Source organism: Vicia villosa, linkage group LG2, assembly GCF_029867415.1.
Source record: "Vicia villosa cultivar HV-30 ecotype Madison, WI linkage group LG2, Vvil1.0, whole genome shotgun sequence".
Taxonomy (NCBI): Eukaryota; Viridiplantae; Streptophyta; class Magnoliopsida; order Fabales; family Fabaceae; genus Vicia; species Vicia villosa.
The window spans coordinates 139,647,336-139,719,424 of record NC_081181.1 but is presented as its reverse complement, the minus strand read 5'-3'; the positions used below and the strand labels follow the sequence as shown (position 1 = coordinate 139,719,424).

The 72,089-nt window shown below is 34.9% G+C and overlaps 5 protein-coding genes, 1 long non-coding RNA gene and 1 pseudogene across 22 annotated transcripts in view; 3 read left to right on the top strand and 4 right to left on the bottom strand.

Moving 5' to 3' along the window:
* The window catches only part of LOC131650163 (protein FAR1-RELATED SEQUENCE 6-like), a 5,199-nt pseudogene extending 3,610 nt beyond the window's left edge, over positions 1–1,589 (top strand).
* Positions 1,590–8,806: 7,217 nt separating this feature from the next.
* On the top strand, positions 8,807–9,608 carry LOC131646906 (uncharacterized). The gene is made up of 2 exons (XM_058916839.1): positions 8,807–9,221; positions 9,299–9,608. Exons 1-2 carry the CDS (start codon positions 9,072–9,074, stop codon positions 9,539–9,541), a joined length of 393 nt encoding a protein of 130 aa, XP_058772822.1. The 5' UTR covers positions 8,807–9,071; the 3' UTR covers positions 9,542–9,608.
* Positions 9,609–25,968: 16,360 nt separating this feature from the next.
* Positions 25,969–26,979, top strand: LOC131646905 (lysine-rich arabinogalactan protein 18). Its single transcript, XM_058916838.1, has 2 exons — positions 25,969–26,608; positions 26,775–26,979. Exons 1-2 carry the CDS (start codon positions 26,000–26,002, stop codon positions 26,847–26,849), a joined length of 684 nt encoding a protein of 227 aa, XP_058772821.1. The 5' UTR covers positions 25,969–25,999; the 3' UTR covers positions 26,850–26,979.
* A 1,231-nt stretch (positions 26,980–28,210) lies between these two features.
* On the bottom strand, positions 28,211–35,784 carry LOC131652241 (uncharacterized). Of its 17 annotated transcripts, XR_009298657.1 has the most exons (16): positions 35,535–35,778; positions 35,210–35,354; positions 35,075–35,139; positions 34,880–34,981; positions 34,525–34,694; positions 34,187–34,370; positions 33,994–34,071; positions 33,710–33,792; positions 33,430–33,637; positions 32,906–32,969; positions 32,216–32,778; positions 31,046–31,336; positions 30,551–30,952; positions 30,121–30,188; positions 29,131–29,960; positions 28,219–29,013 (listed from the first exon to the last, which is right to left on the bottom strand). It is a non-coding gene; the product is annotated as an uncharacterized LOC131652241 (long non-coding RNA). The 17 variants fall into 17 exon arrangements; XR_009298654.1 differs by having other exon boundaries at positions 28,215–29,013; positions 32,906–33,637; positions 35,535–35,780; XR_009298659.1 differs by having other exon boundaries at positions 28,217–29,013; positions 29,131–29,246; positions 29,668–29,960; positions 32,216–33,637; positions 35,535–35,779.
* A 5,086-nt stretch (positions 35,785–40,870) lies between these two features.
* LOC131650162 (uncharacterized) lies at positions 40,871–42,808 on the bottom strand. The gene is made up of 2 exons (XM_058919889.1): positions 41,957–42,808; positions 40,871–41,716 (listed from the first exon to the last, which is right to left on the bottom strand). The coding sequence occupies exons 1-2, from the start codon at positions 42,806–42,808 to the stop codon at positions 40,871–40,873; spliced, it is 1,698 nt and encodes a 565-aa protein (XP_058775872.1).
* A 15,745-nt stretch (positions 42,809–58,553) lies between these two features.
* LOC131652240 (aspartic proteinase 36-like) lies at positions 58,554–64,272 on the bottom strand. The gene is made up of 12 exons (XM_058922048.1): positions 63,776–64,272; positions 63,553–63,673; positions 62,446–62,873; positions 62,184–62,340; positions 61,817–61,899; positions 61,642–61,738; positions 61,474–61,546; positions 61,095–61,319; positions 60,774–60,898; positions 60,400–60,501; positions 60,219–60,316; positions 58,554–59,089 (listed from the first exon to the last, which is right to left on the bottom strand). The coding sequence occupies exons 1-12, from the start codon at positions 64,060–64,062 to the stop codon at positions 58,918–58,920; spliced, it is 1,968 nt and encodes a 655-aa protein (XP_058778031.1). The 5' UTR covers positions 64,063–64,272; the 3' UTR covers positions 58,554–58,917.
* Positions 64,273–70,810: 6,538 nt separating this feature from the next.
* LOC131652239 (metal transporter Nramp3.1-like) overlaps positions 70,811–72,089 on the bottom strand; it is a 3,262-nt gene continuing 1,983 nt past the window's right edge. Inside the window, exons 3-4 of the mRNA XM_058922047.1 lie at positions 71,412–72,064; positions 70,811–71,332 (exon numbers count right to left, since the gene is read on the bottom strand). Of these exons, the coding sequence (XP_058778030.1) occupies positions 71,108–71,332; positions 71,412–72,064 (878 nt within the window). The 3' untranslated portion in view covers positions 70,811–71,107. The remainder of the gene's footprint in view (positions 71,333–71,411; positions 72,065–72,089) is intronic.

Sequence of the window (72,089 nt, the reverse complement as noted above, 5' to 3'; positions counted from 1 at the left end):
CGTTGGGTTCCTGCATATGTAAGAGAAACATTTTGGGCAGGAATGTCAACGACACAAAGAAGTGAAAGTATGAATTCGTTTTTTGATGGCTGTGTAAATGCAAAGACAACATTGAAGCAATTTGTCGAACAATATGACAATGCATTGAGAGATAAAATTGAAAAGGAAAGCATGGCTGATTTTGGTTCATTTAATACAGTTATAGCTTGTGTAAGTCATTTTGGATTTGAGTCCCAAATTCAAAAAGCATTCACTAATGCAAAATTCAAAGAGTTTCAGGTGGAGGTTGCATCAATGATGTATTGTCATACTTGCTTTGAAAGATTGGAGGGATTGAACTCCATATATTCTGTTATAGAAAGTAAGAAAAAATTTGACAAAATTAAGGAAGTAATGTTAAAGGTATCCTACAATGAAAAAGACTTTGAATTGCAATGTACATGTTGTTTATTTCAATTCAAAGGTGTTTTATGTAGACACATCCTTTGTGTGCTTAAGCTAGTAGGAAAAACTGAGTCATTGTCGTCTTATTATATTTTTTCACAATGGAGGAAGGATATAAGAAGAAGACATACACTTATTAAATGTGGTTTTGATCATTTAGTTGGAAATGTTGAATTACAAAGAGTTGATAAAGCTTGTGCTGCCTTTTATGAAATGGCTTCTATGGTGATAAATAGTGATCATGATTTACTAAAAGTGATGAGCTGGATTAAGGAGATAAAAAATGAGTTTACATCTATAGAAACACCTGCTATAATTATAGAAGAAAATGATCCAGTGAGAAATCAAGTGATTAAAATTAATGATCCTATAGTGGCTCGAAGTAAAGGACGCCCTCCTTCCAAAAGGAAATCATCAAAAGCTGATCAAATTGTGGATAAACTTGCAAAAAAGAAGACTAAAAAAGAGATCAGAAGTGTGATAGTTATCAAGTTCAAAAAGAGGTAATTTTAATATCTATATTCATCTAGAATAATAGTTTTGAAAATGTATAATTTTCCTTATTTTGTGACAGGACTTATGTGCATTTACAATGCAAGAGAGTGTTCAATTAATTGATCAAATTGGAACACAAGAGCACATTCATGTAAGTAAAATACATAGCTTTCATTATCATCTTTTGTTTTAAACAATTAATATGACATTAGACACTTATTTTTCACGTTGACACATATGTTTTTAGTGCAAACAAAATAGTTTTGGGATGAATAGACAAGGCAATATGAATGTATCAGTTCCCTTCAATCCAAACCCAGTATTTGTGGGCAAAGTCAATCAGGTGCAAACATAAAATCAAGTTCAACTTAATTAGTTTCTTTGTATATTTATAATGTGGAACCTAACACGTATGTTTCATATTATTTAGGTTCCATTTTATTCTCAAGTCATGAATCAGAATGCTACCTATTTCAAAGTATTATAGGTACTAGATATTTTTAGTAACAATCTTTTAAAAAATAAATTATCAATCTTATTACATAAAGTCATCAATTTTGTCACTGTTCTTTTTTCAGGCACAATACAATGTGAATGATCTATCTTCATCAATAACAAGTGAATCATGTAGACATGAAGCAAATGATTAGTCATTTTGATACTATCTAGATGAAAATGATTTCTTTTAAACTAATAACTTCATTCTTTTTAAAGTATAATTGCTTTTAAATTTAATACTTTTATATTTGTCTACTACTTGTTAAAAGTAAGAGATGTTGATATGAAGAACAGAAATAAACAACTCTTGTTATTTATCATTGTAGATGTTTCTACTTGTTGAATGTAGAAAATTTCAAATTTAGAAGAAAAAAATAGAAGTATTATATCAAGATGTCTTATATTTAAAAGCAAGGAAAATGTCTTTGACAAATAAAGTGCCTAACCATATGATTGACATTTCTAATCACATGAAGAACATTAATTTTTAAGAACAAAGTTACAAGATATGCAGTCCTAAAAGTAACTTATCCAACAAAACATGCTTTCATGTACATCATGTGTAGTTTCAACTTTTCAATTATTTAAGAACTAATACTATAAATATTGCTATAACTTTCACAATTGTTTGAATATAAAAAATGCGATTGGATTTCAAATCCATTTGTTTTACCATGCATTTTATCAAAAGCTACTCTCTAGTCTTTATTCATTTGGCTAGACACAAGTAAATCCATTTTATACTTCTATTGTCAAACATGTTCAGCATACTCTCAACTAAGTAAGAAGACACATGCTTAGATAATGACTAAACTTGATAATGCAGATCTCAATATGAAAATGTAATAAGGGTGGGTTTCATTATCTTTAAATCATTTCATCAAACACCTTTAATGCTTCACTCCCTTTGTAGCCAATGCATCATTTTCAATTGAGGTGACTCCAACTTAAAAAAATAAGAGAAAACTGATGTCTGATTTTGAGTAACTGTAAGAATATATTCATTGTTGGAGCAGTGCCCATGAATTCATCGCAAGAGGTTGCTATATGGATGGAAGCGACAAGCGTAGCCATAGACGTTACAAAGATATCTGCAATTTGAAATATTTCCAGTCCAGACTGTAAATTGTTGTTGACATTCAAGAGCATTGAGCAATTTAATGAATGAGAAAAGTGGTGTGAAGGATGGAATAAAAGAGATACTTAAAAAATTGAAGGGATTAAAAATGTAATAGAGATCCATAAAAGCAAAATTTTGGATTCGTTTACACTGAGGTAGTCATGGAACTCCTAGACAGAAGATGACATGGCTTGTTTTCATTTTCAATGGAGCGAGAAACTAAAAATATGATACACGTCATTCGCTAGATTTGTTGATGTTTTTTTCGCTGTATTTAGCATTATTCTATTCACATTAAGATATGAATTACCTGTGCAGACGCACGAGTCTTCTAATAGTTATGTCTTGGAAACTAAAAGATTTGTGTTGTTTTTTGGGTTTGAATATTGGTAGCAATGAACTTTATTAATTATAAATATGTGTTTAATTTTGTGTGTTCATATGTTTTTTATCTTGAAAATTTCTCACCCCACCCCATAGACATTTGGCGCACAGCCGAATTGATAAAATTGTCCTCGTGCTACCGTAGATGCATCTCCGGAAGCACTTTTTTTTAAAAATTTGGTTTTTTTCCGTAGATTCATCTACGGAACCCCTTAAAACATAGTGAAACGTGTGATTTTCCCAATTAATTGGAAAAATCAGAATGTTCCGTAGATACATCTACGGAAAGGTTTGATAGGGTTTGAAAATATAGTGTTTCGTAGATGCATCTACGAAACTTGTGATTTTCTCAATTAATTTGAGATTTTCCCAATTAATTCAGAAATTAAACTTAATTAATTTGATATTTTCCCAATTAATTAAGAAAATCTCCAATTAAATTATAAATTAATTAAGAAAATCTCAAATCTTCAATTAATTGAGAAAAATCTTAAGTAGTTACATCTACGGAAAGGTTTGATGGAGTTTGATTAATTGAGAAAATCCTAAATTAGAAAAAAAATTCTGTAGATATATCTACGGAAAAGTTTGATAGAGTTTGACAATAGAGTGTTCAGTATATGCATCTACTGGAACTTGGGATTTTCCCAATTAAATGGGAAAATCACAAGATTCACTATGTTTCATAGGCTTTCGTAGATGCACCTACGGAAGGAATCAAATTTTTTTCAAAATATGGAGTGTTTCCGAATGTGCATCTACGGATGCTGGAGACAAAAATGGAATTTCGTGTGATGTTCAAAAAATCCATAGGATAGTTTGAGAAATTTTCTTTGGAGTAGCTTTTATTTCATTTATAAATTAGTTACAATTAATCAATTTAATTAATTTTTTTTAAAAAAAATTTCAAAATATATTACCTATAAATTTACCTACAGATTTAATTTCTTGCGGATTTATATGCGAATTTACAATTACATACCCATAAAAATTTTAACTGAGACCCTAAAACAGTTTACAACCTGTTAGGAAACACTTTGAAGCAATGAAAATATATTTATTATTATTAAAGACAATCTCAAGTTCTTATTCACAAAGTGAACAATTAAAGTATTTATTGTACATAAAATAAATCTCATGTCTGAATTTGCTTGTGCCAAAAGTAAAGAATGTCGTTTTCTCGAAAACTGGAAAAAGGCAAAGAATGTCATAACTCATAATCCCACTAATACGGCAATATCGCTGAAGAGTGTGAAATGGGAGAAATTGACGGGTAATTTTGCTTAAATATGGATTTTTTTTTTAGTTTGCTTTTTTTTTTTTTAATTTAACTGTTGATTAATAAAAGAAAATTTACCCGAGAGAGGAAATGAGCTGAATGACCATGTTATAAGTAGTTAATAAAAAAAAATTCAACAAGAGGAGGGATCAAATTACACCCGAAGAGTTACACCACGAGTTACACTCGTTCAATCACCACATTTCAAATTAATATTTTTTAAATTCAACCGTTCGATTGAAATATAATATCATATAGATCATACCTATAAAGTTTGAGCTTAATCTGTAATGATTTACTATATCATCAAGATACCCAAAGATTAACGTTAAAATGAGCTTTCATATAACGTTAATTTTGATGTAATTCAATGACATAGTAAATCATTATAGATTAAGCTCAAACTTTATAGGTATGATCTATATGATATTATGTTTCAATCCAACGGTTAAATTTAAAAAATATTAATTCGAGATGTAGTTATTGAACGAGTGTAACTCGTGGTGTAACTCTTCGGGTGTAATTTGATCCCTCCTCATTCAACAATATTATATCCAATTTTATTTATAAGAAAAATTTATCTTTTAAATATATTAAATAATTAATATATTTGAATATTATGCCGAACAAATATTTTAATGAATATAAAAAATACAATAAACAGTTTATTGTAATATTGTAATAAACTGTAAAATTGAAATTACGAAAAATCAATCAACTCAAAACTACAATAGATGATAATTTAAAAATATCAAAAATACGATAGAACATCAAAATATACATTTGAAATTAAATTATTACCGACAAAATAATTTTAAAAGATTAACTAAGTTGATAAGCCTAAGAATATCTGATCATTGTTTTATCCTTCATTCCATCTTAACCTTTTTTTTTTTTTTAACCAAAAGAGATCCATTAAATTAAAAACTGAAGGAAATTACAAGACAAAAGGGGGGACCAAACCAAAACCCCTTAATAACAAAGTCTTAGCCTTGGGGTACCATGCTTGTCTAAAAGATAATCCTTCAAAATATCCAAGTGAACATAATTGTACCAAACAAAATTCCTACTATAAAAACCAATACTAGCTAGAATATCAGCACAAGAATTAGCTTCCCGAAAAATGTGCGAAACCATAAAATCAATAGATAAAATATAAGTCTGACACATAAGCCAGCGAGATCTGATCTTCCAAGGAACCAAATTAGAATTAGAAAAGGCTTTCACAACAAGAGAGCAATCTGTTTCAATCCAAAGCTTTTTCCAATTAAACAGTTTAGCCTTCTCAATTGCAATAATAGCCGCAAGTAACTCCGCCGACTCGGGAGTTCCTTCCCCCAGGAAAGCGCTAAAACCACCAACAAGACAAGCTCTGTCATCCCGAAAAATACTACCACAAGAAGTCAAAGACGGATTTCCCCGAGCAAACCCATCAATATTCGCTTTAATCCATCCCAAAGGGGGAGGAGACCACAGAACCTCCACCACTTTTAAAGGCCTCTTAGGATGAATGCAAATGTCGAATCCACATATGTTTTTATGAGATGTAGTTTTGAAATTTGTTGATAGTCAAAACTATGGTAGAATATTTTTGCTGAAATTTTGCGTGTTTATCGAAATTTCTTAAAATACCCGAGAAAATTTAAGAGGTAAGTGTCCTATTAGTGAAAGTTGTGAATTTCAAAGAAATTTAAATTTATAAGTCATAACTTGAAATTAGTTATCTCTAAGTTTTGTAATTTGATAAATACTCACAATTGACGGAATGTTGTCTTGAGTTCCTTGTTCATGAAGTCTCTATTAGTCCATAAACTTTTTTTTTATGTGAAGCAATTGATTAAGGACAAGTAATGATTCAAGTATGAGAGAATAATTCAAATATGAGAATGTTTAATAATTGAATTATTATAATTTTATAGCTTTGATTAGTAGATTATTTTAATATTTTTAGTTAACTTTTTTTAGATCTGTTTTGTTCGATCCTCATGATGAGGAAAAATATTCATATTAAGTGTAAAATTTACTCAAACAAAAAAGAAACACGTTAAATATTCATCCAAAATTTTAATAGAGAATTTCTTCACCCACCTCCTAACCTTCTTGCTCACCCCTGGTGAATTTACAACATTACCCCTTGTTTCGGAAGTTTATTTCCGAAACGGTACTTTTTTTTGAAAAAAAGGTGTTTTCGGAAATGAACTTCCGAAAACGTGTTTTTTTTAATATAAAATATTGGTTTCGGAGATGCATCTCCGAAATAAAGTTACATTTTCAGAAAATGTGGTGTTTCGGAAGTTCATCTCCGAACGCACCCCCATGATGGAATTCGGAAATGAACCTCCGAATTTATGTCTGGACAGAAGAAAAATGAAAAACAACAACGATTCGCTTTATTTAATCGGGTGAAGATTACAACGATAATATTACTGAAAATTAAAGTTACATATTGTTGAACACGGGTAGGTGGGGATGAGTCAACATTTTGATAACGTCGTCCGCCGATCTTTGAAGTTTGGCGTCCAACTCGATCGGGCCTTTCGAAGAAAATCGGTCGAACGTTGTCCACATAACCGCTAAATCTTCGTCGTTCTTGATCTCTAAAGGTGTGAACTTAATGCCTCCCTCGTCGTTAAGCGATGGCGAGCGGTACTCGAGCTTGACAACCTTTCGATTCTCGGGATAGCGCAAAAGCGTGTTGAGCGACGGTATCAATTCCGCAAACGGCGTGTCGCGCGAGAAGCGAAATTGGAACGGCATCGGGTAGCCGGTTTCAAAGTAGACGAATGCTAGGTGGGGGTAGGTTTGTGTCATTTGTGTTTTGTGGTGTGAAGAGGATGAAGAAGAGTGTGTAGTATTTATAGACTTATTGGAGCATTGATGGCCCAACAAACCTTATCCTGCCTCAGGGGACATTTCGGAAATGAACTTCCGAAAATAGGCTCCAGACATGTATATTTCAGAAGTTCATTTCCGAATTATGCAGAAACAAAGGTGAATTTTGCATTTTGTGCATTGCATTCTGTTTTGTGTAAACAATACCAAAAGCATACAAAATAGGCATAAAATAGGCAATGACAACATAAAACATACTTATATTATATATGTATTGAATCGGTCCGATTTTACATGATAAACAACAATACATACAAAAAATGATCGTTACAAACAAAAACGATCCGGAACGATCTAAAGTTGTAGTGAAATAGGGGATGAAATGAGAGATGTTTACCTGAAATTGTAGCTTTCTATGCTCCCTTTAACGTGATCAACGGTTTGAAACCTGATTTTAGGGCGAAAAATTGATGGAGATTGATTGGGTTTTAGAGAGGGTTTTGAGAAGTTTTGGAGAAAAATGATGAAATAGTGAAGGAGGAAAATTTGTATATGCAGAAATATTTTCGGAAATGAACTTCCGAAAATATTCACGGTTTTGAATTTTTTATGACTTCGGAGATGCATCTCCGAAAACACCAAAAAAATGGTGTTTTCGGAGATGCATTTCCGAAGTCAAAAAAAATTCAAAAAAAAAAACTTCGGAAGTTCATTTCCGAAGCAGGGGCAGTTTTGGGTTTTCGCTGGGGGTGACCCCCCATAGGGAGGTGGGTAAAAAAATTTTCTTTTAATATTATATTAAAGGTAAGATCCTCTATTTCAATTATTTATGAGTAATTTATCTTTGTCTTAAGATTATAGAATTATTAATGATATATCGCCTATAAACTCCGATCTCTTTCTATTTATTGAGGATATTAATTTATTAATTTAATCTTAGTGAGTGTTATTCTTGTAAGTGTCCAATATATGATCTTAGATAATAAAGCAAAGTACCTAAATATAAAGTTTGATATCGTCTTAGATAATAGAGCGAAATACCTAAACGTAAAGATTCAAAACGTAGATTAACTCATGAAAATTGATCTATTCCCTTAAGATTAAAACAGATACAAGTTTCTTACAAATTTGTGTACAAGTTGAGCGTGCCAGCTTCCCCTTATAATCTTGTGCACAAATAATTGCTGAAAATAATGATTATCCAATGAATATTATGTCCCACAAATAAAATAATAACCCAGCTGTATCACCAACAAATGAAAAGATACAAACAAACAAAATGCAGCTAAGTGCTAGCTTACCACACCATTTGACATTTGTCTATATTGATATACAAATTGACGAAAACTATATGGCAGAATAACAGAAATCTTTGTGATGGAGAAATCAAGAGTGGTGCCAACAAAAGTGATTGGTCTCAATACACTCAAGTGGGAGGTGGTGGTGGGGATGGTGAGGAAGGAGGAGAGAAAAGTATTCTGAAGAAAGAACATTAGATCCAATAACATGTCAACGCTCCACCGCTAAACAAGACTGAGGAAAAAAGACACCACATTGCTAGATATTAAGATAGATATTACAAGAATTTTGTGGTTATTAGTAATTTATTTAATATTTTTAGTCTATATTATATTTGACGGTGCAATTGTTAACTCAGTTTAATTAATAAGCCTTAATTCTTAAGTTGCATTATTAATATGAGGATTGAGATAATATTTTTAGGGTTAAATGCAATTCTTCCCTGCTATTAGGGCGTGTTTCAGAATTGCCCCCCTGAATGTTTTTTTTAAAGATCACACCCTTATAAAAATGAAAACCCAGTTTCACCACACCCTTTTACTACCAGTGCTGACTGGGCATTTGACCAGTGGCTGACGTGGCTATGGAACCAATCTGACTGTGTTTTCTTCATCTTCCATTTCTAGGGTAAGCTTCCTCCCCCAATTCGTACGAGATTCATTTCCATCCCTTTGCTTACTCTGTTCTTCCTCGTCCGTTCAATTCGTTCATCGCAGAGCCATGGTTGGTAGCAGTTCACGCACGAGCACGGTTGGGTCAGTATCATCGCATGATTTGCCCAGATGTGGGTGTGGTAAAACGATGAAGATGTGGAGAGCCAACACAGTGCAAAACCCCAATCGAAAATTCTTGAAATGTCGAAACGCTGGGGTGAGTATGTTTATGTCATCATATAATATTGGGTTGTTTTCTATATGCTAACTCAGACACCATCTCCTTTTGTGTAGACTGGGAATAGCTGTGAACTTTTTCTATGGGATGATGAAATACTCCATTTCAGCAAAGGAGAAACCGTAACTTCACCATTTTGTAAGAAGTGTGAACTACTACAAATGAAACTGGAATCAGTGTCAAACAAATTGGAGAAAGCGAAGATGAAGGTTGAAGTTCAGAAAAGGAAAAACATGCAGCTTAGGATAGCACTTGTTGTGTGTTGTATGATTGTTGGTTGTATTTACAATTTCATGTAATAAGTAGAATTTAGTTAGGGTTGAATGATGTAGTTTTCAATGATGTGTAATATAATCACAAACATGTTTTTAATGGAAGGAGCTTGTTGTCTTTTTTAACAGTTTAATTTGGTATCAATTTGCTGAGGCACACTAGTGCATAATTCTAGTGCATAATTCTGTAATAACCAAAAGCACTTATGTGCATAATTCAAATCATATATAAATAACAGAATTGCATAATTGAGTTTACATGCAACTGCAGAATTGCATAATTGAGTAACCAAAAGCACCAAATGTGCATAATTCAGTTTACATGCAACTGCAACAATGTGCATAATACAGTTTACATCAAAAGCACCAATGCCCATAATTCTGTTTACATGAAAAGCACCAAATGTGCATTATCCAGAAAAACACCTAATGCACAAATGTGCAATTCAGTCAATACAAAAAAGCACATATGTAAACAGACATAGTGCATAATTAGTTCATTACAAAAGGCACCAAAATGTGCAACAGACAAAGTAAATAAACTACAAGTCATTGATAGACTTCTTTTTTGGGGTCTTCTTCAAATTCTTCTTAGGAGTAGTCTTCAACTTCCTTTGTGACTCATTGCTATCTTCTTCTTCTGTTATCAAAAATGGCTGTTCTGGTGCAGACCCTGGGCCTGTGAAAGGTTTTGGTTTTTTAAACCAATTTTCCTTAATTCTTTCACTGACCCTCTTCCTAACTGGTTTCACTTGAGCTTTTCCCTTGTTTTTGGCAATGACTTCAGGTGGAGTTGGTTTGACCTGTGCCTTTCCTTTGTTTTTGCCACTGACTTCAGCTGGAGTTGTTTTGACTTGACTGATTTTGACTACTCTTGGCCTGCCTTTACTTGGATTGACCACTCCTGCATTGCCTTCACTTGGATTGCCCTCACCTGCACTACCCTCAGCTGGATTGGCTCCATTTACCTCAGTTGGGTTGGCTCCATTTACCTCAGTTGGATTGGCTCCATTTACCTCAGTTGGATTGGCTGCATTGACATCAGTTGGATTGGCTGCATTGACCTCATTGACCTCATTTGTGTTGACTGCACTAGCACTTGGAGTGTCCACACTTGCATTAGTAGCAGTCCTCAATTGTCCTTTTTTCTGCAACATAATTACACTATCAGCAGTAGAATTTAAAGCACAAAGCAATATCAATATCCATTAAGATCATACCTTTCTTTTCAAGGCATTTGGATCTTGCACCTTGCTCTTGCATGACTTAATATTATGCCCAATCTTGTCACATCTAGTGCACCTGTAAGACACACCAGGTAGCCTCCTCCTAGCACCTTCCTCTCCAGTTTCCCTAATCCTCAGTTTCCTTGGTCTACCAGGACCCTTTTTATAGTCAGGAGGCAAGATATCTTCACTTTCAACAATAGGCCACATGTCCTGTCCATTTATAGGACTAATAGGAAAACCATAGCACAAAGCATATTTCTCCCTACTATAACATTCATGAACAAACAACTCTGGATTTTGCTGTCTAAATCCTAGGGCAGCAACAACATGCCTACAGGGTATACCAACTAGCTGCCAAAAATTACATGAGCATGACCTTTTAGCTATGTCAACTATAAATTCTTGGTTGTTATAAGCATGTGTGACTTGAAATTTTTCCCCCATTGCCCATGTTGGTAACCACTGACCACTCATAGCTACCTCAGCATCTAGTCTCCTCCTAGGGATTGGCATGATTTTGTGTGGCCATTTATCAAGTTTCAAAGTAGATTGGCTACATCTATTCATTAGATATTTCCTAATCCACTCACACATTGTCAATATTGATTTATCCCTAGCACATAAGATTGTTGCATTAAAGGATTCAGAGATATTATTCATTAAAACATCACACCTAAGATAATAGCTGAAAGCATGCTTACACCAAGATTTGGTATGCACTCCCATTAGCCATTCCCAAGCTTGTGGATCTACAGCCTTTAATGCAGTCATCTTCTGCAAGAATGCTTGATGGTATGTGGCCTTGGCTGCTCCCATCATTAGATCTCTTATAAGTGCTCCTCCACCAAACTTTTTCTTGAAATTTGCATACAAATGCCTCAAGCACAACCTGTGCTCAATTCTCTCAAACATTTCCTCAAATACAGCCACCAAACCCTGCAACAATGATAAATAACACTGTATCACATATTTAGTTTAAAAACAAAACTAAAAGTATATAATCAAATGTTGGAGGCAATACCTTTTGCTGGTCTGAGATAAATACATATCTCTTCTCTATTCCAATATTTTCCATCAACAACTGTATAAACCACTTCCATGATTCTTTTGTTTCTGTTTCAACAACCCCAAAGGCCAATGGAAAATATTGATCATTGGGGTCCCTTCCCACTGCTATCAACAACTGACCTCTATACTTAGTCTTCAAATGACAGCCATCCACCCCAATAAAAGGTCTACAACCATGTATGAACCCTTGTTTACATCCCTCAAAACAGAAGCATGTGCAGCAAAATCATAGGCATCCCCATCATTTCTAATCTGAAAGTAATTAGGGTCTATGTCAACTATCTTGGTCCACAGCCTAAAAGAACCTTCTAAGTACCCCCACCCAGTTACTAAGTTAAGAACATGTGACATTGTCCACTCCTCTATATGTTCCCCAGAAATCAGAGTAGAAACACCACCCCTATAAATCGTTTCACCATTATTTTCAATAAACTCTCCTCCATGTCGAAACACAGCATTAAAAAGTATATTGGGCTGAAATGTAAAACGTAATGTAAGAAAAAAGTTTGCAAACGATGATACACGCAAGTTACAGACATCGATTAATGGAACTAACCTCTGAACATTCGCCATTGCCGTCCATTGCTTCGTCTTCCTCCACTTCCTTCTGCTTCTGAGTCGTCTTCTCCAACAGACAATGAACCCTAGAATTTCTATTTCACGGGGGGTAAACCTAAAGGGTCACAAATTTTTTTTTAAAAAAATTGGTTCCATAGCCACGTCAGCCACTGGTCAAATGCCCAGTCAGCACTGGTAGTAAAAGGGTGTGGTGAAACTGGGTTTTCATTTTTATAAGGGTGTGATCTTTAAAAAAAACATTCAGGGGGGCAATTCTGAAACACGCCCTAATGGCAGGGGGGAATTGCATTTAACCCATATTTTTAATATTTAATTTATTCGTAATGTATTTGTGATTTACTATTTATATTTGAAGAAGAAGAAGCTCTCATCACATTTTAATTTTTTTTTTTAATAAGTAAAACATAAGTTGCATTGATCATGACTATAAGAGGTACTTAACGAAAACGAAAAGATAGTTAGGGGCATTAATAGTTTATTTGTTCTCGATTTTTTTTATAGATTATGACCTATCTCGTCGATATGGTGTATCTATAAGGTGATAGCCAACGTCCTAGCTAATAGATTGAAAAAAAAGTGATAAGTTTGATTATATTAGAATCCAAATAAGCATTCTCATCAGATAAGTTGATTCTAGATAGGATTTTAATCGTAAATGAAATCATGGATGAGGCGAGAAGAAAGAAAAAAGAAATGTTATTGTTTAAAGTCGACTTTGAAAAAGCTTATAACTCAGTGGATTGGAACTCAGTGCTAGTTTGTGTATGTTGTAGGATTTTTTTTCTTTCTCTTTTTGGTGTTTTTGCCTCAGTATGAGTTGTGCGTTTGTTATGGCTTTTGTTATTGGTTCTTTTGGGTGTAACTTGTGTTGTAAGTGGTAAATTTGGAATTTCTTAAGCCTTTTTTTTTATAAATATAGATTGATTTTTCAAAAAAAAAAAGTTACTCAATCCTTATAACAAAGGTAACAAAAAACGTTACGATTTAGACAAACAAAGAATCAAGTTTGATTACCACTCTTCCCAATTATTATCAATGTGACCATTTGCCTTAGCTATATACTATTTCCACGGCAAGTATTTTGACTTCCCTACAATTTCATGGACTAATAAAAAGTCATCTTAAACAAGATTTTATTCCTACTCAACCATAAAACCCAACAAACTTCTAGCTAAAGGAAGCAAGGAGATTTGATTTTGTTTTTAGTCGAGCAAGTGGACATGTGCAAATGTGTGATGACTGAGTCTTGATGTTCCATTGAGTCTAAGCCAATGCATTGATAAATATGGTTCCAAACATGTTTACTTGTTGAACTTGTAACAAACAAGTGCACAATATCTTCATCCACTTCCATACAATGGGGGCATACCAATTATGATTTTCTTGAAGTATTCGTAACCCAAAAAAAACTCCAATCTTGTGGGTAATCCTTGCAACAACGGCCTTTATCCAAATATTTGGATCTTGTTATGTACTTTAGATTTGTAAATCCTATTCAAGCTTCTCAATGTTTCATTTTCTACTGAGCTACAAGAGTTCGTTAATTGAAACAACCTAGTATAACTGTTTTTGATAGAAAATTTATGCTTACCTTTCCACCTAACAAATTCATCCTTCTGCTCAAGATTGAGATGAATCGAGCGCAGGATTTCCTTGAGCTCACACGAGTGAATAGTCTACTCTTCATTAGTATCATCCTTCAAGAACCTTATGTTCCAATTCTAAGTTGGCCCATTCCAATTTCCCATATATGTGATACTGCTATGAGGTTCGGTAGCGACGACATGAAGGTTTGGAAATTGATCTTGAAGAGGTTCTTGTCCCACCAAGAAATGTTTCCAACACCCTATGTTCCTTCCATTACCTAGTTGGTAGCAAATGGATTTGTTGAACCACTTTTGGTCCACCAAAATTCCCAACCCCACTTTCTTTATATCCCACCATCATAAGGATTATCTATTATCTTTGACAGTGTCTGCATCCTCCAATATCTTGTCCTGAATATTTCCATACTTGAAATTTAAAAAATCAGACTAGATAAAACCATGTTTAGTCAAAACTCACCAAATAGAGAGTCTTATGCAACTTATCCAATATAGTATTCCAAATAAATCTTCTCCTTGGACTAGCTCCCACTAGAATTCTCAGAACATAAAAGGAATAGTTCCAATGTTACTGGATAAAAAAATAAAAGCAACACGTATAACTGATAACCACAAAACATATCACATTTCCAATTTGATTCACATAGCATTTTATGTTGTTTTGTCTCCTTTGTATTGTGTTATGCTGGTATTTTGTGCTTGTTTCACGTATCTGACAGGTAGGAGCCTCTGTGTGAGAAAACGAGATGAAAACAGAGAAAATGCCAAGACTCTGCACTCATGGTGTTTGCCATGACGTGGCAGCCATGAGAGCCACAAGAAAAAACAAGAAAAGACAAGGAATTAGCACATAGCACTCATGGTGTTTGCCATGGACTTTGAGGCTTGGAAAATAGCAGAACATTGGATTCAATTTTCTCCCACTTCCAGATTTCTCTCTATTCTTCCAACATGATTCTAGGACGTTTTCTACCAGTTTTAGCTTCATAAATAGACTTAGTTTTCAATTTTAACATCCAAGTTTTTTAGAATAAATTTTAGGCAGAAATTTACATTTTTCATAGATTTCTCACACTGAGGGATTACTACAGTTTAGATTTAGAATTTGAAGTTTATCTGTCTATATTTGGATCAAACACAATTTAATCTGGCTGCCATAGTTTTTCTTAAATTTTCTGGAAGTTTTCATTTTTTCCAATTTGGAGCATTTTCAATTCAGTACGTATTGCTCTTTCAGTTTCTTCATATTTACCTTTTTACTTTACTGATACACTTGCACACCACATGCATGCTTCTTATTATATTATATTATTATTACTAAAGTATGGTTTGTTAGATGTTTTGAATGATGTCAAAACTAGGTAATATGTAGTATTTGTACATTAGACCTTATCTCTCTATGTTTAGGTTGAACTTTCATCTTAGGACACTTTTAGATCAAGTCAAAAGAATTTGAACAAGTTTAAAATGTCAAAAATATGTATTTTTGTAAAAAATCATGTTTCGAGTCGACTCACCCGTGGTAGGAATCGACTCTCTCTAAAGCATATTGAAAAGAAAACTTTGTATCGAAAAGGAGTCGACACATAGGGCAAAGGAGTCAACACACAACACTAAGGAGTTGACTCCCACGAGCTGTGGGCGACTCCTAATGAAAGTTATTTTACATTTTTAATCCCTATCCACGATAATTCGACTCCCAAGCATTTAGAGTCGATACATAACACGAACGAGTCGATTCCTACTAAAGTAAATTTTCTCAAAACTTCTTTGTCCACTTGGAGTCAACTCCTAAGCAGTATGGGTCGACTTCAACCTCAAATAGAACGACTCCCACTGTTCAAAATGTTCAATTTTGTAATTTTGCAACCCTATTTTTTCTGTCTCATTCTTTCACACACACACACACACACACACACACACACACACACACACACACACACACACACACACACACACACACACATATATATATATATATATATAAAGTCATTCATGCATCATTTCTAAGTGACTAAAACAAATAATAAACAAAGATTTTCATCATCTTTATCCTCTCTCATTGCATATATACAACAACTACACATAATCATTTTTTTTTGTGATCAAGAGATAGTTTGATAAGGTCCAATTTAGGATTACGTAATCAAATTGGGTTGAGATTTCTTTTGGGGTTTCAAGATAAATCCTTTTGGGATTGCCTTCCAATATAAAGGATTGATTTGAGAGTTTTTAATAAGTTTGTGCAATTTGGATTCACCTCAGTGAAAGCTTTGAAGAACATGGATTTTTGTCAAAGGAGCAACGATAACCGGAGGATCACTTTAGTAATCTTGGGTCACGATACATTCACAATTTGGTTTCAACCGAGTGAATGCTTTGAAGAAAAGGGTTTTGTTGAAGGCGTGACGGTAAGTTGAGGATCAAATTGGAAGTATTGGGTTACTTGATCAAGATCGAGATTAAGGGAAGAGAAGAACATAAGATCAATATGAACCATATTGTTTGGAGGATTGTATTGCTACTTTTTCTCTTGAAAACTACATTTGCAAAGGTTAATTTTCATTATCTCAATTTCTTTGGAATTAGGGGGCAGACGTATAGTGAGGCCGATTAGAGAATTTCCTAAACAAATATCTCTCTCTCTCTCTCTCTCTCTCTCTCTCTTTCTCTCTCTATCTCTCTCTCTCTCTCTCTCTTACATTTACTTGCAAATTATGAAACATTAAGTGTGCAATCGATACATAGAGATAATTTATCCGTCTAATATTCAAAACTTTTTTTGTTGAGTTAATTGCAATCTATGTGATTGTAATTGGTTTCTCATATCAACAAAATCAAAGAAAAGTTTAATTTGAATAGATTGCACACCATGTGCTCGACAAATTGCTTAAGCCGGTTTTTGTTTGTTATTTTATTTGAATTGACTACTATTGTGTGATTTTTATTTAAACGTACTCGTTGAAAATATATTGATTATTTTTCTCATCTTACATATTTGTTCTATCGATTTACACATATCTAGTCTTTTCATAATGGTTCGGGATAGACGATTGTCAGTCCGAAATTGTTTCCGCACACCATAGTTAAACATTTTTCAAAACATAATTTTAATAAGAAAATTTTATTTACGATCTATTCACCCCCCTCTAGATCATAACATATCATCTAAAAATATGTATGGTTGTTTGAGATAGCACATGTTTCCCGTGTGGACCTGAGTAGATTTTATTAGTTTATTTTTTAATGATGTTCTTGGCATTATTTTGGGTTCGTCATGAATAATTTATATATTATTGATATTTTATCTTATCATTGCATTAGATGAAAATTAACATTATACTATTGTGGGATTAACATAACTTAACACGAACATTACTTACCATAACTTAACAAGAAAATAACATGAACATAACATAAACATAACATAAACCTTACTAGATGATTCAGGATGTTTTAACATCATAATAACATCGTCGACAAATCTCGCAACTGTCTTCCACCTTGATCGAATCCTTTCTTTCGTATCAGTGATATGTGTTTCACATAACCTTGGTGCAAGAGATTAGCTAGTTTAGATTCATAACAACAAGAGGGGTGTCCTCTGTGGGCCTAAAATCAACATGAGGTTTTATGTCATTGAAGTACACAAATACGATATACCAAAATCAGACATTATGTTGAGGTGTTTTGTTAACAACATATGATGCATATTTATAAAAGTTTTAAATCATTATGAACCACACAAAACTATCATTGCAATCACATTCCTATAAAAATTGTTAATGCATTGTTAATGCTCTGCTCTGTATTATTGTCTTATTGGCATCCATGCTTGGCTAAAACATAACAGCAGCTGAATGTAATGTATTGTACTCTTGCAAATATCAAAAAGAACAAAACAGGTACTGAAACAAGATGTTACAAGGAATGTCATGACATTAACCATGACATCGCGCCTGCAGAACTGAGGAAGGAAGATTCAGTTTTGATTTTAAAAGATACAGAATATTATGTAATCCTATGTGGCGTAGTTTTAAAGGTCAAAGAATCAAGTCAGAATATTGAAGAATCAAATCTAAGATTGAAGTTTCAGCAGTTACTAATTTAGGAGATAAATTAGGTAACATATGATTGAAAGGCCTTGTTTGTAGCAGAAGAAATCTGCTGATTTGTAACAGCAAGGAGTGCTGCGATTTTAAGCCCAAGTCCAACTAGGATCAGGTTATAAATAGGAATCTTTGTAGCTTGTAAACCTAATGATGATAATGTAGTCATTAGGGTTTGTTGTGTAAGTGAACCACCCAGGTTGTGGGATGGTTACTGATTTGTGCCTCGAAGCCTGTAGGTAAGAGGTTATTTTATTCACTCAGAAGCTGTGAAGCAATGAGTGAAGATTGTGTTCTTGGAACTACTCCATTATGTATATTTAAATTGTTGGTGATTAAGCTGTCAATGCAGTGGCTGAGTTGCTGACTGCTAGACATCATTGCTATGATTGGGAGTGGAATGGAGATATTCCATATCTAGGGAGAACCTAGGTAGAGGGGTCATTGGGTAGTGATTAAGTGAGGAGTTGTAAACTGGGAGTTTAGCTCTAAATTGATACTGCTAATAATGGACTTCATCCCTGGCTTGGTATGCCCCCAGAGTAGGTTGATTGAACCGAACTGGGTGAACAATTCTGATGTGTTGTTTATGTTTCTGCACTGTTTAGTTGTAAGTTCAGTTTGAATGTCATAACATCGTGCATGACATCAGTGTGTGATTTAATGTCTGGGCTAACACAGAATCTCTGCTAAGCAGATTTGTTAATGTTAACTAAACTGATATGTGATCCCAACACTTCCAGACTTCTGGATGTTAGAAGTAATAAATTATTGAGGGATCTGTATGTACTGCCTCAGCTGAGCTGATGACAGATCAGATGTCACGACATCGTATATGACATCTGGGGTCTGTCTAACCAGAATTTCAATTGGTATCAGAGCAGGCATCCTGTCTGTTTCTGGATGAGATCCATGGGAGATACTTTCTGGTTGTTGGAGGTAGTTGATTGTTTGAACATTCATGTTCATATTGAATGGTCCCTAGAAGTGGAGGATGGACCTATGTGTGGAAGACTGGACCAAACTGACCATAACAGGTGTATTCTCTTGGCAAGGGAAGATGGTGTTACTGATATCATATTGGTTAATGCGGGAGTGAAGAATTTGGGGTGTTTTATTCAGCATATAGCAAGGTACAGAGAAGAAGATTGTCAAAACCTTCATGCGGGAGTGAAGTTAATGATAAGGTATTCTTTGTGCTTATCTGTTTCTTTCTGGTCAGAACATTGGTTAGGTATTGTTGTGTTACTTGAAGAAGAAGCAAGTATATTGTTGGATTGTTCAGCTGCAATTCTTGGATGTCATGCTTACAACTGGTTCTGGGAGTAAGCATTGTGTAATCTCTGTTGATATATGGCTATTTTCTGCTGCATAGCATCTGATGCATAATCCTATCTTTGAAAGAAGATCTCTAGGGTGATATGGTTTTCAACAGAATTTGTAGCAGATTGTTTTCAACTTTAGTACAAGTGTCAAAGTTACTTGAGATCTTTTCTCAAGTCCACTCATAAAGGCATGGTTATTGAGGTTGAAGAGGTTCATATGATCAGTGTTCCTCATGTTCATCTGCAAAGGTGTTTGATAATCCTCAAGATTGTCAAGAATTGGGTGTTCCAAGAAGAAGGAACTGATGGCATACTGGTTTGAAGCTACCAGTTGAAGAACAGATGTTCTGGTGCTAAACTTATGTAGTGTGAGTACATTTGTTTGGAACCTACTCCTGATCTGGAAGAGGAGACATCTGCTTTTTGTGTTGATTGGTCAAAATACAATCAACTGAACCTTCCATCCCAAATGTCAGTTTATTTCAGGCATAAGCTTATAGGAGTTGGAAGTAGAGCTCAGTGCAAGTAAAAGGATTCATTCAGGTTTTCTTTTCAAGGCCTCTATGAAAATTCAAGATGAGCTTATATCTGGTATGTTCTTTTGATCAAAGGAACCAGATGTGTAAATTGTTTTCTTAACCGTAGAACAGTTAGTGGTAAAAACTGAATAGTGTGTACTGTGCATAGTGAAATATGGTTTGAATATTGTGTGATGATTCAAGGGAGTCAGATTACTGTGTGGAATCTGAGGTATTCTCAGGAGTTATGCCATAAGTGGATCTGTTCCAGAAACCTTGTTGAGCGAATCTCCTCATGGAGTACAGAATGTGGCATCCATTATCTCAAATTCAGAAGAGAAGTCTGAAGAAAAGTTTATTGAGATATGAGATATATTATCCCTTAATCATGACTGATGTGTAGCTGAGTTGATGGTGTTGGTCATGCCTTCTTTGTCTTTCCCCAAGTGTCATACAGGAGATGTTGAATGAGAAATCCAAAGAGTCTAAATGAATGATGTCATAACAGATGTTGTAACATCATTGTCAAGAAGAATGCTTTCATGTATGAAGAAGAGATCATTTAGAAGGACCTGGTGTGAGCAGCAAATTCTATCTAAGTGATTAATAGGTTCCTTGACGGGAGACTTAGTACTTATTGGATGCACAACCTGAATATAGATTCATATACTCTGTGGGGAGCTAAGTATGTGTATGATGTGTCCATGGTCTGATTTGAACTATGCATCAACCATAGTTCTGTGTTATCTTCAATTAAGCATTAAAGAAAGGAAATGGTTGGTTGGTGAGTTGATTCAAGAAGAAGAAGATGTATGTGATGCTTTGTTTTGTATGTTACATCACAACACTTGAAGACTACAGGAAAGACTAGGTTCAGATCTATCTGTTGAAGACATGTTCAAGAGCTATTTAGAATCTTCTTCTATTTTCAAGGTACGTGAAGTAGCAGTCTGGATCTTGTGTAGCTAGCAAACAAAGGATTCCAAATTTGGAAAGTGTGGCAGTTCCAAATGAAGAATGCTTCAGGTTAAGGACAATTATTCAAAACATCCTTATGTTGTAATTCTCAGGGGAAGTATGAAGTATGACAAGACATCAATCAGTGTAGGTGGTGGAACACTCAGAGGTATTGATGAGATTTCAAGTCTGATAAACTAATGTCTTGTGTGATGTCACAACATCACTATATCTTGTTGGTCTGGAAAAGTATCTAGAATCTAGCTTGTGAAGGATGAAGAAGAAATATTAAGTCTGAAGTGACAGTTCTAACTTAATGTGGATTAGAATGAGCAGATTCTGATCTTGGTGATGGTAACATGTTCTGGCAATTCGTGCTTACTTTCATGATGAAGACTTCAGTAGTAAGTATGACTATGAAGACAGAAGTCTGGTGAGATGATCAACATAGCTGTAGATAACAAGGATTCTTCTAATTCTAATTGGAGAGTATGTTAATCATTATGAGAAACATCATATCAAGGAGGATCTCAAATTATCTTGGCAGACCATGATCAGAGTGCAACTTGGTAGGGTTATGATCAACAAGTGGAAGAAGTGACAGTTCTTTATGTTGAGTCTGTGGCAACCTTTCTATGGAAGCATCAAGTGTCAAAGGGTTATTTGTTGATTATTTCAGGTGGAGATAAGGTGGTAGACTTGAATCTGTTGAAGAAAGAGAAGTGGAATTAGTTGAATGCACTGAACTGTTCAACTGTATCTTAATGTTATAACATCTGATGTGGGTTATTTTGTAATAGTGAAGAGTGTCAGATAGTTGTTGGGCATAGGGTGCGCTCTTGAAGATATTAAGATGAGTCTTATATTTTCCATTCATCATTACAAGTTTTCCTGTATGAAGCACAAATTATCTCAGATAGGGGGAGTGTCTTCTTATTTCAAGATATACTTCAAAAAATTGTCTTGGTCTGTTTTACTCTATCATCAGAATGAAGGTGGTCCAAGTTAGCAGGAGCTCTTTCAACTTAGTTAGAGGAAGTTTCTTGTGAAAAGGTTTAACAAGATGTATTATTACAGTCAGTGTTTCTGGGAATGGTTGAATCTAACCATGTGCTTCTGGTATCCACAAATCTTGATCTGGTCTAGTAGCTGCATGTCAAACAAGTGTTAGAAGGCTCTTCACAGTTGCAGTATACAGTCTCAAGGAGATCAGAACAACAGAGGTCTATGACTAGTAGGTCAGTAAAGGAGTAGGAGGTCTATTATGTGGTCTCTTAAAGAATCTTAAGCTATGTGCTTGTGAGGTGAAAGAGGGACAATGTCTGACCGGATGTCATAACATAGTTAAAGACATTGATTCTGCAGAGTCAAACAAGGAAAAACTGTTTTGGAAAGAGTAATTGCTTTGAGAACTGTTTCCTAATTAATAGCTTGACCATTGAACAAGACCAAAGACTATCGTTACTTCCTATGATCCTCCTATGGCTATAAATTAGCATCTTCGCAGCAGGCTTCAGATGTCTAATTGCTTAAAGATGTGTTTCGTGTGTGTCTGTGTTGGGTGCGTCCAGATTTGGTATTGCGATGGGTTCCTCTACCAAAATCTGTTCAGAATAACACAGGATGAGGAAATCATGGATCTCTACCAAAGGTGTTGCAGAAATAACAATGAACATGCATCCTCTTGTTCAGTCTTCGAGAAGGGAGACGTTTTAGTTGTGATTTGTGATCTGAGTTATGAACACAATTGTGATTTGTGTTCTGAGTTACAAGGGCTAGTTCTTGAAGAACTACAGTGGCAAGAATTGGTTCTCGTATCTTCTTCCTCATGTGCAGGGGGAGTTACAGGTTCTTCCATTGCATATTATGACATCGTATACATCTTTGTCATATTATGGCTAAAAAGGGGGAGAGAGGCTGATGCTGATTTTGCTACTGTCAAAAGAAACAAAGGAAGATTTGAAGACAGAAGTAGAAGCAGACTGAAGATGTTATGATGTGGTTCAGCCCAGGTATCCTGAAAGTTGAAGCAGCTGCTCTTGGAGTTAATTATGTATATTTAATTTGTATTTTTATGTTTAGTTTTAGCCACAATAAGACAAAGGGGGAGATTGTTAATGCATTGTTAATGCTCTGCTCTGTATTATTGTCTTATTGGCATCCATGCTTGGCTAAAACATAACAGCAGCTGAATGTAATGTATTGTACTCTTGCAAATATCAAAAAGAACAAAACAGGTACTGAAACAAGATGTTACAAGGAATGTCATGACATTAACCATGACATCGCGCCTGCAGAACTGAGGAAGGAAGATTCAGTTTTGATTTTAAAAGATACAGAATATTATGTAATCCTATGTGGCGTAGTTTTAAAGGTCAAAGAATCAAGTCAGAATATTGAAGAATCAAATCTAAGATTGAAGTTTCAGCAGTTACTAATTTAGGAGATAAATTAGGTAACATATGATTGAAAGGCCTTGTTTGTAGCAGAAGAAATCTGCTGATTTGTAACAGCAAGGAGTGCTGCGATTTTAAGCCCAAGTCCAACTAGGATCAGGTTATAAATAGGAATCTTTGTAGCTTGTAAACCTAATGATGAAAATGTAGTCATTAGGGTTTGTTGTGTAAGTGAACCACCCAGGTTGTGGGATGGTTACTGATTTGTGCCTCGAAGCCTGTAGGTAAGAGGTTATTTTATTCACTCAGAAGCTGTGAAGCAATGAGTGAAGATTGTGTTCTTGGAACTACTCCATTATGTATATTTAAATTGTTGGTGATTAAGCTGTCAATGCAGTGGCTGAGTTGCTGACTGCTAGACATCATTGCTATGATTGGGAATGGAATGGAGATATTCCATATCTAGGGAGAACCTAGGTAGAGGGGTCATTGGGTAGTGATTAAGTGAGGAGTTGTAAACTGTGAGTTTAGCTCTAAATTGATACTGCTAATAATGGACTTCATCCCTGGCTTGGTATGCCCCCAAAGTAGGTTGATTGAACCGAACTGGGTGAACAATTCTGATGTGTTGTTTATGTTTCTGCACTGTTTAGTTGTAAGTTCAGTTTGAATGTCATAACATCGTGCATGACATCAGTGTGTGATTTAATGTCTGGGCTAACACAGAATCTCTGCTAAGCAGATTTGTTAATGTTAACTAAACTGATATGTGATCCCAACACTTCCAGACTTCTGGATGTTAGAAGTAATAAATTATTGAGGGATCTGTATGTACTGCCTCAGCTGAGCTGATGACAGATCAGATGTCACGACATCGTATATGACATCTGGGGTCTGTCTAACCAGAATTTCAAAAATATTGGTAAAATCTCAACCATTGAAAATTAACATTACCAAATTTTTCAAAGTTATGAAAAAATTCGATAATTCTGAAATTATTGAAAAAACCCGATAAATTTTGTCAAACTTTGGATTTTTTTTGAAAATTCTTATAAAAAACGAATACCGAATTTTTTTATTAACCTATAATTTTTTTTGGTATGAAAGAGAAAATTTTCAATATTTTATTAATAAAAAAATAAGAAAAATATTTTGATATTAGAAAAAATTAAGAGTGTGTTTGGATGAAGCATTTTAATGAGGTAATGTATTGTTTTGAGGGAATTTAAAATGATTTGCATAAAATTTATTGTTTGGATACAAAAATGAAGAATTGTTAAAATGATGGAAATTTATGGAGTATTTTATCTATGTTAAATTTAATCATTTTGAAATGACACCAAAAACCAAAGAATTTGAAATTCCTTCATACTCCATAAAATGTATTTGTTACTATTATTTCTTCAAATTTTGCAAATTGGTCCTCATATTTTCCAAAATTACAAAATTGACCCTAATTTTTTTAAAAAAATTGCAAATTGGTCTTTAATAATTTTTAAAATTTACAATTTGATCCTTCAAATTTTTAAAAATTGCAATTTGACCCCTATTTTTCAATTTTTTAATTTGGTCCAAAAAAATTATATTTTATAAAAAATAACCCCAAAAATCTAACAATGAATTACCTCAATACTCTATCCAAACAAAATAATTTAAAATGAATGGATTTCAATTGAATCATTTGAATTGCTTTAAATTTTAAATTCCTTTAAATTTCCAATTACCTCATCCAAACACACTCTAAAGGACGCCAATAGAAATCAAAGGGTGGCGGAAAAGATTCTACTTACTTTTAACTTATGTTAAATTATGTTTGCGATTACATACATATCTTTGACCAAGAAATGAAGACCTATTTTCATCATCATAATCGAGTTTATCTAAAATTACTTTGCAAGTGGAGGAGGATAATAAGATTGATTATGTGGATAAATATTTATTAATACCAAATTTTAAAAGATGGAGGAGTATTTATCTAGCTGGTGACATAAATTGCCCTAGGTGTCATTATATGATTCATGCATTTAACATATATGTCTCTAATGTTTTTCTTTTGTTGGTCTATAACAAATGAAATGTCCATTCTAACCAACCGTTGCATCTCACATGCCTCTAATGGCCCCACTCCAGACTGGTTCAATTAAATCTCTATCATTTTTTAGAACTTACTTACCACCCACTCTCATTATATTAATAAAACATTCATAATTTTACAATTTCTGAATCATTTAAAAAAGGTGATGCATTGTCAGTCAGTATAAAATTTTTTACACGGTCAATCCATCACAACCCTTAAAAATAAATACTTTATATTTAATTTTTAAAAAAGTTAAATTTTTATAAAATTTAACAGTTTGAATTTCACTAAAAGTGTAAAACTGCATTACCCTATCGGTGTATTTTCATTAAATCCTTTAAAAAAATTACATCAAACATATACAGTAGTTGTATTATTTAATTAAATAACAAATAAAATACTAAATTTTCTTTTTCTTTTGTCACTATGTCTGTATGACTGTATGGGCCCACGAAGGTGAAGCTTCTTTGCCGAATAAGTTAATCTAACGGCTAGTGTTGTCCCATCTACCATGGGACCCACTCCACCAGATCGATTCAGATTAATCAACACCTTTCATCATTCACTTCTCTCTTTATAAATCTCACTGCCACATTTCACAAATATCACAACAACAACAAAAAATGGATCGCAAAAACGTTCTCTCCATCGCATTGATCTGCATTGTCTTCGCCGGCGTCGGAGGTCAATCTCCGGCCTCAGCTCCGACAACATCTCCAGTAACAGTCGCAACTCCCGCCGTCTCTCCCGTCGCAGCACCTACCAAACCAAAATCACCAGCTCCAGTTGCTGCTCCAAAAGCATCAGCATCAACGCCAGCTTCATCTCCCGTTGCTGTAACCGTCACTCCGGCTAAATCTCCGGCTGCTCCAGTTCCGGTGGCTAAATCTCCAGCAGCAACACCTCCAGCGGTTGCTCCAGTCAGTTCTCCACCACCGACACCAGTTCCGGTATCTTCACCACCGACACCAGTTCCAGTATCTTCACCACCAGCACCTGTTCCAGTAAGCTCTCCACCTACTCCCGCACCTACAACCGCACCTGCCGTAACACCGACGGCTGAAGTTCCCGCTCAAGCTCCAACCAAACCAAAGAAGAAGGGAAAGAAAGGTAAGAAACACAGTGCACCAGCACCTTCACCGTCATTGTTAGGTCCTCCCGCACCTCCGGTCGGTGCTCCCGGACCTAGTCTCGATGCGTCGTCTCCCAGTCCAGCCTCTGCTGATGATGAGGTACATTCATCTCTTTATTTATTTTTATTTTTTAAATCAGATCTGGAATTTACTATTGTAGTCTCAGATCTGAATTTTTTTTTTTAATATGAAATTTATACTGTTTTAAAATTGATTGAAAAAGAAAATGAGATCTGAATTTTGTTATTACTATAATGTGCTGCAGAGTGGAGCAGAGAGCTTGAAGAAGATGATGGGAAGCTTGGCATTGGGCTTGGCTGCTATTGTGTTTCTGTTCTAGAGAAGAGGCTTTTTGCTATTGTGTTGTTACACTGTTACTATTACTAGTACATTCATTCTTGTATCATTTATTTTTCCTTTTTTTTTTAAGCCTTTTCATGGGCTAACAATAACATTAAATTTATTTACTATTGTTTTTTTTTTCTTCTTTGAAGCTCTTATTATTCTATTTTATTAGTATATTGATATGATGTTTTTGGCATGTGAAAAATAGTTGTGTTTGTTTTTTACTTGGAACTAGTAACTAACCCGTGCGTTTGCACGGGTTCTGGTACAGGACGCGCATTTATTTTAAGTCCCCACTTGATATTATAATATATTTATTATATAAAAATTAGTAAAACAAAAAAATTGATAGTATAAGTAAAAAAACAGTTAAGCTGGATATTTTTTAAAAGTAAATATCGAGTAAAAAAAATCATTGTCCCAAAGATGATACTTGCATACCAGATATTATGGGGGAGTTATATATATATATATATATATATATATATATATATATATATATATATATATATATATATATATATATATTGAAGTATTTAAAATAAATATAACTTGTGATAACAATGTGAGGGTTACCCAAAAAATAATAATAATAACAGATTAGTAAAATTATTAAGTAAGTGGTTAAAAAAATATCTAAAAAATTAAGAAGCGGTTATAATTAAATAAATGATTTGGAAATAAAAAATAGTTATGAGAAGGACTTGGGAAACTTACAGTTCATTAGTTGGAAAACGTTTTTTTTAAGAGCAAACAAAGATAATAATCGGTATAACTCCATCAGTCCCTGTGCAAACAATAAAATCGCAAGTGGCTCATTGAAAGAAATGACATCCAACCGATCTCCAGCTACGGTTAAGACAAACAAATCAAGGTACGATCTTCTTCAGTCGTAGTCGTATATCAGTCGATGCGTTGTTGTTATTGTAAGGTTTTCTATTCCGAAACATCTTCTTATAGCAATCGTGATGTTGAAAACTTACGGTTACTGAAGATTTGGAGTTTTATTTTCCTTTGCATGTGGTCGTAGTCGCACGGGTTGACAATCCAGAGAAGCTGAGAAATAATGTTTTGATAAGTTACGTTGCGACAACTATAATTATTATTAACAATGCTGCACATGCTGAGATATCCGTGCGTCCGCACGGGTTCTGGTACGGGACGCGCATTTGTTTCAGATATATATTTTTTTAAAAATATATTTGGTTACCCGTGAAGAAATAATAATTAAATGTATAATTAATAAAAAATTATTTTGATCATTAACTTTGTCCCGTTAATAATCAATATTTTAATCAATTGTACACTTTATATACCTCAAACCATAGACCCATGTTAAAAATAGTAAAATTAGATTTCCTTTATAATAAGTTATATTTATATATAGATAAATAGAATAACAAAAAAAATAAAATATTATATATTTATTAAAACAATATAATTATTTTTTTATCAATATCACTATTATCTTCGCAGTCTACTATATTACGGTTAGAGTGAAAAGGGAGATTAAGCATGTTATGACTAATAAATTATCCATCCAAGACAAAAAATAATAAAAATTAACAAAGCCTTAAAAATATTGTTTTATATCACATAATTAAAAATATTAATTGTATTTATAAGATATTATAAAAACTTATTTAAATTTAAGTGTACTTACATATTTCAAGGTATGAGAAATATATTTTTACTATGGATAATGAATAAGTTATTAAGCCAACAATGGGATAGCACGTTATGAAACAATTGACAGTGAATTGAAAGAAAACCATCCACGACTAAAAATAGGCAACAAAAACATTCTTTCACTCATTCCACTCACTCATTTGTAACATAACAACAACCTATAAAAATAAACGAATATAACATTCACAACATATTATATAGGGAAGAAAAGAAATCCCAACAGCCTTTTCAGGAGTTCAAGGCGTAACATCAGTTTTACATGCTGAAGAATTGTCATCATCATGAGCATTCATCTTGATTAAAGGCAATATGTACATGTTAATTGAGGGTGAGGGATAAGTATCTCATGGAAGAAACATTTGTGTCCTTTAATGAGTTTCTTGTGATTCCAAATACATCTTCAAGCATCCCTTCTTGCTCTAGCTTAGCATCTCTTTCAAGTTCAACCAAACATAGGAGTTAATGGCAAGCTTCAAATCAAACAAAAATAAAAGGAAAAAGATAAATAAGAAGTAAACTGAAAAAATTCAATTTCAGTTGTAAAGCACCTCCTCAACCCATATATTGATCAATGATCACAATATTACCTTTAATACTGCAATTTTTTGCAAAAAGCAGCTGCTCTCACTTTTAGAGTTTTTTCACTTCTATTTGAGAGGCGAGCATATTTGCCTAGCTTTCAGGATATGCAAATGGGCTACAACTTTTTAAAGATTAAACAATCAGTTTAATACAAACTTGAATTATTTATGGAATGTGCACATTACTTCATGATTAATGGAAAGAGTTAAAGTATGTTAAAGAACTTAGAAAATAAGAAAATCGACAAAAGTTAAAATCAAGCATAGATAACAGATCAGTTATACATTGTTAAAAGGTAAAAAAAGAACAGATAATGAAGCATAACATTTCCTCCAATAAAATTAACCATAGATAATACCCCTCCAAAGCTTCTGCAATGCATTTTAAAATTCAGACCGGTTAAACATGAACTTGATATCAAGCAGATAAGGCTCATTAAGTGGCTTAAATTGGTAGAGAAATTACAGACAACAATAAAAAGAATCATTATTATTATTATTATTATTATTATTTATTATAACCTGTTTGGTGATGATAGAGACCTGCTTGATTGGTTGCCTCCAATTAGCCAATCATTCGGGATGCTTCTTTCTCGTTTGGACCAACTGTTGCCAGATTTAAACTACTTCTACCACCCCTCCTTAATTCACCAAAGTATCGTCTCTGCCACCCCTCCTTGAGTCACAAAAGTCATCATTAGAGCTTCGCCTCCACCCCATCACCGTGAGGATCTAAAACCTATACCATCCCAAGAACCTCTTCGGTTACTTCGTTCTCTATCAGAAAATATCCCGTAGAAATTACTTGGAGGTCCATCATCTTACAAAGGAGGTAACTGAATACAAAGTACCAAATGTAACACATTTTAATATAATCAGTAATGCGACTAATTGATGCCAAATAAGGATATTTTGGTTGGGAAGAACACTATTATGACACATGCAATTCACACTAACAAATTAAAATATTAGTAACCGTTTTTAATTTTAATTTACCTTAGCGGCTTTGGAAATTGTATTTACATATGGTATGTCCTTCTCAAGTAAATCTTTAGCAATGTCATCTGGAAGATCAAAAACAACTCCTTGAACTTGATATTAGGCAATTGGCAATGTAAAACTATCAAACAATTAGTGAACAGTGTAGGTGGATTCCCAAAAACCCTGAAGTTCCAAGAAAGACAAGCACAGAAACAAAAAGATGTAAAGTAATACTTTCAGTGTAGGTGGATTCCCAACTGGAAATGTAATATTTCAGGAGAGAGGTAAAAGATGCAAAGTTCTATTCTAAAAAGCAAGGAAGTAACAACATTCAGTTTAAAAGGAAATTGAAGCAAACACCTTTTTAAACATTTAAACTATATATATGATTGAGCCAATACTAACCACTCACAAACGAATCCAAGGTTATGATATAAATATATACCTTGAGACCAGCAGCAAGGTGGGTCAAAAACCTTATAGAAATGGAAGCAGAACATCATATGAACTGTTTGCCTATAATTTAATAGTATTTTCATTTGAAAGACAATTTCACAAACATGTAGACTGCACTTGAAGCCTTGAAGCCTTTACACGAACACCCGAATTACGATAACCCGAATCCGAAACAACACTCAAATCAACAACTCTCACTGTATTAGATGGTTCCATCCTCTCAAATCTTCCATGGTTCAAAGATGTAGAACTATGGTTAAAATCAGAACAATTACCCGCATGATCAAACTCGCCAATGCGAATATGAGTAAACGTGCCATCGATAGTCGTAACTTGCCTAAGTTTGGAGATGTGGTTCATGAAGATATTAGTAGTTACCTTACTACGGTTTCTACAAAAAAATACAGAAACCAAGTATCAATATTAATTTGATATTGTCAATGTTATATTATTATTATATAACTAATTAAATCAAATGATTTACTTGATTTGTAGAAATTGTAGAATTCATGCGATACTAAGTGACTGTCTTGGACAGAAGGAGGAACAATCCTTGACAAACCAGCATCACCAATATTGCTCACATAGTTTCCGTCAAGCAAAATGTTTACAGGTTTCAAGTTACAGTGCTTTATCGGTTCAGGTTTAGTCAGGTGAAGGAAAAGGAGTCCAATGGCTATCTCAGTAGCAATTTGAAATCTCAACAGGCAACACAAATAACTCTATAAAAGCACTTTGAAAGTCTTGAAATTTCAAACTTCATCAATAGCCAAACCTGAAAGTGTTCCAAATCAAAATATAAATAACTAATAGAATGGATTAATAGAAAATGCGACTTTCATTCCACAAAACCAAAACGCCACGGCTAAGTCGACCCGAGCTGATATGGCAGGAATGCCTCTCTCAAGTGCAACTTAAACTTGTGCTTCATTTTAGTCTTTCAAAGCTAAAGACATTGCAATAAAATCTCTTTCGAATAAGAGGGTGTAGGAGTGTTTGTTATTATAAGGTACCACAAAGCAATCCAACAAACTACATACCAGCCCTATAAACCATACAAGCCAAATACATAAACTGTGTAAACCAAAACCATACCTGCAAGTAGTGTCTATCCAAAGAAAGCCCTATATCAGTTTCTAAAACTGTCATAACAGTCCACAAACATACCAGATGCACAACAGGTCCATTGATCCTTGGACAATAATAAGCATAACATCAAGCATCCCATATACTTTTTAATATACATAAAACCAAATTTATTGTGAAGTAAATCAATTGGTGTTATCTTCATCCATGAAATTTATTGTGTGCATCTCTTGAAAAGTTGAAACTATAAGAAAACATGATGTTATTTTGACACTAAGCTATATTTTAAACATCTTAGTAAACATTAAAAAGTAGTTACTCTTACAGGTCTCTTATTAAGGAATACGACATAGTATTAAGTTAGGAAGAAACCCTACCACATAAAGTCATTATCTATTTGTAGTTCACATGAAGCAGATAATATGAGTCTGTATATTGTCATAGTACTATCAGTATAAATAGAGTTATACGGTTACAAAAAATTAAGGCTACATTTTGTCCTTCAAAAACATATTATGATGCCTGGAAAAGGTGCAAGTGCAAAATATCAAGTGTAATGATATACTACCAGTGTATTAGTCGGTCCATACGGGAGGAAGGATGAGCTATAGATGGTTTTCGTTGATGAGGAGGAGGAAGGATGTTACCTAAGCTTAATAGCATGCCCGTGATATTCATTCTCCATGATCACCACAAATGCGTCAATTCATATTCAGACTCTTCTAACATCCCTATGATGGAGGAGGAGTCATTGATTTTTTGTTTCAGTACCCTCACCAGAAGCATTAGTTGGAGATGACTGTCAAAGAATGTTTGAGGCTTCTAATATTTTGGTCTAAGCACTATCAAGACATTTAGTAGGAGATGGTTAATTTTGGCATGGCGGTCATGATTGTCTATCGACAATCCTGCCGCGTCGTCGGTGATGTAAACTACTGACATTCTTGAATTGTTAGTCCAAACTTCGGCCACTACGACGTTGCATTTGAGGTCAGTGAGAATACATAAAACTTCTTACAGCAAACTTGGCCTAACTCGTCCTGTTAACTCGATCGTTGTATGTTTGGCTACAACTTGAACTCTTACCGACCTTCTCACGGATCAGAAACTCTGGATTCTTGGACCGAATGACTGAAGCAAACAAAGCAAAAGTATTATTAGTACAAATGTAATAATTCAGATGTTGCAATTGTGGTTGTGATGTCTTTACGGAGACATCTATGGGCATTTTATTTAGTCTGCAATTGTGTTGCCTAACCGAGAATTGTAGAAAGTATGATATGATGACTCCTCATACTTCTCCTCCTTCGAAATCTCTCATCCTTGAAACATCAAATTCTCAAAAATTCAGAAAAAAATATCAATGAAGATATCAAAGGTTTGATATAATAACTTAGCAGTAGGAAGGGTTAAGGTTCGCCAATGCGGTTGAGAGTGATACACTTTTCGTCGGTGTTCAGTCAGAAGTGATACACTGACCGAACCATTTTTGTGCTTGATATTTGATAGTAGGCGAAATTTACTAACACACACTTTTAAAGAAGATAATAGTTACTAATAATCAGGTTCAAATAATATGAAGTGGAAAATATAAAGTGCAAGACAAATGACTCACCGAACCTCACAAATCTGAGGAACAAATCATTATTCTATTGGTTTCAAAACTATCATTCAAACCTAATGCTAGGAGTGCCAAACATTAGGTTTAAAGCATATGGATTGTTAAACTGACAAGCCAAATACTATAACAACAATCCAATTATGAAATAAGGAAATCATTACCCATAAAACTAACTTCTTAATAAGTGTGATTGATAGAGGCATTGAATTTTAACAGCAGCAGCATCTTCAATACTTCTATAACTCTCGTTCGTACCAGAAGTCAAACGGATCATAACAACAACAACCTGTGCAGCAGCCACTGCAGCATCAGCTGCCGCCGCAGTAGAAACATCCACAGCCATAGCATGATTTCTCTATGGATGACTCCCTACATTAATTGAGATTGGACTTTTCAAACAATAAGTCAAAGTCGCAAAGAATAACCAAGTGGGAAAATTACCTCTTTGTGCAGCACGCGAGTGTCTTGAACATGCAATACGCTTACCACTGAAGCTCGTTGATATGAATTTCTCTTTTCAAAACCTACACATAAGGAACAATGAGAAGCCTAACACAAATTTGGTTCAGAAACTGTTGAGGTTGCAGAATTGGAGAAAACAAAGACCAGCTGAAGCTGCACATTCCCAAGTTATATAAATCCTTATTAAATGTCAAGTTTTATATGCTTACAATCATATAATTGTAAATCTTAACGACATAAACAATTCATTCGAGATAACTTACAGACGTAACCGAAAAATATACAATATAACGTTGCTATGATTGGCAAAGGTATAGAAGCAAAAACGACCCCAAATTTTCCTGATTCAAAGCGAAATTATGCAGCATGAGATATTATTAAGTAAAGATAATAAAAGCATCAAGTTGCACAGATTGTAAAATCATGAAATAGTGCAGATATTGGCGTCTATCATACCAAATACAGATAAGAACATCATAAAACCGGCTGATATATGGATGACTCTTCGGCTTCCCACTCTTGTCAAGGCCAATAATCCAGAGGCACAATGTTAGCTAAATGCTTTTGTCAATAAGAAAGCTGTTGTGCTTCTTCATCAATCCACGACGGTGTTTACAATGTTACGGTTGCTCCACACACGCTGGAATAACAAACCATTCAAAGCCAACATCAATATTTTCAAATCATCAAATCAACAAAAACGGTGAAATCATAAAACAATATCCATAAACAAATTTCATTGAACTTAGAATTTCTTGAAAATCAGAAGAAATTATCGGCATTAGAGTTTTCACCCCTTAATATGCCTTTGTAAGGATCCTGTTGAAAATAAAAAGCATGAGAAAAGAGAGACAAACACCGATCCAGGTATCCCACACTTGAAAACTGGACCAGAATAGAGGCATTACAATGTTGAGTTCATATAACGGGTATTTCCCAAATTGAAAAGACCAGCTGTATGTCCCTGCCCAAAGAAAAAGGGGGGAAATCAAATATTCAAACATAAAAAATATTCTGATTCAATCCAACCTCATGGTTATTAACTTCATGGTTATTTAACTTATTATGAATTTTAAGAAAATATGGTTTAAACTAAAGCAAGAACTATCATGAAAGTTGCCCAAGAAAATAAAAAAGCATCAAGAGTACCTTGTTGCTATAAAACTTAGCCATTTGCCAATTTTCTTCAACATTAAAAATCACATGATCACCATGCATATATAGTTGTTGTTTGTTCCCAAATTTCAAAACCTAAACAGATCAAATAAAAGAGAATAAGTTAATAAGAAAACCTAAATGGGAAAGTCACACATAAACCATTTTGTGTCAAAGTAGTTTCTCTACGTTCAATGCAGAATTTTATCGAACACCTGGTGGGTCAAATGTGAAAGAGGAAGGAACCCTAAAATCTGCACAAATAAAATATCAATTAATATAAACAAAAAATGAGAACAAAAGTACATATCTGACATCACAAACCTTGTAAAGAAGATGATTAAGTTTGTGAGGAAGAAAAAGACCGCCACAAGTTTGCGAGGAAGATAAACACTGATGTCAACCAAACCCGTAAATCTCACCACCACCGACGAATCTTCCCTCTTCCGTGTGAGCCAACATCACCAACCTGAAACAACAAATACTAAATCAAAATCGAAGCAGTTCGAAACTCAATAACAAAAATGAACAAACATGAGTAAAAGAGAAAAAACGAAGAATCAGGAGAAGTTTCGAGAAAAGGTTCGTAAAAGAGAAAAGAGAAAATTAATTTGGAGATTTTTGATTGGAAGAAGAGAAAGAACAGTACACAGAGTGGATATAGAAAGAAGAAAACTTGAAACCCTAAAAGCTAAAGAAGCAAGATTCAAAATTTGAATTTCAAAATTAAAAAAGAGGAACGAAAGTTAGAAGACGTGGAGGATATGGCATAAGCAAATTGAAGGGAAACTTGATAAAGCTATCCACGTGGAGCATTTGTGAGACAGCAGGGCAAAATTGGAATTTCCAGACCATAAATCTTTCTTATATTGTAGATTGTTTGAAGGGAGTAGGTAAGCACCGACACGATTATGCCTTTCTAACAACTTCCGTTAAGAACTAGTACTAAAGCAAAAATGAATTTAAAAAATTAAATAATACGATAAATAAAATAATAATTATATACTAAAAATTGAATGTAAACATTTTCGTTTGAAAGATAAGTGAGATTGTTGAAATAGACATTTAAGGAAGTTTAATTTTTATCATAAAATGCATGCAACTGGATTGTTTAATACTAGTAGTGGACGACAAAGTAACAACCATATCATGCAATTTACAACACTTGTATATGCTGTACTTGTTTTCAAACAGCTGTATTCATCACATTTTGTTTGAATATAGTGTTTATATTAACTTTATTTATATTTAATTTAATGGCTAACACAAATTTAAATAAATATATACGTGAAGAGAATAATAGGGTGATCCAAGTTTAAACATATGTGATTTTATATAAAATGTTCTTATAGACAAGTCAATTAGACAATAACAATGATAATACATTTTGAATTTGATACTTTATTTACATAAAAAAGAGATATTGGATGTTTGTATTATTTTATTGGATGTTTTTAATAATATTTAATAATTTAATAGTATGTTCAAAATCTAAACATGACTTATTATTATTATTATTATTATTATTATTATTATTATTATTATTATTATTATTATTAAGACGCGAAACGAAAGAGGGGGGCAGATACCCAGATAGGCGGCTGCACCCTCGTCGGTCCCACTAGCCAGAAGCTTCTTTATACTGATCACACCTGGTTCTCTAACAATCACTCCGTTCTCATCAACAGGCTTCTCCGACCGATCCAATTTTGCGACCGGAGGAAGGCCCTGCACGAACTTTTGGAGGATGGCGTAATCCGCCCGAGCGTCCTCATCCAAATCTGAAATCTTAGTGATATACCGGTCGGTCCCGTACTCAAAATGGTCCCGAGACCAGAAAAACCTGAAGTTTTGCATGCGGACAATGACAGGCTCTCCAATATCATTAAGCACCGGACGACCGTGAATATCTAAAGTCGGCACTCGAGCGAAAACACTGTTGCGGGCCTCCCGAGATTGGGGACGAATAAGAAAGAAACGAGGCTTGTAGTTCTTCAGAGAATCCGAGTAAGACTTAAAAATCTTCCTAGACTGCTTCAGGGACACCCATCTGAAACGACCATCCCTTACTGCCCGCTGCATGCAGAATATGAAAAAGAACAAAGGGATCGTCGCCGCTATTTTCAAGTGGGAACAGGTCAGTTCGAACGCCCGGATAAAAGCGATCGCATTAGGATGCAACTGCCCGGGGGCCACCTCCAAGTGGTTGAAAACAGCCATCTGAAACTCGGTAAAGGGCACACGGAATCCCATCTCCCGAAAGACCACCTCATACATTGGGATCAGGTCAGGGGCGTACACATCACAGATACGGTCCTCCTCAGCAAGGATAAAGACCGACCACCCGTTTCTGGAGGCGTCCCTGGCAGGATCCACGTGACCCCCGATATCTAAGAAGATGTCTGAACCATCCTTCACGAAGTAACTTTCAATGTCGAACGCCTCTTGAAGCACCCAGGCCGACAGAGGCACCTCCTGCTGGGCCAGGGGAGCCGAGGACGACGAGCCCGACGTTGACGGACGCCCTGCTTCGGCCATGTTCACCTGAAAAACAGGGGAAAATAGTGAATTTGACAGTTCAATCAAATCCACCCTTCCACCACCATTCAAAGTGAAAGGGTGCACCAACAGACCGGGGGTCCAATGGCCCCCGACCTTGCCCTTTTTCAGAAAAATAGTCGCCGAGCAGAAGAAGACTCGCGCCTAAGGGAAGGACAAAAACCCATGCTACGTCACAATGATCCATTTTTCTGGAAAAACTAAAGCCACACTAACGCATGATCAAAACTCCAAAACAACAATCAACGAACCAGAAGGTGGCTCTAAATGAAGGATTCAATCGCATACAGCCGTCAACGACGGAGGAATCAGCTATCTCCGTCGTCTACCGCCAACAAGCTCCTAAATCCTCCTGAAAATCGTTCCTAAAATTCTACCCTAACCACATGCAAACGGTTTCTAAAAACAATCAAAGCATGAAAAGCTAAAAACAGAGGGAAAAACGAACTTACAAGTAGGATTCTAATGGAAGGAACGAAGATTGAAGAAGGAACGTTGTGGTGGAGCTCACGATCAGCAGCGGAGAGTAGAGAGCGAAGAAGAATTTGAAAAGTTTGGGGAAAATGATAACCCTTGATATTTATAGGCAATTGAGAACCTCACGTGCGCCGCACGCGAACTCTGGGAAACGGTATGGCCATCATTAACCCTAGCAGCCTACGAGTAGGGTAGCCATCATTTCGCATTAAATGCGACACGTCCCCCAACTGAAAACTCTGAAGCGACACGCTTCCTGGCTCCCGACCTGACCCTTCTACTCCCCGGAAGCTCAGGACCGATCTCCCTCGGAAACGCCAGGCCCGCTCCCCCAGAAGGTCTCCTCTGACCGACGCCCTCTAAGTCGTCACTCCCTCGAGCCGAAGCAACGACTTGGGGGGCTCCTATTCTGGAACGGCCCAATCACTCTTATTGGGCCAATCCAGCCTTCGGTCCAAAACACCCTAGACACGCGCACGACAGCTTCCCCCGGTCAGCTCCGGGAAAACACCATATATGACCGAGCACAAGAGAGCCTCGTGCCCGGTAGCATCCAGCTCATGCATCGTCTAGATTCACGCCTTACAAAGCGGAGCCAATTTCGCTTGGAACTATCCTATAAATAGCCCTCTGACCTCAGAAGGCAAGGTAATCTTTTTCTAACCCCCAAATCTCTTACTTTGTTGTATCTTGTGGATCACATACTTACTTTGGCATCGGAGTGCCTTGCAGGTACAACCATTTTTTTCCCTCTCAACTGCTCCGGATTTTAAGCCTTCTTTGTTGCTGGCCATCTGATCTGCTCGGTAAGATCATATATATATATATATATATATATATATATATATATATATATATATATATATATATATATATATATTACTTTGTTGTATCTTGTGGATCACATACTTACTTTGGCATCGGAGTGCCTTGCAGGTACAACCCTTTTTTCCCCTCTCAACCGCTCCGGATCTCAAGCCTTCTTTGTTGCTGGACATCTGATCTGCTCGGTAAGATCATATATATATATATATATATATATATATATATATATATATATATATATATATATGGTTAAATAAGTTTTTGGTCCCTATAAATATTGTAGTTTTCATTTTTAGTCCCTTCCTGCCTTTAGGCAACGTTTTTACAAAAAAAGCCGTTGCCAAAACCAGCTAAAACCGTTGCCAAAACCCAGGAGGGACTAAAAATGAAACTGTAATATTTATAGGGACAAAAAACTTATTAAACCCATATATATATATATATATATATATATATATATATATATATATATATATATATATATATATATATATATATATATATATATATATATATATATATATATATATATATATATATATATATATATATATATATATATATATATATATATATATATATATATACGGAAATAATTGTGTATCACTTATTCAATTGTAACATACTAATATTATTTATAGTCAAATTTTATTAGTATCAAATTCTATTAATTCAGATATTTTTGTAATTGATACCTAAACAAAAATAAAATTTGTATACGGGAAAAAAATTTATTGATCTAAATATTTTTATATAAGACAAATGGTATTTATGATGCAAAAGTTTTTTATTCTGAAATTCTGGACTCAGACACGCGATGTCGTACAGGATGTCACGACATTACTATCTGAATGCTTTTAAACAAATGAACAGAAAGTAAACTGAATATCAACACAAGAAAGTTGTTAACCCAGTTCGGTGCAATCACACCTACATCTGGGGGCTACCAAGCCAGGGAGGAAGTCCACTATAAGTAATATTAATTCAAGGTAATACAGATCAAGATTACTCCTTTCACTTAATATCTACCCAATGCAACTTCAATCTAAAACTTCTTAGATCGGAGATCCTACTCACTCCCCCTCAATCACAGCAGTGATGACAAACGCTCTACTAATAACAGAAGAAGACACACTTCAAAGACACAACTTGATCTTGCTTAAAAGCTTTGATCAAGTACAATAGTACTCTTGCTTAAAAGCTTCGAGTACTTCTTACAACTCAAACCAAAACACCTAGACCAAGACAATCATCATGATGATTGTTTGGCTTACAAGAAAGCTAGAACGCAAAACTTAAAAACAAAGAACTCTCAAAGCTTCTCAATACAAAACCCTAATCCTAGTCTGCAGCTTCTTCGTAAAATATATAGTCTTCATAAAACGCAGCAGCTGGGCCTTGGATCCAAATTAGTTTTAACCTAATAAAACTAATTTCCATAAAACAAGGAACTAAAAATAATAACCATCAAAGACGTCCTTGAATCAGATCAGAATCCAACATTTCCAAATAAAGCGCATAGGATCTTATCAGATTACATAACCATAAAAAGTAACAGAAAAGAACGTAACAGCTGCGAATGTCATGACATCGGCCTTGACATCAAGTAAAGGCCTGCATAAGAAAAACTTCGCAACAGTAGAAAGCATGTCATGACACCAGATTTGACAAGATAGAAACACAATGAGTTTTACCAAAAATTACAGCCAATCAACAACATCTACAAACTCCCCCTTTGGCAAATTTTTGGCTAAAACACTAATTGATGTAACCAAACAGATATCAGAGCATACACAGCAGCCAACAACAGAAAAATAAATTCTGTAAGCAAACAACAGCAGCCAACAACAGAAAAATAAATTCTGTAAGCAAACAACAGCCATCTTGATTAAACACCAGAAAACCAGAAAACATCTAATTAATCAACTGTTACAGAAACCACTTGTCATTGTCAGGGAGAGCCAGGGAACAACCAAAATAAAGAAAACAACAAACCAACCATGTCCATCAACCAACAGGATCAACAAAAACAACCAAAAAAAACCACCAAAACAACCAACACAAAACAACCATTACTCCCCCTTTTTAGCCACAAAAGGAGCCAAAACCCAACCAGAATCAGAGCTAATCATCAGACCCATCACTGTCTTCATCACTAGAGCCACCAGTATTGTCATCAGAATCAGCAGCATCACTGCTCCCAGTATCCTCAGAGCCCTCACCATCCTCAGCCTCTTCCTCAGCCCCCCTAGCAGCACCTTTGTCTTCATCCATATTGTCACCAGCAAGATCATCATCTGTAGACTGCTCAAGACTTTGGATGAGCTTTTCAAGCTTTATCTTCCTGTTGTCCACAGATTTGCTGGGTTGTGATGTCCCAGCAGATGTCATGTCATCAGACCTCTGGAGCAGTTTGTAGTGAAAAGACAAAGCACTCTCCCTCTTACATACATAATCTTTACTTTTCAGAATTCCAGGGTGTTGCTTGAGGATTATCCCACATATCAGGGATGGGAATGCAATAGGGAGCTTGGTAGCAGAGGTACCAGCATGCCTCATAGTTTGATCAAATATATAAGTCCCATAGTCAAATTTTGTCTTGGTTCCCACAGCATAAATAAATCTTCCTAGGCCAACAGCAATGGTAGAAGTGTGATTGGTAGGCACCCAGTTAGCAGCACCAATTTTGTGTAGCAATGCATACCTGACATTAAGAGAACTAGCAGACAATTTGCTCTTTATAGGCCACTTCTTAACCTTACCACCAGTGATTACTTTGCACACCTCATTATCAGTCACTTCAAGCTCAGGTTGAGCCTCAGCATCTCTACCTAGATATAGGTTGATAACAGCAGGGGAAAAATCTATACACTTTCTTCTAACATACACCTTATGAAAATCACCAGTTCTTCCATCACCACAATCTTGAGACAAGTTCACAAAAAATTCCTTCACAAGCATTTCATAACACTTTGAAAAATGAGTGACAGTCTTAATCAAACATGCAGACTTGATGAGCTTCATGACCTCTTGACATTCCAGAGCATCATTTGCTAATTCTCTTTCAAGAGCCAGCCTTCTTTGATAAACAAACTTCCACTGGATGGCATTTGAAGCATAGTGCAAGTAAATGTTGTCCAGAGGAACATCACGAACCTTTGTGGAGGATTTTGTGACAGCAATCTTCTTCTTTGATGGGATGTCAGGGACATCACTTAAGACATCATCTTCAGGGGCAGAAACACTTCTTTCCTTCCTCTTCTTCACTGCAGTCTTGCTCCCAGTGGTTGAAGGTTCAGCAGGGACCTTCTTGATCTTCTTTATAGTGACCTTCTTTTGAGGAGTAACTTGAGGAGTAACTTGAGGTTTGGAAAAATCTTGATCACAAACCTGTTTGCCCTTACGAGTCTTGACTCTATGAGAGATGCTAGAGATGAGCTCATCATCAGCAATGTCAATAGAATCATCCAGATCATCCAGATTCACCACATCATGCACAGTAGGGCCTTCATTAAGGGTTTCTTTAGAAGGAGCAACAGGAACCTCTTCAGCTTTCTCAGGTTCAAGAATCTCAGCATCTTTAGTACCAGATGTTTCAACATTGATAGCTTCAGATGTCTCAACATCTTTGGCACCAGGGGTCTTCTCATCATTGTTGTCAACAGATGTCTCAACATCACCCTGATCTTTGCTAGCATCATCTTTACCATCTTGATCATCTTTGCTGTTCTCAGAGGCAGGAATTTGGGCTAGAGGAACAGATATTCCATCAACCTGGTGCCCTTCATTCAAGATTCTTGTGACAATACCTGCGATCGCATTGTGAACATAAGCAGAGCCCTCTCTCCCTTGAACAGAAAAAGTTTCTGGAACAGATCCACCAGTTGATTTTCTTGCATGCATCTTTCTTGGTGGATTACGAACAGGATCGGTAGCAGGAACAGAGTTCAATGGCACAACATTCAACACAACATCTTGATCACTCACCACATTGGGTGCCCTAGATCCTGATGCTGTTTCAGAGGAAGGAGACGATTTCTTTGAGGGAGAACTCTGAGACATGATGAGAGAAAATGGAATGCTGGGTAAAGGTTTGTGAATGCAGAGACACAGAGAGGTAGCGTGAGTGTTGAGGATAGGTTTTGGGGGAATGGAAACCGTTTGGGCAAATTGTAAAAGGGGGGGAAAATACACTTTAATGTGTAATGATAGCAAATATTTGGAGAGAGAAATAATGTTGGCCCCACACCCAATTAATTGCTATAATCCTTCACAAAGACAAATGCCTAGTTTACTTCTTAGATTTTCAAATTGATTTGCATCCAAGGCTTTTGTGAAAATGTCAGCCAGTTGAAGATTTGTAGCAACATGTTCCAAGGCAATTATTTTATCCTCAACAAGATCTCTAATGTAGTGGTGTCTAATATCAATGTGCTTGGTCCTGCTGTGCTGAATGGGATTCTTTGAAATGTTAATGGCACTTAAGTTGTCACAATATAATGTCATGACATCTTGTGTGACATTGTATTCTGTTAACATTTGTTTCATCCAAACAAGCTGAGAGCAACTACTTCCTGCTGCAATGTATTATGCCTCTGCAGTGGATAAAGACACACAATTTTGTTTCTTGCTGAACCATGAAATAAGATTATTCCCCAAGAAGAAACATCCTCCTGAAGTACTTTTTCTGTCATCAGCACTTCCAGCCCAATCTGCATCACAATATCCAGTGAGAATAGGTTCACACCCATGAGAGTAGAGCATTCCATACTCACAAGTACCATTCACATATTTCAGGATCCTCTTGACTTGGTTGATATGACTGATCTTGGGATCTGCTTGATACCTAGCACACACCCCAACAGCAAAAGCAATATCAGGTCTACTGGCTGTGAGATACAGCAGGCTTCCTATCATGCTTCTGTATAAACTTTGATCAACACTGGTTCCCTTTTCATCTTTGGACAATTTTAAGTGAGTAGGAGCTGGTGTTCTTTTGTGAGTAGCAGTTTCCATTCCAAACTTTTTAACAATGTTTTTAGCATACTTACTCTGAGAGAGAAAGATTGAGTCTTCCATCTGTTTAACTTGCAGCCCAAGAAAATAAGTTAATTCTCCAACTAGGCTCATTTCAAATTCTGATTGCATCTGATCAACAAAATGTCTAGTCATCTTGTCTGACATCCCACCAAACACAATATCATCCACATAGATTTGAGCAATCAGGATCTTCCCTCCTTCATCTTTAACAAAAAGAGTTTTATCTATCCCTCCTTTCCTGTACCCATTACTAGTAAGAAACTCAGTTAGTCTCTCATACCAAGCTCTAGGGGCTTGTTTCAGGCCATAAAGAGCTTTTCTTAGTTTGTACACATAGTCAGGATGGTTTGGATCAGCAAAACCTTTAGGTTGCTCCACATAAACTTCCTCATTCAAGTATCCATTCAAAAAAGCACTCTTCACATCCATCTGGTATAATTTGAATTTTAGAATACAAGCAACTCCTAGCAGTAATCTAATTGACTCAAGTCTAGCAACAGGAGCAAAGGTTTCATCAAAGTCAATTCCTTCAACTTGAGTGTATCCTTGAGCAACTAGCCTTGCTTTGTTTCGGATAACAGTTCCCAGTTCATCTGACTTGTTCTTGTAAACCCATTTTGTTCCAATGACATTAGTACCTTTAGGTCTTGGTACCAGCTCCCATACTTCATTCCTTTCAAACTGACCTAATTCTTCCTGCATGGCATTAATCCAGAACTCATCTGTTAATGCTTCCTTAACATTCTTAGGTTCAATTTTTGACACAAAACAAGAGTTTGAAGCTAGTTCTCTTGACCTTGTAGTAACTCCACTGTTGAGATCTCCTATAATAAGTTCACTAGGATGATCTTTTTGAACTCTTATAGATGGACTCTTGTTAGGAGGTTCAGTCTCAGACTCTGTGATAGTAGGACTGCAATCATCTTCTCTTGTAGATCCTTCAGCTGTGATATCCCAGAATGTTCCGACATCTTTTGTGACATCTGCTTGATTGTGGACATCATCAACCACAACATTTATGGACTCCATTATTACTCTGGTTCTTGAGTTGAACACTCTATAGGCTCTACTGTTTGTAGAGTAGCCCAGAAAGATCCCTTCATCACTCTTGGAATCCATCTTCCTTCTGTGATCTCTATCAGCAAGAATGTAACACTTACTACCAAACACATGGAAGTATTTGACAGTGGGTTTTCTTCCCTTCCAGATCTCATATAGTGTGGTAGAGGTTCCTTTTCTTAAGGTAACTCTATTATGGACATAACAAGCAGTATTCATGGCTTCAGCCCAGAAGTAGATAGGAAGATTCTTAGCATGGATCATAGCTCTGGCTGATTCTTGAATGGTTCTATTTTTTCTTTCAACAACCCCATTTTGTTGTGGAGTAATAGGTGATGAAAATTCATGATGTATTCCTTCAGAGGAGCAGAACTCAGCAAACTTTTGATTTTCAAATTCCTTTCCATGATCACTTCTAATTCTCACAACACCATTTTCTTTTTCTCTTTGAATTCTTTGACACAGGTCCTTGAAAACATCAAACACATCTGACTTTTCTCTGATGAAGTTTACCCAAGTGTATCTGGAGTAGTCATCCACAACCACATAAGCATATTTCTTTCCTCCGAGACTTTCCATTTGCATTGGTCCCATCAAGTCCATATGGAGCAGTTCAAGAACTCTGGAAGTGGTCAGATGTTTAACCTTTGGATGTGACATCCTGATTTGTTTTCCTACCTGACATTCACCACATATTCTCCCTTCATCAATTTGTAGATTAGGAATTCCTCTCACAGCTTCCAGAGAAATAATCCTTTTCATACCTCTTAGATGAAGGTGGCCAAGTTTTTGGTGCCACAGCTTTGCTTCTTCTTCTTTAGAACATACAGTTGAGTAGCTGGATTCATGGGACACCCACAAGTAGCAGTTATCTTTAGATCTGACTCCCCTCATTACTACTTCCTTTTCTTCATTAGTAACCACACACTCAGCTTTAGTGAAGTTGACTTGGTATCCTTGGTCACAGAGTTGGCTGATGCTTATGAGGTTAGCAGTCAGGCCTTTGACCAACAAAACACCTTCTAAATTTGGCACTCCTGAACAGTCTAGTTTTCCAACTCCTTTGATTTCTCCTTTAGCTCCATCACCAAAGGTTACATAGCTAGTAGAGTGATTCTTGATATCAACAAGCAGATTCTTGATTCCAGTCATGTGTCTGGAACATCCACTGTCAAAATACCAATCTTCTTTGGCTGAAACTCTAAGAGATGTATGGGCTATTAAAGCCATATTTTTAGGTTTCCATTGTTTCTTCTGGATGGGCATGATCTGCTTAGGTTTGTAGTAAGGAGCTTGATCTGGGTATCCATATAATCTGAAGCAAAAGGGCTTAATGTGTCCAAATCTTCCACAGTAGTGACATCTCCATCTTTGAAACTTTTTCTTCATTCCACTTTTGTCTTGATGTTGAGTCACATGTTTTGACATTGGTTTCAACATCTCAGCTTCAGGTTTAGCTCTGCTATTATCTTGGGAATGTTTCTTTGCACCAACAAATCCTATACCAGACACATCTCCTGAACTTTTTCCAATCTGCAAAATCTCCTCCAACATATCCGAGCCACTGTTCAACATTTTTACAGATTTTGACATCTGATCAAGCTTGGATTGTAACATGATAATTTCACTGTTTAGTTCAGATATAGTTTTACTAAGTCCTTTGTTATCAGCCTCCAACTGAACTATGTATTTCTTCTGCTTTTCACCTTGTTGACAAACTTCAGCACTTCTGATACACAGCTTTCTGTAGGAGGCTGCCAGTTCTTCAAAGGTTAGCTCATCTTCACTAGAGTCTTCATCAGAATTTCAAACCCCAGTAAGGGCTGTGACATGTTTGGCTGATTCTTCTTCAAAATCACTCTCAGACTCTTCATCAGACCAGGAGACTGACAATCCTTTCTTTTGTTTCTTGAGATAAGTAGGACATTCAGCTCTAATATGTCCATACCCTTCACATCCATGACATTGAATCCCTTTGCTGTGATTGTACTTTTCTTCTGGTTTTGCTCTTCTGCCAGAGTCATAAGATCTGCTGGTGTCTGATGAGATGTTCTTGGCATTAGGTCTTGGCTTATGATCCATTCTTCTCATTATTTTGTTGAATTGTTTACCAAGTATAGCTATAGATTCAGATAGATTCTCTTCTCTATTTTCCTCTGCTTCTTCTTGAGAGTTGGACACAAAAGCTATGCTTTTGTTTTTCTTTTCAGAATTGTCACTGATCCCCATCTCAAAGGTTTGAAGAGATCCAATTAACTCTTCTACCTTCATTTTGCTGATGTCCTGTGCCTCTTCTATAGCTGTAACTTTCATATCAAATCTCTTAGGTAGGGATCTAAGGATTTTTCTTACCAGCTTTTCATCAGACATTTTCTCTCCCAAAGCTCCTGAGGTATTAGCAATATCAAGAATATTCATATGAAAATCCTGAATACTTTCATCATCTCTCATCCTTAGATTTTCAAACTTCGTAGTTAGCAGTTGAAGTCTTGACATCTTCACTTTGGAGGTGCCCTCATGAGTAGTCTTGAGGGTATCCCAGACATCTTTGGCTAGTTCACACTGGTGTACTAGTCTGAATATATTCCTGTCAATTCCATTGAATAAAGCATTTAAAGCTTTAGAGTTGCCAAGCGCCAATGCCTCCTCATCTTTGTCCCATTCTTCCTCTGGTTTAAGAGTTTTCTTGCCATCTTTATCAGTAATGACAGGATGTTCCCATCCTTTGTTCACAGCTCTCCATGCTTTACTATCCACGGATTTCAGAAAATCCACCATGCGAGGTTTCCAATAATCATAATTGGAACTATCCAGAATGGGTGGTCTAATCACAAATCCACCACCTTCTTTGTCCATAGTACCAGAAAATACTGTCCCTAGATCTCACCCAGTAAAAAAACAGGCAGGGTGCCTGCTCTGATGCCAATTGAAATTCTGGACTCAGACACGCGATGTCATACAGGATGTCACGACATTACTATCTGAATGCTTTTAAACAAATGAACAGAAAGTAAACTGAATATCAACACAAGAAAGTTGTTAACCCAGTTTGGTGCAATCACACCTACATCTGGGGGCTACCAAGCCAGGGAGGAAGTCCACTATAAGTAATATTAATTCAAGGTAATACAGATCAAGATTACTCCTTTCACTTAATATCTACCCAATGCAACTTCAATCTAAAACTTCTTAGATCAGAGATCCTACTCACTCCCCCTCAATCACAGCAGTGATGACAAACGCTCTACTAATAACAGAAGAAGACACACTTCAAAGACACAACTTGATCTTGCTTAAAAGCTTTGATCAAGTACAATAGTACTCTTGCTTAAAAGCTTCGAGTACTTCTTACAACTCAAACCAAAACACCTAGACCAAGACAATCATCATGATGATTGTTTGGCTTACAAGAAAGCTAGAACGCAAAACTTAAAAACAAAGAACTCTCAAAGCTTCTCAATACAAAACCCTAATCCTAGTCTGCAGCTTCTTCGTAAAATATATAGTCTTCATAAAACGCAGCAGCTGGGCCTTGGATCCAAATTAGTTTTAACCTAATAAAACTAATTTCCATAAAACAAGGAACTAAAAATAATAACCATCAAAGACGTCCTTGAATCAGATCAGAATCCAACATTTCCAAATAAAGCGCATAGGATCTTATCAGATTACATAACCATAAAAAGTAACAGAAAAGAACGTAACAGCTGCGAATGTCATGACATCGGCCTTGACATCAGGTAAAGGCCTGCATAAGAAAAACTTCGCAACAGTAGAAAGCATGTCATGACACCAGATTTGACAAGATAGAAACACAATGAGTTTTACCAAAAATTACAGCCAATCAACAACATCTACATATTCAAAAAAGGTATATGAGAAAAAAATTATTATTGATCTAAATATTTTTATGTAAACGATACCTAAATATAAATAATATTTGTATATTGGAAAAAATTTATTAATAATCTAAATATTTTATATATGAAAAATAGTATTTATGGTCAAAAAAAAATTTATTCAGAAAAGGTATACGGGAAAATAAAACTATTATTGATCCAAATATTTTTATGTTCGAAAATTTACATTTGATTCAAATATTTTTGTAAATGATACCTAAACATAAATAATATGTGTATATGGAAAAAATCTATTAATGATCTAAATATTTTTATATATAAAAAATGGTATTTGTGATCCAAAAAATTTTGACTTAAAAATGGTATTCGGGAAAAAGAATCTTTTATTAATTTAAATATATTTATATACGGAAATTTACTATTGATCCAAATATTTTTTTAAATGATACATAAACATAAATAATATTTGTATACGGAAAAAAATATATTATTGATCTAAATATTTTTATATACAAAAAATTGTTTTTATGATCTAAAAATTTTGACTCTAATTAATTTTGATTTAAAATAAATATATTATATAAATAAATGTGCGTACTAAATCTAAACTCGTGCATATGCACGAGTTTGTTATTAGTTTCTCTATAACTTTAACGTCACATACCAATCCAAAATTTTAAACCAATAATTATGAGTTACCTCTTTTATAATTTCAATAAACCTTAATTATTTTCACGCTTAAAATTCAACCGTTAGCATAAACTATGACATATAGTTTTGTTATCTTGATTAACATAAAATATGACATATAGTTTTATAAAATTGACTTAGATGCAATCATTTCAAACCAATCCCCCGTAAGTATATCATAGGTCTTTGTAGGCATGTTTTGTAAATTCAAAAAAATGAATTATTGATATATATGTATCGTGCTTTTGTAAAAGAAAAGAAAAAGCAAGCTTTGGTCATGGTAATTATTGAAACTGTCTATCTATGACAAAGCAAATTAAATGCCATAGATGAAAATTAAATGCCATAGTAAAATCTGAAATTTTCTTGTGTGTTGCAGTGTGGAGCAGAAGAGGATGCTTGCTTGGCATTGAGCTGAGTTACCATGTTTTTATGTTCTTTCTCATTTTTTTTCCATTTTTTAAGTGTTGTCACGACTAACATTAACTTCATAAATTGACAATGTAAGATTTATTTATATAATTGATTAATAATAAATGTTAAATATTTGAAGGTGTTTAATTTTTATTTTAACTATTTATAAAAAGGTCATGCTAACATGTGCCCTAAGGACACATGTTAAGAGCTAAATGTAGAAATTTTTACTTAAAAATTATGCATTGTTTTCATAAAAAGTTTATATTTAATGTGTTTATTACGTTTTCCAATACAAATTTTCTATATTTAGGTTTCTTAACATGTGCCCTTGGGGCACATGTTAGCTTTATCCTTTATAAAATAACATAAACGAATGGTTCTATGAATTGAAGGTGTAAAATATTTAACATTGATAATACATGACAATTAATCTTTAAATTTATTACTATTATTTTTTTCTTCACACTATTATTATTATTATTATTATTATTATTATTATTATTATTATTATTATTATTATTATTATTATTATTATTATTATTATTATTATTATTATACTCTAAAGTAATAGGATTCAAAGATACTCCCTCTGTCCCAAATTATAAGAGAAATTCTCTTTTTTGATTCATTGAATAATTAATGTATCTGGTCTATATGCAGACCAGATACATTAATTATTCAATGAATCTAAAAAGTGAATTTCTCTTATAATTTGGGACGGAGGAAGTATATGTATAAATCTATATTAAAGTATATCAATTATGTGATGTCTCCGTTTCAACAAAACAATTATAAGATGTCAATATCTATAAACCGCAAAATGAATATCCTATTATGACGTTACATTTCAATGTATCATAAACCAATATTTGCCAAATTAATTCAATGACACCTTTTTCTATATAAATTTTTAGTAAAGAAAACATACCAACCAAATTAAGTGATTCCCTAGAATCATGTAGGACAGTGACAATTAAACAAAGCCACATTTTATGGTTACAATACAAGTCTCTTTTAATGGCTTCTGGCTACAAGTCACCATTATACTTTCACGTGTTACATTGTGTAACATACTATAATTGCCTTTCAATAATTAAATCCATATGAATATAATCATCACCTTTCACTATCAAATATATTTTTCTTGTTGCATAGAGATACTTTTTCTGCAATTTCTTCACCTTAGGGTTTGTCTTTTTTAGTTAAAGACAAGACCAAAAAAAATTTGTTGTAGTGGATTTTTCTTTAAGCATAAATATACTTAGGCTTTTCACTTTCACAAGTTTCCTTTGTTAAGAAGAAATGTTCAATTTCAATAAAATCACACTCAATGTTCTTTACTTAGCCAGCAAGGCCAGTTTGGTATAAAATAGGCTCTCACTTTATTATCTTTATTTGATTAATTGGTGAACTATATTATTCACAAAATTTATGACAAAAGGTGATTAACAAAAAGCATTGTTTTCCCTAAAGAATTTAAGAATAATTTGTGTTTCCTAATTAGAATTTGAATATACTTAGTTTGTAAACTAATTGTTGGTTGATGTTGACATATGAATTTTTAGTTAAGAAAGCAATTACTAACAGTAACAGGTTAACAACTAATAACTAATAATTGACTTGTTGATTAGATGATGTGTTAACAAGAAAGATTTTTTGGTCCATTTTGTTAGATGAAAGACATATAACTAAATCTTGAATTTCTTATTGTTTAAATAAAGGGGAGCCAATAATTAAATTTAATTAGTGTTTTGATATTATATATGTACCAATAATATAAATTAAATGTACCCATATATTCAATCATATATTACTATAAATAATGTATAAATTTTGACATAGTGTGGCATCTTGTTAAATATTGCAAGTTATAATCTTCCGCATTAAAAATCACAGATAAGATATTTAAATAGGGAGGAGACATTTTCCAACAACTTTAGAGAGTTAATTTAAGAGTTCAAGCCAAGAAAGTCACGAGTAATATAAATTTTGCAGAACTTCAACCATCCAGCATTAATGATAAAGAAATGGGAAAAACCAACATCACCAAATCCGAGGAGGCCTAGACAATACATATACTTCATCCATCAGTAACGAATTCTAAACAATTTTTTAATTTTTTTAATTTATCGAGTAATTAATGCATTTGGTATATATTATAAATTAAATACATTAATTATTTAATAATAAATTTTAAAAGTAAATTTTGTTTATAATTTGTTACACCCTCCGGTCATATTTATAAGCAAAAAAAATGGTTTTCACGATTATTAAGAAATTCAATTAAGTGTAGTTAACTTTTTAGATTTTGGAGAAAACATTGATTAAATTTACTATAATATCCTCTTTATTAAATTTAATGAAGTATTGGAAAATAAAATATAGGGGTATCTTAGGAATTACAGCATTAAATAATTTAGTAATAATTGATTTTTGCTTATAATAGTGACCAAGAATTAGACTATTTTTTTTGCTTATAATAGTGACCGGAGGGTGTACAAAAGAAGTATGGTATAGTAGATTTAAGAAAAGGATGTCATTTTAGAAATATCAAGAATTAAATGAATTACCTTACCAAAAATATCAATATATGTTTGATTAATGTACAACTGTGAGATTATGAACAAAGTAATAGGTAGACTCGTGTTTTTATAAAATTGTTTTGAAAATGTTTTTTATTAGATTTCAATTTGAAATTAATTGGAAAAAAAAATGTAAGATTAATCATCTTTCAAAATTAAATAATTTGAATTGAAAAGATGATTGAGTTTAAATAACTTGAATAGAAAAGACTTTAATTTTAGTTTCGGACAGAGACATGGCTCATTGCGTAAGAAACCATGTCACTCAAATCCCTGAAAGCAATGTATATTCAGAGATGAGAATATCCTATAGACTCACTTAATCATAGTTGAACGATTCTCGTAAACAATCGGATAACAAAAACAATTGGGTCATCTGACAATTGTCATATGAGATAGGTATCCTTAAAGAAGATTTTAGAGCCCGTAAATTCTAAAACTTGACTATAAAACTTAAGGAACGTGCTAAAGATTTCATCCAAGTTCGTCTACGGACTAAAGGCAATGAGCTTAGCGATGCCGATGTGCTTGAATACTTAAATCTTCGAAACCGGCAGGATGCATCAATGTATGATTGAGTGGACGCAATCCTTCGGAATGGTCAGTTTTTCTGACATCATGGTTTGCGATCCTTCGGAATGGTCAGTTTTTCTGGTATCTGAGGAGAGAATGATATGCAATTCTTTTAGAGATTGCATGATACCGTCCTATGAGTGCTTCTTTACAAAAATATTATTTCGTCTGCCTTTTTTTAAATTCGAGGTAGCCATCCTCAAACATTTAAACTTTTCTTCTTCTCAATTTCATTTGGGGTCATGGACATATATAAGGGTCTTTCAAATGTGTGTTGAGTACAAATTCTAAAAGCCTTTTGTTAGCTTTTTTTACCTTTTCCATCTTATGCATACTTCCTTGAATAAATTTCGAATTCATGGGTTTATCTACTTCCATCTGGTCGACATTTGATTTGACTCTTTCCCTCTAGATTGCGGTGATTTCCTGAGACATTTAATATTGGTGAAGTCCCTCATCCTTGCGCTTCACTCTATTTTCTGTTACCTTCCTGTCAACCCTTCTTACTCCTGTGGGGGTTTATACCTGAAGTATTGGTTCAAGAACTATTTTTCCAGTTTGATCACTTCTACTGTATCAAGTTAGGTTCTCTTTCTATGGACGAGGTGAGGATGAAGGAGAAACTGCAATCCTTCTTTCAAGGGTTTGCCTATGAGGATGGATTCGGACCTAGGGAGATACCTTCTTCCGATGAGAGGAAAAGGAGAAATGATACTCATGTTATCATAAGTGCAGTTAATCTTAAGGAGAGAATGAAGATCTTTTGTGAGAGCGGAGCCCTTTATTACATGTGTGATTGTGTTTTACATATAGCACAGACAAGGTAAGCAGGTTGAACATGTTTTACAGTCTTGCAGGTCCTTAAGGTGTTGGGCGGGAATATGGAGTAAGAAAACAATCTATAGGGGGTTAAATAGACTAAAACAAAATTCAACCGATTTTTCAAGAATGGGTTGTCGAAGGTTTTACAGCGTTGCGCGCGGAAGATTTAGAGCGAAAACATGAGAATTATACTTTTATTGAAACTTGATCACGTTAACATTTAATCACTTCACAAATATCAAATGTGATTTAATGATGATACACAAATCTATTCAATTGATTCAGTTGTATATTTCACATGATGTGTTTATACAACGATCCAATTTCAACGAATTCTAAACTCAACAGTTTCTAAGAATTTAATCACCACTAAAGCTCAATTAGGTTCCAATTTTAACAACACCAAACCTTACGTAGTAAATTGCTACCAACTGAATAAACGATAAACTACTCTAAGAATTGAAAAACCTAAGCATGCAATATCCTACAAAAATTAAATGCAAGAGTGAGAGAGAGAGAGAGAGAGAGAAGACACTGGGATTTATAGTGCTCCGACGTTCGTCCTCGCTCTGCCTACGTGCACTCTTTAATGGTTTCCCATTGAAACCTGCATTGTTCCTTTTTATTTTGATAAATATTGTAAGAGTTCATAAATTACTTATCCACAATAATGTTGAGAAATATAAATCTTCTATCTGGAGTGATCAAAAAAAAAATCTTCTATCTGGACCTTGACTTGTATACAACTTAATGTTAAACTCTTCTGCATAATCTTTACTCGATTAATGCTTCTTGAATCTTCCAATATCATCAATCTACTCTAAGCCTTCATGTGTAGCAATCATCCCTTGATCCTAGTGATTCCTTGAGCGATGAATTATTTGACTATTTGAGAAGAACTACACCTTACCCGTAGCCTTCCACACAGCTACTACCAAGTTAATATGGAGAGAAAAACCTCATTCTTTTCATTGGATTAAGAACCTGAAAAAAGGTTGAAAAAGTAAGAATTTCGATTGCAATACGGCGTCTCCCTAAATCAACTACAAATCTCTCATTATCAAGATCCAAAATCAAAACAAAGGTTGAAGAAGTAAGAATTTTGATTGCAAGGGTTTTAAACTTTTCAAAAGTGAGAGGAAGTTGGTTTCACATAAAATCACAAAATTGATTATGATATTCATTCATGAAAAATGTTGACATTAAGAATTTATATGTGTTTCAGATTAAGCACAAAAATTGATGGAAAAGTTAGTTAGATTCAAATCAAGACCCCGTGATTTGAATCAAGTGTAAATCCTTATTCAAATCAATTCAAACCGAGTCAAATGGGAAATGCTGAAAAACTGTCTTATTTGAATTAGGTGTTTAAGTCTGATCTGAATCAAATCAAGCAGAGGTGACCCAAAAATGCCTGATTCGAATCAGGTGCAAATTATCATTCAAATCAAAGTGTTTGAAAACTTTTTATTTGCCTCTGTCCAATTTGATTTGAATCAGGATATGTGCTTGATTCTAATCAAACACACAAATTCTCAATTTTTTATTGTTTTTAAAATACTTTGAGATTTTTCTTTCCACCTAACTTAAATCAATAAAAAAATATGAAGTTTCTGCTTTTGTACGCGAGGTGGATCTTTTTGTGGAGGCTCCTGCCACTTTGATAGTGGACGAACCAACCTCGCCTCTGGTTTTAATGAAGATGGTTCGTGAGGAGGAACATTAGTCTCTTCGGACTAAACGTTCTCTAAAACAGATTCGACCGCCGAGGATGATGCTTTTAGGGAGGTGACTCCCTTCATAAAGATGTTGAATATTTTCTCTTCCCGACTTCCACACACTCTTGAGGAGGCTCTTGGCTGCTGCTATTGTCTCGACATCAGATATATCCTTCGTCTAAAATCTTGCTAAGGGGGATAAAATAAAAATGGTTTATCAACTTGCTCATAGCATGTTCAAAGCTGACATCATTTTTCCTTCGTCTCTGCTAGACGGGGTGATGTCTTGGTTGCAGATATTCCCTCTCAAATAAGGTATACTTGAATAAAGAAGGTCAAATCTATGAAGTTGAGGTGCACTAATATCCAAAAGGAGCTTGTTGCGTTGTAGGAGAAAGGAAAAATTGCCAACTCTTTGAAAGAGGTTGTGGAAATACATGGTTTTTCTTCTGATCTGGATGCTTGTATAATTGAGTTGGAGGGTTCCCTTGAGGATGCAAAGAAGTGGTGTAAGACTGCTTCTGATTTCGTTGAAGAGAAGACTGTCCATATGGATGAGCATTAGAAGGTCCTTCTTTAGGAAACTAAGTCTAATGCAAAGGCCATAAAAACCCTTCAAGACGAGGAGGCTAATTTGAAATGGCCGCTCAGTGATTTTCTTGAGCGGACTATGCAAGACGTGCTTGGCGTCGTGAGTGATTCATGAAACAGGCGAGAAAGCTCTGCCCGGATGTTGTAATTTCTATCGAGGCATTGAATCTGTTTAAGCATGCTTCAAGGGTGACTCTTGGAGGTGGTCTCAGTACCTTGGTTTCAAATGCTTTAACTTGATTTTCTTTTACTTTGTATTATTTTACTTGCAATTCGTCACAGGCTTTTATGCCTCTGTTGTATTAATATTTAATATTTAAAGAAAATATTTTACCTTGATGATTTAAGTATTTTACACTTTAGAGCTTATGTTTGTCTTTGCTTATTTATGAATTGAAGTAACTCTGGTGCTTGTTCTTTTTACCCTACGAAATCTTTATTTACTTTAGAGTTTAGGCCGGACCACCAATGTTCATTAGATATTTTGAGGGTCGTTTGTTTTGAGCGTGAGAGCCTTAACCACTTGCTTTACAAAGGAAATAGTGTATTTGATTGTAGTGAAATGGCAAAAGTGTCTATGGAATTTTCATGTTTTTTGCAACGTAATGCATTGGATATTGTTAACTGCTAAATTTTCTTGTTGTATTTAGCATTGTTGTAGTTGAAAATTGATTTGTATGTCATGCTTAACGAATTGCTTGCGTTCCTCAAGGCAAAGCCTGTGACCGAAGATGTCGACGTCATATAGTAGTACTTTGCCTTGCGCTCTGCATTACAAAGGATCGTCCCCTAGCCACGGGTAGTTTCCATGTCTCTGTCCCCGAGGCTTGGCATAGATCTAGGTGGACATCTCTGAGCTCCACCACCTACGCTTTAAGATTGGCTCGTTCCGAGGAGGGTGCGTTAGCTACGCTGAATTTGTTTAATTTGCATCAGATGTGAAGTGTGTGTTTGAGTTGTATCAGAATCGCATAAGTGTTTTAATTTTGTATCAGATATGAAATATAACAAGGAATATGCTTAAGCCATATCAGAACCGCGTGGATGCGTTAAATTTGTATCGAGTACACATTCATGCAAGGGGTGCATTTAAACCATATCACAATTGCATAGATGCGTTAAGTCTGTAGCAGATACGCATTCGGACATGGAATGTGCTCAAGTCGTATCAGAAACGCATAGAAGCGTTAAATTCTATGCATTAAATTTGCATCTATTGCACATTCATGCAGACGGAGTCAGCATCATTTTATTTTCGTTTCCATGTTTTGGACATTCATGCATGCCTATTTCTTCTTTGATCTTCAAAAATATTTCTAGAGCGAGTTTCGAACATTCATGCAGATCTATTTCTTCTTTGATCTTCAAAAATATTTATAGAGCGAACATTGGATTGAACTGTTTTACTTTGAGACTTAAACCCTCTTTTCAAGGATATCCGTGTTCAACTAATTGTCTACATAGATCAGAAATCTCGCTATAATTCCAAACAAATCAATTTTTCTATTGTTTTGTTAATTTGACCAATTTTTCCTTAAATACTATTGACATAAATAGGGCTCTTATTGTCTAAGTGCCTAACTTCCTGTGGGTGTGAAGATCATTTGAAGTCATTGGGTAAGAGATTGTTATTCAAATTGGGGGTTCAATTATTATTCTAAAGCAACCGTGCATATTATTTCTTCAATACAATTTAGGAGGAAAAAATCATTAGGCAAAGTTCGTTTACATTGAAGATTGCCTGTTGAGATTTTGCTGCCAAATTCTTGGAAATGAAAAACCTGACCATTCTTTTGAACCTTATGCGGAAAATTCTGATTCCCTGGCAATGGATTGATACAAGCTAATAAAAAACCACTTATGGGGCGAGCAAGCTGCTAACATGTATGTTTACCAAGAAAAATCATATCAAAGCAAAATAACATTCCTGATGTGCATCTCCAAATTCCGGGGATGTATTTTCAAACAATTTTTTTGAACAAAATAAGAGTGACTCATTTATGAAATGCTAAAATGTGTATACAAAATATACGGCCGAAGATGTATCTTTGAACGCTAAGGACAGTCGTGACTTTTCACAAGGGTGAAGTAGCACTCCTAAGGATGGAAAAGAACAACCTTCAAATTTGGGAGCTGTGACTTGGCCAAAAGTTGTAAACATGCTAAGTGGGTCAAAAATAATATAACCCATAAAGAAAACTTAGTCATGAAAAACCCTTTTGGATAGTACGAGATTGTGCGTGCAACCAATGTAAATTTCGGTTTTCAATAGATGGGTCTTTAACAGCCCAGAGACAGACATATTTATAGCCAAACTCTTACTAATATTTGTGTTTTATTATTCTGCATTCATTGTTTTTCACTAATATAATTAGTGAAAATTTCTGTACCAAATGGTGTCTCCACCTTCTGATTCACCCATATATTGAAATACCAGACAGAATTGCTTTGTAAATGATAGAACTTCTAAATAATCTTTACTGCATTAGCTTGGCTACAGCTTAGTTTTTATCATGAGGCAAACAAATAAGATACACATAATTTAGCTTTAGAGAATCCATATTAGAGTCTATCCCTTGCAATTATTATTCTATTCTCCGTTGTAATTCGTGTATTGTTGCTGATGAAATGAAATAAGCTCACTTTGCCTAAAATAAATTCCTTACTGTACATCTATCAGGGTTTTGACACATCAAAATAGACAGCCAGTTTTTTTAAAAATAAAAATCTTGAACAGCAAGTAACTGTGCTTGTATAAATTGCTCGTAATAGCCACACTAATGAGGGAAACTGTTAACCAGCAGCGGTAGAAACGTATCTCATAATGGTTGAAGTTCCTGCTCAGGAACAGCTACATCAACTGGTTTGTATGAATGCTCTGCTTGCTGTCTGTTTTTCAAAACTAAGAATATTCCCAAGGCTGATACTCCAAGAAGTAATGTAAGCAAACCCGCTAAAGCCACGACCCAATAATATTGCTGCCACCAAGTCCTGCATCACATCAGAAAAATATGTTAACAGCTTAAAAAACGGTTATAGAATAAGCCCCAACCATATTCATATTCAACTAAAAGAAGATTTTACACATCAACTATATGCAGGTAGTAACCAGAATAGGCAACTGAAATAAGAAATGGAGAGAAAAAGTTACATTAACAATCATGCAGGTAGGATAACGAGTTGCCCGTAAAGAACAGGTGGATTTCCTATTTGACTTCACTTGTTGTCCCAAAAGTTTCAGAGCTATAAATGTTATTGAAAATATTTGTTTGGCAAACTAGTAGAAATATAAATATTTCCTCAATAAAGTAAAGAAATTTTAAGGTTTCAAAAGAAAATACAACATTAGGTGTAAGTCTTGGATACTTACATCACTCAATAACTTATTGTAAAATGTGAAACTAGCCAATTAAATCAATGTATCATCTGATATTATTTGATGATCACATATATCAAATTATAAATAATTTAGAAATTGTAGGTTTGTAATCGAATAGTGGACATATACTTATTTTTTAGAAAACATATTATACCTTAAATTGCAAAAGTGCGATAAAGTACTATCTCTTTCTATATGAATTGTATATCGAATCTAATTTGTAAACAATTTCATTTCAATAGTTGGATTACTTAAATTCATCACGTAAAAAATTGGTGTAAATATACCAAATTAACACCCAATGTAAACAGATCCGGTTCCTCTTCCACGGTTCAGTGGTAGAGCAAAGTGTTTTTTAACTATTGGACAGCATACCGCATGTGATTGCACTTCTAACATTTTAAAATTTTGCTACAAAATGCTGGATGCAGCTGAGAATCCAGTCTGCTGAGTATATAAACAGATCTCGGGTCTTGACTTACATAAACATTAGTGCAGAATAGTTCTTTCTATCAATCAAAAGACATGCATGTGCTTTCACAAAATATCAAATACAACCCCATTACTCAAGCATGAATTTTCATAAATTAGAGTACAACAGACTTTCCAAGTTCCAACTAATCTGAACTAGATAAAATTATGTAACTCAGTATTGCATGCACTATGAATGATAAAGTACGCAGGTATACAAAGATATAAGGCAGATAATTTTCTCTTTTCCATATTCAAGATAGAATTTACCGTTTTGATGAAGGCCCAGCGTTCCAATCAAGCAACTTATAACTTCCGAATGTGTCTGGGAGTTGCATGCGATGTTCAGAAAGCCGGGACACCATACTCTGTTAACATAAAAAATTACCATCAAATTCAAATGGTTGTCTTTCACATAAATGCAAATGCAAATGCACAAATATCAACTTACCATTGCAGTGGTGTTAGAAAAGAAATCTGCATATGGCCTTGGGGTTATGGCCCATCTAGAGAGGGACCCATTTCCAAGTGAAGAAAGATTCATCAAGTGAACCTGCATGCATTCAAATCAAGAAATCCATTATCATTATTATTAAGTAACAATTCATGCGAACTAAGAAATTAGCTGAAAATGTTTAGTTTTCTTGGTACTTTGGAAGCTCAACACATGACTGAAAGTCTTACGTCTAGGAGCTACATAAATCCAGCGACAATTCTATATGCATGTAGTGAATTACATCTCCTTTTAGCATCAAATTAATAAAGTATATTTAAATCTATAACTAAGCCCCAATAATCCCTGCACCATGGCGACCATTTTCTAACCTGCGATGTATTAACATCTAACTCATGAGCTATGAGTCCAGCCAACTCTGTAATGTGAGGCTTCAAATCCGTGTAGCTTATGTTAAATGAAATGGAAATTGTTATTTGGGCAATTTGGAGTTCACCTGCTCATTCAAGACAATCATTGGAGATTAGTTGTTACTCATTAGTGAGCATATAAGTTACAAGGCAACCACACAAACTTCTAAAAAATAAATAACATGATGAACTACTTCGTGTAAGTTTAACATCTATCTATGATTACACATGATGTCTCTGTATATACTTAAAACAAATTAAAACAGTAGGAGATAGTGTTACCTTGATCAATATTATCCTGCGACGGAGATTGAAATGAAGATGGAGATGGAGCAACTGAAGGTTCAAATGCTTGGGTTAAGTTTGTTACTTCTGAACTTGAAGGCACTGGTGATGGGGAATCATAGATGTGTAATCTTTCCCATAACTCAGAACAATTTGTTTTCCAGAAACCAATTTTTGAATTCTCACGATCATACATTACAAGAGTGTTACGGACAAAGATACCTACACAAGCATATATAGCATAAGACCGATCACTAAAGTACTAGACAAACCTATAACTCATAAGCTGTCGAAGCAACACAAAAACTATGGAACAATACTTCAAATCGGCATGAAGTATGAAATGAAATGTAGTTACCCACAGTAAATTAGTTACCTCCTAAAAGAGTAGTTGGATCCCTTCCATTTGAGAAAACCCCCAAACAATATGCACCACGTACTTTTGAATGCTTTATAAAAAAGATAGCCACAAGAAAAATAGGGATTAGAGAATCAGCTAACCTATAAACACAGCTGAAGATACTAATGATATTATATCACTAACCCGAAACAGGTAATTTTCAGGAGACAGTGATAACTTGTGACCATTTTCAAATACCATGTCAACCACTGGAAAGCTTTTAGAGAGTTGAGAGACATTCCTGAAATACAAGTAATTTGAATGTTAATATGCTGCAATAGGCTTGTGAATTCATTACATAACAATGATACAGACATACATTCCAGCACCAGAAAAACATATATCTTTATAATTTGGATCTGGACCACTAATTTGCTTCAAAGAGTTATGTTCCCTCATAATCTGCATAACAAGTAAATACAAAAGCAAACCTATCAGACATATAAGATAAGGTTTATCTTTACAAGATACTTTGTTTTATTGTAAACATGAACAGGATATCCAGCTATAATATACAATAATTAATACTAAACTATCAATGACGGCGAATGAATAAAACAGGCTCTCCATTATCAATGGCACATACATTTGACTAGTCCACTGAATCTTTTAATCAAATGAGCTGATACGGCTTCTGAAGAGGAAACTTTAAATCATTTTACAATGATATTTTTGAAAGAACTTACAGCACGTTTAAAAGCAAGAAATGCAACTTCTGGTAGGTATGCATAGGTGGTGCCGCTATCCAAGACAGTTCCATGCTTCCCATCAAAAACCTTTGGGTTTAACCGCAATTGCTTCCCCGCAACATGTATCTCCTTCAAATTGATATTGTAATATGGACTGTTGCCATCCCGAAACTAGAGTAAATGTGAGATTAATCAAATGCATTTTTTAAGAAAATGCATGAAATCTCATAACTGTTAGATAAGAAAATTTGACACGCACCTTCTACCAGAATCTGAATGTGTAAAGACCATGTCTGATGGGGGAGATATTCCTCCAAGAATCATAGCACCTCCACCAACATCCATTCCACCATAGCATAGTGAGAATGAATTACTTATTACCTTTTTATCAACCAATTGATCCATGATACTTGGATCTCCACGACCCAAACCCATTATACCATCAGCGCCCTGACTATAGAGATCACCAGTCTCATCGTTTTCACAGCCAAAGACAGCACGTTGGGGAGGAAGCTCACTCAGATTTCCAAAGGACACAACATCCTCACCAAGGAGTCCACTGCTACTGCTCATTTCAGCATACTGTCTCTCATACATGCACTGCTTCTTATCACCATCACAGTTGCAATCCGGTGTGCATTTTACAGGTTGATAAGTTGTCGACAAGTCAGGCTGGAACTTCGGATCCTATTAAAATAAAATTAGCCACACAAATCATTCTTCAGATAAATCACAAGAGTTACACACATGGGACAAGACAACAAATTATAAACGAAACTATTTGTTTCGTTTCCAAAACCATTTCAAGACACAAGAAATAACAGTAAGAGACAAAATCAGTCCTCCATATTCTACTTCTACCTCCTCATCTTCATCACTTTCAAAATAAAAATAAAAAAAAAACCGTAGCAGGGTGCAAAAACATGCACAAATTCAGCACCAAAATCAAATAATCATATAATAAAGCCTTGTATGAGTAAAACTTTTTTTCATAACCATGAGCACTGTAGCACCAACATCTCTCAAAAAGGTGTGTTTGGGTCTGTGTCCGAAACCGACACCTCTCTAAAATGGTGTGTTTGTATCTGTGTTCGTCCGTGTCCATGTCCGAAACCGACAATGACACTTGTGATTAATTTGTGATTATGTTTAATTTATTTATTTATTTCAAATTATTACCAACGTGTTAGTGTATGAATCTTATTTCCAGGACTTCTGCTTCATTGCTACATACCCCACGAGACATATCATATTCACAAGCCAATAAGACATTGTTTACAAAAATTTAATAATCAATCAATACAATCATTAATTTCTAGACTTATATAATGAAGAGAAAAAGGCGTTGAAGAATAATAATAATTACCTGGTGCCTACCACAGTGTTCGCAAGTAGAACAAGGAACATAAGTAACAGTACTTCCGGTATCAACAATAAGCGCAAATCTCTGCGGAGGAGTACCGACCCAGAGCCGCGTCGTATAATATCTACACAATCAAATTTCAGACACAAGAATTTATCAACCATATGCATAAAAACGTCGATGGAATGAAATTGCGGACGAAATGAAAGAGAGTAATCGAACTCACCCGTTAATAAGGAGATCGTCGTAGAGTCTCATGCGAGCGTTAGGGTGATGTTGGGATTCGGATCTCTGGAGTTGACGGCGAGGATTGAACGACGAGATTGAAGAATCGGGTGAAGTGAGATGCAGAGGGAGAATCATGGCGGGACGGGAGGAATTACGATCAGTTATTGAGGTATAGAGTAAGAGGTTGTTAGGGTTAATAGAAAAAACGAGATAAGGTGCAAAGCAAGTAAGGTGTAGAATTAGAGAGAAAATTGAGATGAGTTGAGTGGGAATAATAACCGCCATGAAGAGAATTGGTGTAAGAATTGCGCGCTCGATGGCGCTGATTGATCGAAAGAGAATGAGAGTGAAGAGACGATGCAACAACACAGAGCTGGACTTTAACTCTCGATTACGCCAATAAGGTAGGAGGGAAGTCAAGTTATCTTGTGCTTTCAATCAACGTAGCTATTTCCGATAATTAAAAAATACTTAATCTAATTAATTACTTAAGTCACATTATTATAGTAATGTGTCAAAATTGACCAAAAAAATGAAATTATAATAATAATAAAATGAAGTAATGTAATAGACAGACATGAAAATGTTGGGGGTGTAGAAAAGATTTTTGAGGGAAGAAGCGTGTGTAAGCAACAAAATGTACCTGGTTGTTGGATGAAGAAGGAAGGACGGCAGGTAATTTACTTTTGAGAGAAGACAGAAAAAAGTTTGGAGGGGAGCTGGTGGATAGTTAAGAAGTGGAGACGATTAAAATTGCCTATTAAAAAAAAGAAAATTGTTTACTGATCTACCACCAATGTTTCAAGACTCCGTTTTAAAATGACACAGTTTTTCTGAGCGTGGATCCTCTCGATTTCTTTAAAGAAATGGAAAATTTCATTACTATAGTTTTAGATGTATAAAATTAAATAATCATTAAATATATGTCACATGTCTTTGATATGCGCGTTATTTACACATAAAAGTATAATAATGAAGTAAATGGAGAGAGAGAAAAATGGAGAGGATCTTAACCCAGTTTTTCCACACAAATTAGAAAATATGAGCATTTTAATAAACTTTCAAAAAGAGTTTAAAAAACAGAGAATTTTATCAAACTTTCAAAAAGATATTTGTGCACAAATTAAATAAATATAATAAAGTTGTAAAAAAAACATGAGAATTTTACTAAACTATTAACTATTAGTAGTACAGTTTGTGTTTCTGCTTTAATTTGATCTTAAAAGACATGGTGAAGGTTCGAATTCTACTTAGATTTTAGGGCCGGATAATCGAGTTTTAAAAAAAACACTAACATTTTGTCGATGATTGAGTTATATGAATTGTAACATAATAAAAAAAATGAATTGTAATATATATTGGTTTTTAAATGTAAACTTACACTTACACTTTTAATATTGTTGTGAGAGATGCCTATTCTTTGGGTCACCAAATAGTTCCATGTTATTTAAGAATTATTTAAGAGTAGTTTATATATACCACTCTTCAAAGCAAACTCAAACTTCTATTAAGGAGAGGAAAATGATAAAGAAGAAAGTCAAAGAGATGAAGTTTTCTTATTGATTGATTGAATTTTGAAAAACTGTTACATTTGATTTATATATGAAAACAGCCAAGAACCCGTTACTTAGTTCCACATCATCCTTTCTAACTAACTTTATAACCAACCAAAATACGGAAAAGCAAGATAGTATGCATACGTAGAATACTGCATGCATACACATACACGAATAAGCTACACAGTACTGTCATAATCCTCATCATTTGTTACCCCCCACCACAAGCTTGAGGTTGGTAAATGTCAACCAATCCAAGCTTGGATATGCAATCGAAGAAGGGACGCGGTCCAAGAGCTTCCATGAAGACATCTGCAGCTTGCTCTTGAGACGTGACTAGAAGTAAGCGCATGAGGCCAGCTTGTAGCTTCTTCCTAACCAGATGGCAATCGATATTCAGGTGCTTTGTGCATTCGTGAAAGACCGGGTTGGTAGATATGTGTAACGCACTATGATTGTCGCAGTAAAGTACCGGGAGACGAGACGGGTGTTGCTTGAGATCATGAAGCAGGAAGCATAACCATTGAAGCTCACGTGTTACAGAGGCACGGGCACGATATTTGGCCAATAAAAAACAATAGCCAGTGATGGAACGTCTCGTGTCGACGCAACCTCCCCAATCAGCATCATTAAAACCCAAAATTTGTAAACTTGAAGATTGTGGCAAGAAGATACCTCGTATGGGTGAGCGTTTGAGATAACTTAGCACATGCAGAGCAGCACGATAATGGAGTTCAGTGGGAGCACTCATGAACTGGATCAGCTGCTGAGTGGCATAAGCAATATCAGGACGCGTGGTGGTGAGGTAAAGCAACCTTCCAACAAGGCGTCTATAGGTTGTGATATCAGTGAAGGCAAAACTGTTGTCCTGGTGAAGAAGATTTGAAGCATCCAAAGGTGTGGAGGCAGGTTTGCATCCACTAAGGCCTGATTCATGGAGTAATTCCAAACAATACTTTCTTTGACATAAAGTAATACCTTTGGAAGAACGCGCAACTTCGAGACCGAGGAAGAATTTCAATTGGCCCAAATCTTTTATGTGAAATGTACGATCCAAAGCACTGTTCAATTCAGCAAACACGGTGAGTAAGGTGCCCTCTAATATTATGTCATCGACATAAACAAGAAGAGCAGTGAATAAAGTGGAGGTGGATTTACTGAATAATGTATGATCTGCATGAGCATGAACAAAACCTTATGAGTGTAGAAAAGTTGTTAACTTTTTAAACCATTGACGGCTTGCTTGCGTTAGGCCATATAGGGACTTGAGTAATCTGCAGACTTTCCTTGGTTTAGGAGATGAAATGCCATGTGGTATCTTCATATAAACAACCTCATGCAAGTCTCCATGGAGAAAAGCATTATTTACATCTAATTGATGTAAGTTCCATCCATGTATAGCATCTAAAGCCAATAGAACACGCACAGTAAAGAGCTTTGCTACTGGTGAGAATGTCTCAAAGTAATCCAGACCCTCAGTTTGATTAAGACCTTGACCCACAAGACGTGCCTTAAACCGTTCAATCGACCCATCTGCGTTCCTCTTGATTTTAAACACCCACTTACTACCAATAAGAGTGGCATTGTGAGGTAAATCCACAAACTCCTAGGTGTGATTATTGTTGAGGGCTTCAACCTCTTTGTTCATAGCTGCAACCCATCTGGAATATTTAGCAGCAGTATGGTAATTTGAAGATTCAACTTCAGCTGATAAAGACATTATGTAGACCTTATGGTTTGGGGGAAACTTTGGAGTATGAAATAGAATGGGCAATAGGATATTGACGTGAGGTAGCAGCATTGGAGATGCAAACATAGTCTTTAAGGTGACTAGGAGGCTTCGCAACTCGGGCAGATTTTCTAGTTTCAGGTTGTCATGAAAAGTTTGTTTCAGGTTGTAGGGAAGGATTTGAAAGAATGGTTGGGACATCTGATGTAGATGACAATTCAGATGAAGTGTTATTTTGTAAGATAGGGTCAGGTTCAATTATAGGTAAAGGCTGAGGATCAAAACCAGATGTGATAGGAGAATCAGTAACAATGGCTTAAGGTATTTGTCCAGGTTCATGGGATCTTATGTAAGGTAAAGGTGTAATATTTTGTTGTTCGGGACCAGACCGAAAGGAACTTGAATTTAAAGATGAATCAAAATAGATGTCTGTTGGAACACTATTAGCATCATGGTCTTTATAGGGAAACACAAGATCATAAAATTTAACATTTCGAGATACAATAATTTCATGATACAATAATTTCATGATCTGTAACATCTAATAGCACAAAACCTTTCATACCTGCCTTGTATCCCAAGAATGCACACTTTCGTGCACTTGCATCAAACTTGTGCGATTGTTTAGTAGTGTTGAGGCATAGCTTCAACATCCAAACACTTTTAAAGAGCTAAGATCTGGTGCAACTCCATATAGCATCTCATAGGAAGATTTATTTTTGCAAAATCTTGGTAGGAATTCTATTCATGAGAAACAAAGCGTGCAGCACAACATAGGATCAATACTGCTTGGCCAATCCTGACTGAAATATAAGGGCACGACTAATATTCAAGATATGTTGATGCCGCCTTTCAACTCTTCCATTTTGTTGTGGAGTATACACACAACTCCTCTAGTCTATTATTCCTTTGGAAGCATAATACATAGGCAAAACTAGCTCAGCTCCATTATCACATCTAATAGCTTTAACTATTGCATCAAACTGTGTTTCCACCATATTAACAAACTGTTTAATTTTTTGTGATACTTCAGATTTTGCATTTAGCATTACCACCCAAACATGTCTACTACAGTCATCAAGGATAGTTAAAAAGTATTTGTAACCATGTACATAAATAGTGCTAAAAGGCCCCCAAATATCTAAATGAACTAGATCAAAAGCTTTGTTTGCATTTTTTTTACTACTAGGAAATGGCATAATTTTCTGTCTGGCTTGCTGATACACATCACATGCAGCATGAATTCCAATTAGAATATAGCTATTCATTTTGCTCATACAATTCATTTTATCATATGATAAATGCACTAGCCTAAGGTGCCACAACACACCATGTGGTATCCTTTCATTGTTTTCAGCTCTTTTATTTACAAAAACACTAGAAACAAGACTTATGTTCTTGCTTCCAAGTAGTAGAGACCATTAAGCTCTTTAGCCAAACCAATCCTCTTCAAATCCTTCTTTGCATGTATCATACAACCATCAGTTTTAAACACCAAATTGCAATCTTGTTCCTTACACAACTTTGACACAAATATCAAGTTTACCTCAAATTGTGGCAAATAAATCACATTTTAAATTATAAGATCATCTGATAGTTTCACATTACTAGAAACAGAATCAGCTATAGAGTTTCCATTTGGTAAATTAACCTTAATGGGACTTATCTCAACATATTTAACAAACCAATCTACAGGAAAAGCATATGTGATGAGTAGCTCCAGTGTCAACTATCCAATCTACTATACTATGAACATTAAAACAAGCTATATAAGAGTTACCTCCTTTAGTCAAATTGACAAATCAAGTGTTCTTTTCTAGCAGTGCCATCAATGATTGGTACTGATCCTTTGTCAAGGTCATACTTCCATTATCACTAGTAGATCCAATTGTGGATTTTGTTTTTGCCTCCTCACTCTCAACTTGATTCACATATGAGCTTCCTCTGCCATTATTTGGAGGATATTCATGTTTCTTGTAACATTCATCCATAATGTGCCCAGTTTTTCCACAATAGGTGCATACCTTCACATTTCCTCTTCCTTGATTGTAATTCCCATTTCCTCTTCCTCTTCCATATTGTCTCTATCCATTTACAACATTAACCAATCTTGCACTCTCTTCAGTCACATTTGTGTTGAAAGAGCCAGTTCCATATTGCAATTTCCTCTCTTGCTGCATAACCAAAGAGAAGGCTCTATTTATTGGAGGCATAGGATCCATGAGCAGCACCTGTGATGCCACTCCTTGATATTCTTCACTTAATCCAATCAGAAATTGGATTATTCTATCTTCAAATTTAAAACTCTTGACATTTCTCATAGCTAAACATGTGCATGGAACTCGACAAGTGCAGATGGATAAACGTAATAAGGATCAAGTTGATCCACTTGATTTTGTGCATTATTATTGTTGTTGTTTCTCGACATAGCTATGAACAAGATCTTCTTATCAACAAAAAATCAAACAAGAAAGCGAAGAGGATGCAAGAATCGAAAGAAAACAACACAGCGAAACAAAAGAAAGAAAACTTCAAGAAGTTTCGATCACTATGAACGATCGATCGAAGAAGACAACTGATACCGCATCGAAAGTAGAGCATGACGAACCTGCTCTGATACCATCAAAGCAAACTCAAACTTCCATTAAGGAGAGGAAAATGATAAAGAAGAAAATGAAAGAGATGAAGTTTTCTCATTGATTGATTGAATTTTGGAAAACTGTTACATCTGGCTTATATATGAAAACAGCCAAGAACCAGTTAGTTAGTTCCACATCATCCTATCTAACTAACTTTTATAACTAACCAAAATACGGAAAAGCAAGATAGTATGCATATGTAGAATACCGCATGCATACACATACACGAATAAGCTACACAATATTGTCATAATCCTCATCATTTGTTACTCCTCAATCCAACAAATCAAAATTAAAAGTAGTTTATATATAACACTCACACTCCCCAATCCAACAAATCAAAACTAAGAGTAGTTTATATATAACACTCAAACTCCTCAATCCAAAATTAAAAGTAGTTTATATATAACACTCACACTCCCCAATCCAACAAATCAAAACTAAGAGTAGTTTATATATAACACTCAAACTCCTTAATCCAACAAGACGTCTTTTCAAAGAACAAAATTGTGACGGATTCTTATACCTAAAGAATACAACACCTCATAAACACTCTCATGCAGACTTAATGTTGATCGGAACATTACAGAGTGAGGCGGACTTAGTTGGACCTATTATATTTTTGACTTGTTTCTTAAAATATTATAATAAATATTTATCTCTTTAAAAACATCAATGCTTTATTGTAGAAATAAAATGTTACATTGTTTTTGTTTAATGATATTATATTCTATATATGTCAGCCATACATATGCTACATTAATATTTGAGTTAGAGTGTACGAGTCTAAACTTTGACAATATTGGTAATAATAATTGAAGCCGCATCAACTTGATTGCAATCTCTGGCGTGCATTGCCATGATTCTGCGGATTAATGAGAATTTATAAACAACACTATGAGCACTTCAAATTGAAGATCTGTTTGATCAATCAACACCAATTGGGCGCTGATACTTGCGATTAGAATTTAACAATAAAATCATTGAAGTGCTTGAGTTATGATATCAGCTCGAGCTCGAGCTATTTGTTTATCACAATGACATGCATTTTATTTATAGGTTCTATATGATCCCTGATAAACAGAATACAAAATATTTACAACTTAACCTAAAAACAATATTCTTAACATCATAATCTTAAAAGGTATGATTACAGCTCCATTGTAAATCAAATTTTACAGTAGTGCAGTAAAATCTACTCTGACTTGTTTCATTGAAGTACAAACAACCAATAAGGTGCCACTGCCCCTGAATGATTGTAAATTAGATATATAAATAACATAACAAGGCGCAAATATTGATTCAAATTCAATATCCTTTAGCAGCATATCATGTTCTAATTCATGATTTTACGATATAAGATTAACTGCTAAACTTTGCGTGGTAGCTACTGTCTTTGTGACTGCTCAACTCTCCGTGGTGGTGGTAACTGTCTTTGATCCAATTAATCTTTGCCATGATGAAATAGTAACGGAGTTCGAAATAAGGTAAATTATGAATGCAACATATGCAGCTGTTATTACGCTCACAACAGCAGTGATCGCTGCTCCATTCACTTCAGAGGAAAAGAATTCCAGCAAAAGATAGCCATTTATCACTATCACCAGAGCAGCCACCAGCCATGAAATAGTCTGTATTGAAATCATAAGAAAATTACGAGCCGTGGCTATTAAACAATTAATCCAAAATGCAATGGAATCGTATATATACCTTGAGGACAGAGCCGATCTTGAAAGTGCCCATTATCTGTTCCTTCGACACCAAACAAAGCAAAGGAATCAATGCGAACGGGATTTGTACTGACTGAAGAACATTAAGCCATTCATTTAGAACATCTAATGATTCCTCTGAGGTGTCAAATATAAGAGCAACAATCATGGTTGGAATGATTGCGAAACTCCGCGTAATCAACGCCCTCATCCATTTTTTCAACTTCAAATTCAGAAAGCCACCCATGATGAACTGTCCAGCATATGTACCGGTAATAGTACTGCTTTGACCAGCTGCTAATAACCCAATAGCCCATATATAAAGGATTGGGAATACTCCACCTCCATACTTCTCCTGAAGATACTGCCCTGCGTTTACGAGACCGATCCTATTGGCTATTTCGGTACCGTAAAAGCCCTTAGCAAACACAGTTGTGACAAATATGTTAATGACAAAGGAGACAACGAGCGCAATGGTGGACTCTATCGAGTAGTATTTAAGAGCTTCTTGAACACGGCCTTTCTTTTTCGGGTCAACCCGTCTTGATTGAACAAGAGCCGAATGTAAAAATACATTGTGAGGCATAATAATGCAACCAACAACTCCGACAGCTTGTTGTATAGTTCTGGAGCTAAGTTTAGGAACCAAAATACCTACAAAAATAAAATGAAAGCATGT

What these genes read in the sequence shown, in the direction of transcription:
- LOC131646906 (XM_058916839.1), top strand. Translation starts at nt 9,072, where the DNA reads ATGGTTGGTAGCAGTTCACGCACGAGCACGGTTGGGTCAGTATCATCG. An exon ending in TGAAATGTCGAAACGCTGGG is followed by an intron (nt 9,222 to 9,298) that starts GTGAGTATGTTT and finishes CCTTTTGTGTAG; the next exon opens with ACTGGGAATAGCTGTGAACT.
- LOC131646905 (XM_058916838.1), top strand. Translation starts at nt 26,000, where the DNA reads ATGGATCGCAAAAACGTTCTCTCCATCGCATTGATCTGCATTGTCTTC. An exon ending in CAGCCTCTGCTGATGATGAG is followed by an intron (nt 26,609 to 26,774) that starts GTACATTCATCT and finishes AATGTGCTGCAG; the next exon opens with AGTGGAGCAGAGAGCTTGAA.
- LOC131650162 (XM_058919889.1), bottom strand. Translation starts at nt 42,808, where the DNA reads ATGTCTCAGAGTTCTCCCTCAAAGAAATCGTCTCCTTCCTCTGAAACA. An exon ending in AAGATGATGTCTTAAGTGAT is followed by an intron (nt 41,717 to 41,956) that starts GTCCCTGACATC and finishes CATTTTTCAAAG; the next exon opens with TGTTATGAAATGCTTGTGAA.
- LOC131652240 (XM_058922048.1), bottom strand. Translation starts at nt 64,062, where the DNA reads ATGGCGGTTATTATTCCCACTCAACTCATCTCAATTTTCTCTCTAATT. An exon ending in TTCTTGCTTTTAAACGTGCT is followed by an intron (nt 61,900 to 62,183) that starts GTAAGTTCTTTC and finishes CTTGTTATGCAG; the next exon opens with ATTATGAGGGAACATAACTC. An exon ending in TTTCTAACACCACTGCAATG is followed by an intron (nt 60,317 to 60,399) that starts GTAAGTTGATAT and finishes TTATGTTAACAG; the next exon opens with AGTATGGTGTCCCGGCTTTC.